Source organism: Chlorocebus sabaeus, chromosome 13, assembly GCF_047675955.1.
Source record: "Chlorocebus sabaeus isolate Y175 chromosome 13, mChlSab1.0.hap1, whole genome shotgun sequence".
NCBI lineage: Eukaryota > Metazoa > Chordata > Mammalia > Primates > Cercopithecidae > Chlorocebus > Chlorocebus sabaeus.
Genome location: NC_132916.1, coordinates 58233441 through 58305529, shown reverse-complemented (window position 1 = coordinate 58305529; position 72089 = coordinate 58233441). Strand labels below are relative to the sequence as shown.

The window sequence follows — 72089 nt, the reverse complement described above, 5'->3', positions numbered from 1 at the left end:
TGGCACCTTCTGTGTCCTCATGAGGCAGAAGAGGCAAGGAGGCTCCCTCTGGCTACTTTTATTAGGGAACAAATCCTATCCATTAAGGCAGAGCCCTCATAACTTAACCACCTCCTAAAGGCCCCCTCTTAATACTCTTGCATTGGAGATTAGATTTCAACATATGAATTTTGGGGAGACACAAACATTAAAACTATAGCAAAAACCAATACTGGTTTTTGATGGGAGATAGACTGAGTGTGGCACATATACTTATTTATTTAGTGTTTTAAATGTATAGAAATGAGTAGTGCCTTCAATGTGTTTTCTCATGGTTTAATATTTTGAAAAGTTACTATTACCTGCTATGAAGGTGAAACTTGTTTTTGTAGATAATTTTCTGAGCGATCATATTAGTACTAAAACTCACTTATAAGACCAATGTGATAGATAGGAGGTACAGTATAAAGAGTATAGACTTTCCTGGAGTCGGACTGCCAATGTTTGAAACCTGCTTGTTTTGCTACTTCCTCACTGGAAAACTTACTTGAGCTCTCTGGGCTTCGACGTCTCCATCTGGAAAGTAGGGACACCGACAGTTCCTATTGTGAGGATTAAAGTACATATAAACGCTGCTTTGGAGAGCTTGGCACATAAAAGGTATTCAGTAACTCAGAGCTGTTTTCATTAGGTTCTTTAGTAGTTAGGCAAAATCTCATAAAGACTTACACAAAATATTTTACCAAACTTCCATTACTTAGATCAATAAATGAGAACTGAGCAAGATTACTGTTCTTAAATGTTAAAATAAGATATAAGTTAGAAAAGAGAAAGGGAAAATTATCACAGATAATTAGGGAATCAGAAACATTTGAAGAGATTAATTACTAAATTTCTTTAAAGAAATTTCTCCTTAAAGAGTAAACATCAATCATTTTGGGGAAAAATATGATATAGCAAAACTTAAACTAGAAGAGACAAAAAAAAGAAAAAAAAAAGAAAGAAAGAAAGAAAGAAAAAACCCTAACAGTTCTTAGACGAATTGAAAAGCTGTCAAGACTTTCCACTGTCCCCTCATCAGAAAAGCAACAAGCCTAGATGTTTCTTTCATGGGATTCTATCTCTAAGGAACTGATAACTCCATTATTACTTATACAGTTTCAGAGGACAGAGGGAAAATAAAGTTTCCAAATTATTTTTATGAAGTGTGTATAACATTGATACCAAATGTTAAGAATGCTAGTGCACTTGAACCTGTGCATACGTATACCAAACCATCCACCATATCCAAGAACTGTGGTCCATTTTCATCTAAGTCTTTGCAAAAATCCTAACCAAAATATTTATAAAAAGAATGAAGCAACATATGAACAGACTAATATGATACATATAAGTACATTTATACAATTTTATGTGTATGAAAATGATGTTTTAGTATCAGGCACTCTGCTATCTATTAACATACTCATTATATTCATATGTCAGGAAAGTCACATAGTCATTGCTATGGTCTGTGTATTAGTCAGGGTTCTCTAGAAGGACAGAACTAATGGAATATATATATATATATACAAGTCTATGTGTATTTACATATATATATGTATATGTGTATCTGGCCCTGATGCCTTCACTGTATATGTATATGTGTATATACACATATATATGGGAGTTTATTAAGTATTAACTCACATGATCACAAGGTCCCACAATAGGTTGTCTGCAGGCTAAGGAGCAAGGAGAGACAGTCCAGGTTCCAAAACTGAAGAACTTGGAGTCCGATGTTCAAGGGCAGGAAGCATCCAGCATGGGAGAAAGATGTGGGCTGGGAGGCTAGGCCAGTCTCTCTTTTCACATTTTTCTACCTGCTTATATTCTAGCCACACTGGCAGCTGATTAGATTGTGCCCACTCGGATTAACGGAGGGTCTGCCTTTCCCAGCCCACCGACTCAAATGTTAATCTCCTTTGGCAACACCCTCACAGACACACCCAGGATCAATACTTTGTATCCTTCAGTCCTATCAAGTGGACACTCAGTATTAACCCTCACAGTCTGGCTCTGTGTCCCCACCCAAATCTCATCTTGAATTGTAATCCAAATTGTAATCCCCATGTGTGGGGAGAGCGACCTCATGGGAGGTGACTGAATCATTGCAGCAGTTCCCTCATGCTGTTGTCATGATAGTGAGTGAGTTCTCACAAGATCTGATGGTTTTGTGAGGGGCTCTCCCCCTTTGCTGTGCACTTCCTTCATTCTTCTCCTTTGAGACGCCATGTGAAGAAGGATGTATTTGCTTTCTCTTCCGCCATTATTATAAGTTTTCTGAGACCTCCCCAGCTCTAAGGAACTGTGAGTCAATTAAATCTCTTCCCTTTATAAATTACCCAGTCTCAGGTATTTCTTTTTTCTTTTTCTTTCTTTTTTTTTTTTTTGAGACAGAGTCTCGCTCTGTCTCAAAGCGAGACAGAGTTGGAGTGCAGTGGCGCATCTCGGCTCACTGCAAGCTCTGACTCCAGGTTCACGCAGTTCTGCCTCAACCTGCTGAGTAGCTGGGACTACAGGCGCCCACCACCACACCCAGCTAATTTTTTATATTTTTAGTAGAGACAGGTTTCACTATGTTGGCCAGGATGGTCTCGATCTCCTGACCTCGTGATCTGCCCGCCTCGGCCTTCCAAAGTGCTGGGATTACAAGCGTGAGCCACCATGCCCGGCCAGGTATTTCTTCATAGCAGCATGATAATGGACTAATACAGTAAATTGGTTCTGATAGAGTGGAGTGCTGCTATAAGGATACCTGGAAATGTAGAAGTGACTTTGGAACTGGGTAATAGGCAGAGGTTGGAACAGTTTGGAGAACTCAGAAGTAGACAGGAATATGTGGGAAAATTTGGAACTTCCTGGAGACTTGTTGAATGGCTTTGACCAAAATGCTGATAGTGATACGGACAATGAAGTCTAGGCTGAGTTGGCCTCAGATGGAGATGAGGAACTTGTTGGGAATGGCAGCAAAGGTGACTCTTATTATGCTTTAGCAAAGAGACTGGCAGCATTTTGCCCCTGCCCTAGACGTCTGTGGAACTTTGAACTTTAGAGAGATGGTTTAGGGTATCTGGCCCCAATGCCTTCGCTGTTCCAGCCTTTGGGCTTTGGAGTGTCTGAACCGACTCAGGGCAGAAGGGATCCCCCAGCACAGCACAGCTGCTCTACCAAAACATGGCCAGACTGCTGCTTTAAGTAGGTGCCCAATCCCATTCCTCCTCACTGGACTGGACCTCCCAACCAGGACCTCCAGCCGCCCCGGCCAAGCTCTCCAGCCAACACAGATCTGAATTCCCCTGGGGCAGTGCGTCCAGAGGGAGGGGCAGGCCACCATCTTTGCTGTTTAGGCAACTTAGTTGTTCTAGCCTTTGGGCTTTGGAGAGTCTGAGCTGACCTGGGGTGGAAGGAATCCCCAGCACAGTACAGCTGCTCTACCAAAATGGGACCAGACTGCCGCATTAAGTGGGTGCCTGACCCTGTTGCTACTTACTGGGTGGGACCTTCCAAACAGTGCCTCCAGACACTCCTGCCTGAGTTCTCCTGCTGAGAGAGATCTGAATTCCTCCTGGAACAGCTCTCCCAGAGGGTGAGGTGGGCCACCATATTTGCTGTTTGGGCGACTTAGTCATATCAGCCTTTGGGTTTCAGAGTGTCTGAGGTGACCGGAGGCTGAAGTGGACCCCCAGCATAGCATAGATGCCGTAGCAAAACATGGCCAGACTGTTTTTTAAAGCAGGTCCTGATCCCAGTCCTCCTCATTGGATGGGACCTCCCATCCAGGATCTCTAGCCACTTCCTACAGGTGTCTTTGGGCCAGCAACAGGTCTGTAACTCCCTGGGACAAAGCTTCCAGAGGGAGGGGCAGATTGCCATCTTTACATTTTTGCAGTCTTCACTGGTGACACCTTTAGGTTCTGGAAAATCCAAGGTGACTAGAGACTGGAGTGGGCTCCAACCATACCACAGCAGCTCTACAGAAAAGTGGCCAGACTGTTACATGAGTGGCTATTCCCATATCTCTTTACCAGGCAGGTCATTCAGGCCTGGGCCCGCAGCCACCTCCTGCCAGAGCTATTGAGCCAGTACCAACTTAGCAACAATCTGGACGGAGCCTCCAGGAGCAATTGAAAGCCTCTTGGCCACTCCCCCTGTGGTGGAACTGTCCTTGCCACCTCAGACTAATGAAAGAGCAAAGACCCTAAGTGCCTTATCCATACCTCCAACAAGTTGTAGTCAACCTAAGGAGAGGAGGCCAGTCCATTTCCCATAAGTCCCACACATTCCCCATGGCTCATCATTAGACAGGGAACCCCTGGCTTGAACTCACAGCACAAACTCTCCATCTTGCTGACTGAACTGCGTGATTGCTGACCTGCATCTCTCTGGGATGGAGCCCTCAGGAGACAACCAAATGGCCCATGGCCACAGCCACTACTAAGATCTCTTCCTCTGCTGCCTCTAAGCTGGGGAAGGAACATAAACACTGAGATTGTCCCAGACCTACAGTGGGCAGCCCGGGAGTGCCAAGTTGTGAGCTACAGACAGCACTCAAGGAGGAGAGGAATCCACACTTTCAGAGAACTGAGAGGGAACATAGGGGAGCCACACAACTGAGCAAGAGTCTACTAATTGAACAATAAGCCTCGGTGTCACCCACTGGATCACACCCAAAGGTTTCAACACCAAAAATACCTCACTGATATAACTCTGAAGCCAGAGGCAAGAAGTCAGCTTCAAATAGAGATCCTACACAAAGCCTTGTTCCAGTGAAAACATACAAAAAAGAAGTCTATTGACCATACTCAGTGTACACTGGAGTTAAAGGAATACTCACACACAAAGAACTCCAGTAACTCAAATGGCCAGAGTGTCATATGTCCTCCAAACAACTACACCGGTTATCCAAAAAGAGTTCTTAACCAGGCTGAACTGGCTGGAATGACAGAAATAGAATTCAGAATATGGATATGAACAAAGATCAACAAGATTCAGGAGGATGGCAAAACCCAATCCAAGGAAAATAAGAATCATGATAAAGTAACATAGGAGCTGAAGGACAATATAGCCAGTATAAAAAAGAAACCAATGGTTCTGACAGAGCTGAATAACACAGTATAAGAATTTCACAATGTAATCACAAGTATTAACAGCAGGATAAACCAATTCAAGGAAAGAATCTCAGAACATGAAGACTGGTTCTCTGAAATAAGACAGTCAGACAAAAATAAAGAAAAAAATAAAAAGGAATGAACAAAACCTCTGAAAAGTATGGGATTAGGTAAAGAGGGCAAATCTATGAATCAGTGAATCTATGAATTACTGAAAGGGAGGGGGAGAAAGCAAACGACTTGGAAAATATATTTCAGGATATAATCCATGAAAACTTCCCCAACCTTGTTAGAGAGGCCAACAGTCAAATTCAGGAAATATGGAGAACTCCATCAATATCCTACACAAGAAGATTATCCCCAAGACACATAATTGTCAGATTTTCTGAGGTTGAAATGAAAGAAAGAATGTTAAATGCAGCTAGAGAGACACAGTATGTCACCTACAAAGGGATCTCCATAAGGCTCCCTGTCACCTACAAAGGGATCCCCATAAGGCTAACAGTAGACCTCTCAGCTGAAACCCTACAAGCCAGAAGAAATTAAGAGCCAATATTCGACATTCTTAAAGAAAAAAATCTTCAACCAAGAATTCCATATTCAGCCAAACTAAGCTGCCTAAGTGAAGGAGAACTAAGATCCTTTGGAGATAAGCAAATGTTGAAGGAGTTCATTACCACCAGACCTGCCTTACAAGAGAGCCTGAAAGAGGTACTAAATATAAAAAGGAAAGACTGCTACCAGCTAATACAAAAACACACTTAGACACACAGACCAGTGTCACTGTAAAGCAACCATACAAACAAGTCAACATAATAGCCAGCTAACAGCACAATGACAAGATCAAATCCACACATATCAATACTAACCTTGAATGTAAACAGGCATAAATGAGCCCCTTAAAAGGAACAGAATGGCAAGCTGGACAAAAAAGCAAGACCCAATGGTATGCTATCTGCAAGAGACACATCTCACACATAATGACACTTACAGGATTAAAATGAAGGGATGGAGAAAAGTCTACCAAGCAAATGGAAAATGCAGGGGCTTCAATTCCAATATCAGAAAAAACAAATTTCAAATCAACAAAGATAAAAAAGAACAAGGAAGGGTATTACATATGGTAAAGGGTTCAATTTATCATGAAGACCTAACTATCCTAAATATATATGCACCCAACTCAGGAAAATGAGTTCTTCTTGATGAATTGAGCACCCAGATTTATAAAGCAAGTCTTAAGAGACATGCAAAGAGACATAGACTACCACACAGTAATAGTGGGTGACTTCCACACTCCACTGACAGTATTAGACAGATAAGGCAGAAAATTAACAAAGATGTTCAGGACCTAACCTTAGGGTTGAGCCAAATGAATGTGATAGATGTTTACAGACGTCTCCACCCCAAAACAACAGAATATACATTTTTTTCATCACTACATGGCACATACTCTAAAATCGACCACATAATTGGAAATTAAAAAGTCCTCAACAAACGTAAAAGAGGCAAAATTATACCAGACACACCCTTGGACCACAGTGAAATGAAAATAGAAGTCAACACAATGAATATTGCTCAAAACCATACCATTACATGAAAATTAAACAACATGCTCCTCAATGACTTTTAGGTAAATAATGAAATTAAGGCAGAAATCAAGAAGTTCTTTGAAAATAATGAGAACAAAGATACAACATACCAGAATCTCTGGGACACAGTTATGGCAGTGTTAAGAGGGAAATTCATAGCACTAAATGCCCACATGAAAAAGTTAGAAAGATCTTAAATTAATAACCCAACTTCACAACTGAAAGAATTAGAGAAGCAAGAAAAAATCAACCCCAAAGCTAGCAGAGGATGAGAAACAACAAAAATCAGAGCTGAACTGAAGGAAATTGAGACAGGAAAAACCATTCAAAAGATAAATGAATCCAGGAGTTGGGTTTTTGAAAAGAATAATAAATAAAGAGGCCACTAGCTAGGCTAAAAAAGGAGAACAGAGAGAAGATTTAAATAAATACAATTAGAAATAATGAAGGCAATGCTACTACTGATTCCATAGAAATAAAAGCAACCATCAGAAACTACTAAGAACAGCTCTAACCACACCAGCAAGAAAGCCTAGAAGAGATGGATAAATTCCTGGTCACATACACCCTCCTAAGACTGAGCCCAGAAGAAATTGATTCCTTGAACAGACCAATAATGAGCTCCAAAATTGAATCAGTAATAAATAACCTACCAACAGAAAAAAGCTCAGGACCTGATAGATTCACAGCTGAATTGTACCAGACGTACAACGAAGCACTGGTACCATTCCTATAGAAACTATTCCAAAAAACTAGAAGAAGGGACTTCTCCCCAACTCATTCTATGAGGCCAGCATCCTCTTGATACCAAAACCAGGTAGAGACATGACAAAAAAAGAAAACTTTGGGCAAATATCCTTGATGAACATTGATGCAAAAATCTTCAACTAAATAATTGCAAACCAAATCCAAGAGGACATCAAGAAGCTAATCCACCATGATCAAGTAGGCTTCATCCCATGATGCAAGATTGGCTCAACATATAAAAATCAATAAATATAATTCATCACATAAACAGAACTAAAGACAAAACCCACATGGTTATCTCAATAGATGCAGAAAAGGCATTTGATAAAATTCAACATCTCTTCTTGTTATAAAGCTCTCAATAAACTAGATATTGAAGGATCATATCTCAAAATAATAAGAGCCATCTATGACAAACTCACAGCCAACATTATACTGAATGGGCAAAAGCTGGAAGCATTCCCTTTAAAAACTAGCACAAGACAAAGATCCCTTCTCTCATCACTTCTATTCAAGATAGTATTGGAAGTCCTAGCCAGAGCAATCAGGCAAGAGGAAGAAAGGGCATCCAAATAGGAAGAGAGGAAGTCAGACTCTCTTCGTTTACAGATGACATGATTCTATATCTAGAAAACCCCATAGTCTTGGTCCAAGAGCTCCTTCAACTAATAAACAACTTCAGTAAAGTTTTAGGATACAAAGTCAATGTACAAAAATCACTGGCATTCCTATACACCAACCACAGCCAAACTGAGAGCCAAATCAGAAAGGCATTCCCATTCACAATTGCCACACACACACACACACACACACACACAAATAGCTAGGAATACAGTTCATCAGGGAGATGAAAGGTCTCTACAATGAGAATTACAAAACACTGCTCAAAGCAATCAGAGAAGACACAAACAAATGGAAAAATATCTCATGCTCATGCATAGAATAATCAATATCATTAAAATGGCTGTGCTGCCCAAAGCAAGTTACAGATTTAATGCTATTCCAATCAAACTACCAATGACATTTTTCATAGAACTAGAAACAATTTTTTAAAAAGTATATGAAACCAAAAAGAGTCCAAATAGCCAAGGCAATTCTAAGCAAAAAGAACAAAGCTGGAGGAATTGTGTTATCCAACTTCAAACTATACTACAAGGCTACAATGACCAAAACAGCACGGTACTGGCACAAAAACAGTCACATAGACCAGTGGAATAGAATATAGAGCCTAGAAATAAAGCCATACGTCTACGACCATCTGATCTTTGAGAAAGCTCACAAAAAGAAGCAATGAGGAAAAGAGTTCCTATTCAATAAATGGTGCTGGGATAACTGGCTAGCCATATGCAGAAGATTGAAGCTGGACGCCATCCTTATACCATATACAAAAATTAACTCAAAATGGATTAAAGACTTAAATTTAAAACCCAAAACTATAACGACCCTGGAAGACAAACTAGGCAATATCATTCTGGACATAGGAATGGGCAAGGATTTTATGACAAAGACACCAAAAGCAATTGCAACAAAAGCAAAAATTGACAAATGGGATCTAATTAAACTTAAAATTTTCTGTACAGCAAAAGAAACTATCAACAGAATAAACAGGCAGCCTAAAGAATGGGAGAAAATATTTGTAAACTACACATCTGACCAAGATCTAATATCTACCTCCTATAAGGAACTTAAACAAATTTGCAAGAGAAAAACAGCCCCATCAAAAAGTGGGCAAAAGACATGAACAGACACTTCTCAAAAGATGACATATGGGCTGGGCATGGTGGCTCATGCCTGTAATCCCAGCACTTTGGGAGGCCGAGGCAGGCAGATCACGAGGTCACGAGATCGAGACCATCCTGATCAACATGGTAAAACCCCATTTCTACTAAAAATACAAAAATTAGCCGGGTGTAGTGGCTTGTGCCTGTAGTCCCAACTACTCAGGAGGCTGAGACAGGAGAATCATTTGAACCTGGGAGGTGGAGGTTGCAGTGAACCGGGATTGTGCCACTGCACCCCAGCCTGGTGACAGAGTGAGGCGCTGTCTCAAAAAAAAAGAAGAAGAAGAAAAGAAGACATACATCTGACCAACAAGCATATTAATAAAAAGCTCAATATCATTGATCATTGAAGTAATGCAAATCAAAACCACAAAGAGATAACATCTCACACCAGTCAGAATGGCTATTACTAAAAAGTCAAAAAAAAAAAAAAAAAAAAAAAAGAAACGGATACTGGCAAGGTTGCAATGAAAAGGGAACCCTTACACACTGTTGGTGGGAGTGCAAATTAGTTCAACCATTGTGGAAAGCAGTATGGCGATTCCTCAAAGAGCTAAAAGCAGAACTACCGTTTAACCCAGCAATCCCATTACTGGGTATATACCCAGAGAAATATAGAGCATTCTACCATAAAGACACACGCACATGAATGTTCACTGCAGCACTGTTCACAATAGCAAAGACATGGACTTAATCTAAATGCCCATCAATGACAGACTGAATAAAGAAAATGTGGAACATACACACCATGGAATATTATGCAGGCATTAAAAAGAACAAGATCATGTCTTTTGCAGGAACATGGATGGAGCTGGAGGCTATCCTTCTTAGGAAACTAATACAGGAACAGAAAACAAAATATCACATATTCTCACTTATAGGTGTGAGCTAAATGATAAGAACTAATGAACACAAAGAGGGAGACAACAGACATGGGGGTCTACTTGAGGGTAGAGGGTGGGAGGAGGGAGAGGAGCAGAAAAGATAACTATTGGGTACTGTGCTTAATACCTGTGTAATGTAATAATATGTACAAGAAACCCATGTGACATGTGTTTATCTATGTAACAAACCTTCACATGTACCCCAAAACCTAAAATAATAATTTTAAAAAAAAGTATTGTTATAACTAAATAGAAATGTTAGTAATATCACAAAAACATATGATGAAGCACTAGACACAGTCTCACTGAAGTCAGAGACAAAAGATATATTATCTCTACTATGATTTATTATGGTTCTGGAAGTCTTAGCCAAGGCACGTAAACAAGAGGAAGAAATTGAATCAGTAAACTGCATAGGACAGTTTATTATTGTTTTCAGATCATAAACCTGTATACCTGGATAATTGAAGAGAATCAGTTGAAAAGCTATGGAAAGGATAAGAATAATAAAACAAACGAAACAATATTTAGAAAAAAACTCAAAAAGCAATGCTCAGGACCTAATAATAATAAGAAATATTTTTTGAGCATTTACTATTGCCAAACATTGTTTATGTGCTTTGAATGGAACTTTCAATTCTTTTAATTCATTTCATTCTTATTACCACTCTCTGAGGCAGGTGCTATTGTTATTTCTATTTTGTTTGTGAGAAAATGGAGGTACAAAGTGTTTATGCAACTTACTCAAGGTCTCATAAACGTGAGTCTATGCTCTTGATCAGTATAATATACTTCTTCCTGTACAATCTAAATCTCACTAAGTAGCATTTTTATAACTTGGGAGAACACCTTCTGCCATAAAACCATAGTTGCTTTTGGGTAAGAAGATTCAATATTTTGAAGACACCAATTCTCCCTATCTAATTAATCAATTCAGTGCAATCTCAATCATAATATATGTACATTTTTTAAGGCTAGGTACACTTGTTCTTATATTGCCAGAAACATTAAAGGAAAGAATAAGTAATAAAGTAATGAGGGAGGAATGTTATATATGTATATATATTGGTGTACACCAATATATATACATATATATACACATTAATATATTAGTATAATTAGTATATATATACTAATATATATTAGTACATATATTAACAAATATATATACTAATTTAAATAATTATGTGTTGACACCTGAGTAAACAGACACATTATTCAACCAATGTGAAGAGCCTAGAAACTCAAATATAAATAAAAATTTAATTTATGGGATAGCTGATATTTTAGATCAAGGGAAAAATATATTCCATAAATTGTGTTAGGACAAATAAACTGTATCTTTACTTCACTGTTTGAACCCAAATAATTTCTAAATGGACTGAAGATTTAAAAGTGAAGGCTATAAAAGTACTAGAAGAAAAATGAGAAAAGTTTTTAAAAATGTAATTTTATCGTGTGTGTATGTATACAGGGGAGGGGAAGATTTAAAAGTAAAAAATGAAGACTATAAAAGTACTAGAAGAAAGTGAGAAAAGTTTTTAAGAATGTAATTTTATCGTGTGTGTGTGTATGCAGGGGAGGGAGCTTTCTCAGCAAATGTAAAACCTAAAAACCACGAAAGAAGATTGACAAATGTGTTTACATATACGTGTAAAAATAAAATAAAAAGACACATTTCAAGTAGAAAAACATTTGGAAATATGTGATAGAAAGCTCATTTCCTTAATCTATCAAGAAATTTTCAAACCAATAAGAAAAAAGCCAACAACTTAAATTGCAACATGGATAAAGGAAAAATACTTCCATCGTATAATCATTTTGTATTTTAAAATTATATACATGTAAAACTTTTGAACAAAAAAGTAGAACATCATTATCCTGTGATAAACCACCTCTATATATATCTTCTCAGATCTTTTTTATGATTTTATTTTTCACAAAAAATGAATTATATTTTATGATAATCCATTTTGTCATCTAACATCATAAACATCTTTGAATGTCATAAAATTTTCTTCTATGACGTAATTGATGACAAAACAATTTTTCATGTTGTATATATTTATTCCTAGTTTTTTATTACTGTGAATATTCTCTAAGTAAAATCTGTGTGTCTATCCTTATTTTTTTATCAAATAAACTCCCTGAAACAGAATTGCTAAATTTAAAGGGTATATGCATTTTGAAGTCTTTCACTAATGCCTTTGGACATTCCTAGGTTGTTCTAATTTACACATTCTCAAACAGTATTTGGGAGTGGCTCTTTCGTTGAATTCTTGTCAATATTGGGTGTTACATATTAGGAAATTTTGACTAGACCACTCGAAAGATAATACTATTATTATTTTAATATTACATAAATGATTACAATTGAGATTGAATTTTAATATATATGCATATTGTTTTTTTTTTTTTTTTCTTTTGTGAGTTTAGGCATCTATTTAGAAGAAATTAATGCTGTGCCTACTTGGCTAAAATAACTATCTGGACTGATCATTTTGCTTTCCATAATCATGAAGTAGGTAGTCTTGCAATCAGTTTAACAACAGTGCCACAAATAGTATCTTGACTCATCTCTTAAATAGCTGCTTTTGTCGGGAACCTATATGTGCAGATTCACCAAGCAGTCATACAAGAAGGAAAGCCTGATGAATTTTCACAAAATTTAGATGGTTCTCCAGTGTTCATGCAGACAGTAGAGTTTTTACAATTGCTTCCTCTACTTTTTTTCTTATAATTTCTTTACATAATAAACCCGATAATTAGAACTCTCCCTTCAACCGGATTGGTTTCATTTCCAACAGTCAAGGGAAGACACAAACAGCTCGGTGTTACATTGTCAATTAAACCAAGGTGGAGGAGGGGGAGGGTGGGCACAGTGATAAATGAGCAGTCATTTCAATGTTTTCTTTCCAGCCGAAATCAGAGCCAGATTACACTTTATCTCACCCTGACTTTTAGCAAGATAGATAGCCACGCAAAATTTTCAGGTTCAAATAGTCTCCATCAAAAGGGCTAAAACCCTCATCTTCTGGCCACATTGAACTTTCATCTTTTTAACTCAAGGGATCTGATTCCTTTTACTGAATAAGAAATAATTTTATTCAATTTATTCTCCCAGTCTTAGGTCTTTAACCAAAATAAAGGCAAACAATTAAACATATTAACCTCACTGCTTCATGCGCAGCTTTTTAGATATTGTCCTATCTAAAAAGTGCTGTTTAAGATCCTGAAAGCAAAGTGATTAGGTTTACTTGTTATCAACAGGGGAGTTCTTGTTCAGAACTACGTATTTTAGGTATCTAAGGCTGCATATTCTGATAAAACAGCGTTGGCCTTAAAGCTGAGGCAGCAATAAATTACATTAAAAGTATAGACTTTCGGAAAAATAATTCATTTTGATTGCATTGCAGTTAGAAATTTACCTATTTATGTTTGTGCGTAGATATTTAATACAAATATCTTTGTTTTCAAAGGATTTTAATGTATCACCTAATATACTAACAACAGAAATAAAGTTCAGAAATACAGAATGAATGAATTTGGCGGTGGTTTGTTCTTTTCACATTAGGAGCAAGGCTTGCAGGGTTTTGGAGCGGATCTACTGCAGAGTCGCTGACACCAAGGGTTATCTGCTGTTAGGAACCAGTATATTTTAGTTACCTTTAATATTAAGTGGAATTAAATTTCACGTTGAAATCACTTGTCAGCGCAAAAAAAAAAAAAAAAGACTTCTAAACGACCTCTCAGATCTATGACCCGGATGCTGCCAGATCAAATGCCTTTTATCCAGGTGAACCCTTCGCGGGTACTGGGTCACCTGCAGGGTAACTGGGCAGGAGCTCAGATTTGGTGACCGTCCCAGAAACTGGGGAGAAGGTGCCCACGGAGAGTTAGCGGAAATCTCCCTTGGAGGCCTGGAGGCAGCAGTCCGAACCCTTCAAGCCCCTCAAGCCGGAGGGGGCACCCTGGCTGGCTGGGGCCGGCAGCGCTGCAGCCGCGCGTCCGCAGGTGAAGATGCGCTCCCGCGGGGCATGCACGCTCCCTGGGGTCAGCAGCAGGTGGGAGGATCCTACCTTCCGCCCCAGCACCGACCGCCTGAGGTCAGAGGGACTGTCCTCTCTTGCACTGCCCAATTTGTCAAGGTCCCGTATCGAATAAATAGCTGTCTCCCCAGACCTTTATAGTGACTAATCCAAATAAATCGCAGTCACTTTTACTGTGCGTTTCAGCGGGCAGCCTGGCTTTAATGGCTCTGCCTCCTAGACCTCCGGGGAAGACTCGCCGCGGCCTCTCCGCGATCCTCAGCTCCCCTGTCTGGCCTCAGAGCCTCAGCCTCCCCTCCGGGTTTCGTAGGGTCACTGGGAGCGGTCGCAGCCCACCACCTGCACCCTGGCACTATCTGCTGACTGGAGTTGCCCTCTGGGGTCCCCAAGGTTAAAAGCGAGGGTAAAGCCTCCCACCTTCCATGTGCGCCTGTCTCATATGGGCTCTCCTCTGAGATCTTGTTTACTCCCTACCTTTCCACCCTCTTCCCCCTGCTCCTCTAAACCTCCGAAATTCGAATTATCTTTCACATTCCACTTAAACCCCTTCGGCCAATCAATCCGGATGTTACCGATTTCCTCTGGGATCTTTAAAGCTTTGATCCGCAGGTTTACAGCTCCATCTTACGCACTCCCATCTTTCCCCTCTGGGATCCCTCTAGCTGCCTGCTCAAAATACCTGCTGGCGCCAGAGGAAATTCACATGTAACAGATACCCAGCGGGTGTGAAACCAGCACTCTGCTTCCAGGGTCGTTTTCCTCCTCACCTTCCCCATCAAATTGTCGATTAGTGAGTGCTAACACTAGGCATTATTGTGAATCATGAGTGCGGGGCTGGAAGATATGGAACCGCTTTAATAGAGCCGATGATTGCTAACTTACACGTGGCATCGAGCACTCCTCCCTCCCCTACTCAGGGCAACCCTGGGTGCCCGACGTCTGTAAAATTAATACGAGCCCCAGGATTGGTCCGCAGGTAGCTTTTGTAAAGGGGTCCAGAATGACTTAAAGCAAACTTCAAGATATCTAAAGTAAAAGATAATTATCTTTTAATTAGAAGCAGTTTTGCTTCTAAAACTATTACCGAAGTAGAAAAAAAATCAGAAGAAAGCAGCAAATCTCACTCATTTTATTTTGGTGAAAATAAACTACTAGGAAGACGTTACTTCTAGTAGATGAGCTACTACTAGATGTTACTAGGTAACATCAATTTTACAATGAATTTATTCCAGATGTCTTTTACATTTCATATATAAAGTGAATTATCCACGAAAATAACCACATTGTATGAATGCAGATGGCCAGGATGTTGAAACAAATGAAATTGGCTTCAGAGAGAAACAGTAAATAAAAGGGAGACACACTTTCCCTCCCTAAACATTTTCAAGAGTGCCAAGTAGGTTTTATTTGAACCAATAACCTTATTATAATATTTTTTTTCAAAAAAGCAAAAACTGGTGGTCCATTAATAACATTTTTTTATTGTTGTATTTTTCTCATTCAATTTATTATTTAATATCTGATCTTTTTCAAATTTTACACTTTACAAATCATTTGGCATACATGTGATTATCATCAAAACTGTTGAACTTTATAAAATACTGAAAAAAAGTATGTGTTGTGTTTATATTCCTAACATTTGAATTTCTTGGGGAGATAGTGGATAATCCCCAGTGATTTTATTTGAACATCTCACCTGACAATTGTCTTTCAGAGGAGGTGTGGCTCTGGAGTTGTTTCTGCCTGGCTCTGTCTTTATGCTGCTGAGCAGAGTTCTAGGCTCTCAGTAGAAGCTCACAGAATTCCTTTTGATTGATGGCGAGGGGTGATGGCCTATGCAAAGGTCTCTACTTCCAACTTCCCTGTCTGCTATGGCAGCTTCAGATTAGCTCAGTGAGTGTGGGGTGGAATTTTCAGTCAAGATGCATAATGCCTCATGGTTTACTTTCTACTGTAGCATCACTCTTACGGTTAAGAACTTATGGAACACTATTGAGGAGTTGCCTCATTATCGATTTTGGAGATCTTGGCCTATTTGTTATTTAGAGATGGATTTTAAACAGTGATAAAGATAAGGTACAGATCTACACTGAGAATTAGTAATATTTTCCTTTGGAAAAAGATCTACCACATTTCAGAGGTTTGGAACTGTTAGTGGAGCCAAGAATGACATATAATTTTTGTTACTTGAGGTCTTTCTCGTTTATCCAGTTTTCCAGTTTGCTTTTCTGCCAAACAAAAATGGCAGAAAACATCAGCATATGAAAATATTAACTAGAAGACAATATCGTCTAGGTTTTGGGAAAGCTAGAATGATTTTAAGGAGAATACCAGGGAAAGCATAAGAAATATTTTACAAATTACATTTAGATGTCAGTGTTACAATTGTTGTTTCTTGAACCTTTTAGAGAACATGAGGCATTAGGATTATCAAATTAGATTTCTAAGTTATCCGTCATGGATTTTTTGTTTGTTTGTTTGTTTGAGACGGGGTCTCACTCTGTCACCCAGACTAAAGTGCAGTGGTGCAATCACAGCTCACTGCAGCCTCAACCTCCTGGCCTCAAGGATTCTCCCACCTTAGCCTTCCCAGGTGCACGCTACCATGCTTGGCTAATTTTTGTATTTTTAGAAAAGATAGGGTTTCACCATGTTGCCTAGGCTGGTCTTGAAGTCCTAGGCTCAAGCAATCCACCTACCTGGACCTCCCAAAGTGCTGGGATTACAGGCATGAGCCACCAAGCCCGCATATGGAATTTATTTGATGGTTAAATTGTGCAAGGTCAGTTAAACTGATTGGATTTTCTCACTCCAGAGTTTGGTAGGTGGCAGAGCATAACACCGTTGCTTGAAATATTAACTTATCCTAAAAATAAGTCATTTTTGATAACACCTAAGGTAAAATTATTAGCTTCAGGTTAATAAAGCATAAAAACAAAGTTTCATTTTGTTAAAGTTGAGGTAAGTTATTATAGCATTAGAACAGACAAAAAACAACAACAAATGAATGGGGAATAAAATATTAAGATCAAAACAATAATTTAATGCCAATTGTGATAATTGTATCACTTTTGATTATCTTCTTTTGAAAGCAAAATTTACAAAAGTCTATTGTACTTTTAACTGTCTCAGTATTTTTTTTTTTAAAGGGAGAGATTAAGAAAAGCCTTAAAAACAGTTTAGAAATACAGGAATTACATTATCAAAAAAGTACAGCCAACAGTAGTTTTCTAGTGAATTTGAATTGTGAAGGAAATTAAGTAGGTAATGGTGCCTCCAAATAACAAATCTAATCTCAGATAATTATTCAAACTTCTTCTCCACATTTTCACCAGAAACCTCTTGCTCATTGGCAGTCACTCCTATTCTCCTCTCCCAACCCCAGCCCTATGCTACGACTAATCTATTTTGTCTTTATAGATTTGCCTACTTTAGAATTTCATATAAATTGAATAATACAAGTTGTGGTCCTTGATGGCTGGCTTCTTTCACTTAGCATATGTTTTTGAAGTTTATCCATGTTGTAGCATGTATCAGTAATTTATCCTTTTTAATGGCTGAATAATATTCCATTGAATGGATGCACCACATTTTGTTTATTCATGCCTCAGCTGGTGGGCATTTCGGTTGTTTCTATTTTTTGACTATTATCAATAATGGTGCTGTGAACATTCATGTCCAAGTTTTTGTGTTCTCTGCCTTGATTGTGTAGATAGCGCCAAGCATGACTTGGTCTGTATGTCCATGTGATATTATGGAAATTTGCTCCCCACCTTGAAGAAGTAGAATTCTAACCCAAGTTTTTCCTGTTCATTTACCAGGTTGAGAGTTGTTTTCTCTGATACATGCATGTGGTTTATCTCTAAGAAGTACCATAGGAATGAAGAGTTGTCTATTTATTTGAACCAGTTGGAAACAAGGGATCTAGAAAATAGAAAAATATTTGTTTTGTTTGCATCTAGGCAAATTAATATAATTAACCAAATTAAGTTACTTTCAAGTGTTAGGAACTAACTATATTTGCTTATGGACTTTCCATCTGGTACAATTTGGATGATTATTTTTTTATTCTGCTAATACCCAATTCTTTTCTCTTTTTTTTTTTTTTTTTTTTTGAGACGGAGTCTCGCTCAGTTGCGCCCAGACTGGAGTGCAGTGGCGTGATCTTGGCTCACTGCAAGCTCCGCCTCCCGGGTTCATCTCCTGCCTCAGCCTCCTGAGTAGCTGGGACTACAGGCGCCCGCCACCAAGCCCGGCAAATTTTTTGTATTTTTAGTAGAGACGGGGTTTCACCGTGTTAGCCAGGATGGTCTCGATTTCCTGACCTCGTGATCCGCCCGACTCGGCCTCCCAAAGTGCTGGTATTACAGGCGTGATAGACTGTGCTCGGCCTACTAATACCCATTTCTTGAATGCTTGCTATTGTACTTCCTATGCAGAAGGCCCCCGATTTACAATGGTTTAACTTAACAATTTTTCAATTTTACAATGGTGTGAAAGCAATATACATTCGGTAGAAACCACACTTTGAATTTCGAATTTTGATCTTTTCCTGGCCTAGGGATATGTACGATACCCTCTTCTGATGCTGGGCAGTGCAGCTCCCAGGTAGCCACACCATCCCAACAGTAAACAATAGATACTACACAGTGCACTGTAGTCAATAAATTACATGAGATATTCAACACTGTATTATAAAATAGGCTTTGCATTAGATAATTTTGCCCAACTGTAGGCTAATGTCAGTGTTCTGAGCACACTTAAGGTAGACTAGGCTAAACTATACTGTTTGGTATATTAGGTGTATTAAGTGCATTTTCAACTTATGATAGTTTCAGCTTACAATGGGTTCATCAGGAGGTAACTCCCATCGTAAGTCAAGGAGTATCTATATTCCCATAGAATATGCATCTTACACTTTATGTAATATTCTATTCCATTTGGTAAGCATAGCTTCTTTAACCTTTTTTTGGTTTGATCCTATCTAGGAATATTTTATTTCTATGGCAGCAGGCTTATTTATGTGTGTGTGTGTGTGTGTGTGTGTGTGTGTGTGTGTGTTTAGGAGGTTTAACAGAATACTTCTGGTATTCTGTCTTGCAATGGTGATGAATCTGGCTCCACCACGTATTTTAAAACAATGTTTCCAAAGTAGAACTCCAGGGTCATACATGGTATGATATTGGATTGTATGAATGGCTGTTAGCACTCATACATGTTCTATGTATAAAGGGGTTATACATTCATTCAACAGATATTTATTGATTTCCAACTATAGCTATTAAAATCTCTCTGCTTTAGGATATTATAAAAGTGTTATTTATTATTCAGATTCACCTAGCACCTCTTAGACTATCTGAGACCTTTTTGGAACTCAAAAGTTACATGGAACATGATCTGTAGCACACAGCAGTTTACTGTCTTTGAAATAACGAATGTAACTCCAACTGAATTAAGGTTTACATTGCACAGAGTGAATTATAGAGCTAGTGATTATTACTATATAGTTAATACACATTAATAATTGCAGATAATTCAGAAAACTTACTTTGGTAGTATCAGCAATGCTTTTGCAAAAGTCTCAATGTATATGATTTTTTTTGTTTGTTTAGTTTTGTTTTTTGATTTTTTTTGAGACGAGTCTCACTCTGTCACCTAGTCTGGAGTGCAGTGACGTGATCTCAGCTCACTGCAACTTCTGCCTCTTTGGTTCAAGTGATTCTCCTGCTTCAGCCTCCAGAGAGCTGGGACTACAGGCGTGTGCCACCACACCCAACTAATTTTTGTATTTTTAGTAGAGATGGGGTTTTGCCATGTTGGCCAGGCTGGTCTTGAACCCCTGACCTCAGGTGATCCGCCTGCCTCGACCTCCCAAAGTGCTGGGATTACAGGCAGAAGCCACTGTGCTTGGCCAAAAATCTCAACATATATAATATTTCAAACTAAATAAAGTAGATGTCTTTCAATTAGCAAGAAAGAATCTTAGATTCTAGTTATTCAGGCAACTATGGCATCAGGGTTAAAATAATAACTCCTGAAAAAGATGTCATTGACTCTTTTATAATCTCAGCAGTCCACATCCAGTATTATATCTTGTTTGAAAGAGAATATGGGCTTTCCTGGACTGTGTAAGCTGTACAGTTAATGCAATGAGATTCAACAGGATTTTAGAGCTTTCCAATTCCCTTTCTCTCATGTGTGATCTTGATTAAATGCATCTATATTCTAAACCTTGATGCAAGCTAATCCCTTACCTTGAAGTCCCTTTTTAAAAACCTGTACAGGCAAGAAGCGTGTTTTGGAATTGGGTACAGCTAGTTGTCTGAGAACAGAATTTTAAATATAGTAGCATGATTCTCGTGGTATGGAGTTCAGATGAGCATACTTCACTCAGTTGACATCTTATTGGCTAAAACTTTTTACTGTTTTGTCCTGACGAGCACTTCAAAAGATACTCTACACAGCAAACATTCCCTTGAGTGTTGGAAAGCTTGGTTCCAAGTGTGCTTCTACATGGAACCAAGGATATTTGGGTGTTGAATACTGTAGGAAGGTGCTTTGGTGCAATGAAGAATGTTGGAACTGTTTGACAAGGTACTTGGGCACACCAGACGTAAGCGTCTTCATTGCACAATTATTCTCTAGTAATTTTCTTTGCAAGAAAAGAGACCTGACTTCCTTTAATTGATATAAATAAACAATATTTCTTATAGCTGTGTATATTTATCTTCTTAATGACACAGAAATTTGTAACATAAATATGTTATTTACATATCACAAGACAAGTAGCATGTTGACAAACTGTCCTCAGAATAGAATACAGTAATTAATGTTTGTGTGTGTGTGTGTGTGAAAACACACACTTTTTTTTTTTTTGAGACGGAGTCTCGCTCTGTTGTCCAGGCTGGAGTGCAGTGGCCCAATCACTGCAAGCTCCGCCTCCCAGGTGCACCCCATCTTCCTGCCTCAGCCTCTCGAGTAGCTGGGACTACAGGTGCCTGCCACCATGCCTGGCTAATTTTTTATATTTTCAGTAGAGATGGGGGTTCCACTGTGTTAGCCGGGATGGTCTCAATCTCCTGACCTTGTGATCCGCCCGCCTCGGCCTCCCAAAGTGCTGGGATTACAGGCGTGAGCCACCGTGCCCGGCCTAACAAACACTTCTTTAATAATGACTTTTGAAAAAAATGGTGAAAAGTTATAAATGAACCATCAGTGTTCAAATGAGGTTTCTGTGATTTTTATAAAGGCATAGCATCTTACAAATACTACAAATTAGTTGGTGGATATTTAATATGATAGAAACTATTCCATCTGAATTTTCTAGGAAGGTCAAAGTTAATTTGATATTGTAACTCTTTTAAGCCAAATTAATTGGGTTATGTTTTCTTTTTTTTTTTCTTTCAACTTTTATTTTAGGTTCAGGGGATACATGCGCAGATTTTTTTTTTTTTTTTTTTTTTTTTTTTTTTTTTTTTTTTTTTTTGAGACGGAGTCTTGCTCTGTCGCCCGGGCTGGAGTGCAGTGGCTGGATCTCAGCTCACTGCAAGCTCCGCCTCCCGGGTTTACGCCATTCTCCTGCCTCAGCCTCCCGAGTAGCTGGGACTACAGGCGCCCGCCACCTCGCCCGGCTAGTTTTTTTGTGTGTGTGTTTTTAGTAGAGACGGGGTTTCACTGTGTTAGCCAGGATGGTCTCGATCTCCTGACCTCGTGATCCGCCCGTCTCGGCCTCCAAAAGTGCTGGGATTACAGGCTTGAGCCACCGCGCCCGGCCACATGCGCAGATTTATTACATGGGCAAATTTCACGTCGCTGGGATTTGTTGCATAAATGATTTTGTCACCCAGATAGTGAGCACAGTACCCAGAAGGTAGTTTTTTGAACTTCTCCCTCCTCCCCAACTCCACCTTCAAGTAGGCCCCAGTGTTTATTGTTTCCCTCTTTGCTCTCAATGTTTACCCCCTATTTATAAGTGAGAACATGTGGTATTTGGTTATTTGTTCCTGCATTAATTCACTTAGGATAATGGCCTCCCGCTGTGTCCGTGTTGCTGCAAAGGTCATTTCATTCCTTGTTATGGCTGCACAGTATTCTATGGTGTATATGTGCCACCTTTTCTTTAGCTAGTCCACCATTGATGGACATCTAGATTGATTCCATGTCTTTGCTATTATGAATAATGTTGTGATGAACATACATGTGCATATGTCTTTTTAAACTATAGATATTTTGACATTAGTAGCATGCAAATCACTTTCTAAAATCATTATATAGACTGTCTGATGGTGTCCAGTTAAACTTAAAAGACACAAAGATAAATGAATAAATAAGAGAATGAATGATGGAATAAATATACTATAAAATCCAGGTATCTGTTTCCTTTGTAGGAGGGAAGAACAAATTTATCATGGACTTTTGAATCTAATTCGGAAATTTGCATTTTATCTTGTCTCCTTGCACTATAAGAATACAAGTTACTATTATTACTACCTGGACAGTTAAACAGTTTGGGCTATTTTACTACACAGGCTTTCAAGGCTTATATTCTAGGGAAGAGGGAATGAATATTTGGAAGATAAGCGTGTATCTCATTGGGAATTTAAAATGTTTTAGTTTAATTCTTTTGTAGATTCTGTGTTAACGGGTGGGGGCTGGATCTTGATGAAAATACAGAGGACAAAGCAACTGTGGTAAACACTGATGTTCCCACTTTAGGAACCCGAGCTCTATTATTGTCTAACACCATGAGTGCCCAGTAAATGTCCAATGATTGCTTGAATAATTACTATGTGTTCAGATATACAACTCTGTGCTTTTGTGTGTGTGCACATGTGTGTGAAAAAAGGAGATTTAAAAGACCTTGAACTTGCCACTCTGTAGTAACTAACAAAATTAGGTACATAGTGCTCAAAATAAAATTTCATATTTAGGATTGTTAGAAGAATAAACAGAGAAAATTATTAAATTTTAAATTTTGTAATAGGAGACAGAATAAACTCAGTTTTCACTATAGTACAGTATTTTTTTTAGCAGCAATCCTTACAAAATACAACTGAAAATCAATTACATAATTTTTCCTTCAAGGAAAGAACTCTTTGGTTTCTATTACTCCTGTGTTTTTAATATCTGTGTGTATTTAAAAGATGGGTTAGGAGATCAATAGACAAGTCCTTGGAACATTAAAAACTATTATCCTAATTTCCTTCTTTTAAAAATATGCATATTTAATCTATTTTGGAACAATCTGAAAATTCAGGAAGCATAAAGTAACAGATAATTATAACCATGACTCAATTCTGATTAAATCTCATAATACGACTATCTTTCTTTTTTTAATGGTTGCCTATTCAATGTGCTAAGTAATTAACACCTTCTATATATTACACATGCAACAAAAGATTACAGGATCTCATTGTGCAAAATTGGTGTAAATGAATGTCTCTTAAGGCTTCTGTCATTTTGCATGGATAAACAGAAATAATAACAAGTATAACAAATAGACCAACATTTGCTTCTTTTATTTTGAAATTAAGGGAAATATGTCCAGCCGGTGGTAAGAGCTACACATTGTTTTATTTCAGAGGAAATGGACCTTTGAAGAATTATCTGTGTTCCTTTTGGTTGTAAAACTTTCAAAATATGTACTAAAACAAGAAATAATAAATTATTGTTGTATACAACTCTTTTTTTCCCAGGAAAGAACAGTGGAAAACTGAGAAATTATTTATTCAGTCCAATTGAATCACTCTTATGAAATAAAAAATACCACCCTAAGAAACCGTGACTTCTTTTATTTCAGATAACCCAAACCTGTCAGGGTAAGCCCAATCTACACCATCACTTAAAGCTGACAGGAAAAAAGACGTATACTATAACTTTTAGTTCAAAATAAATACCACTATGCATGTTTTTATAAATTAATCAAGTCAGAATTAAAAAATTATGTAGCATTCAATATTAACTGAACAATTCAGAATAGCAGGTTTTTGTAATTAATATTTGTACAAACTTCTAATAATTATTAAAATGGCCTTTATTTGTTTTTTCTGGCCACTGACCTATAGGATATAGTAAAAGAAGACAGATCAGTCTCTCTCCTGATAAGAAGAGTCACTAAGAGGAACATCTGCAACAACTAGGTTGTGAGGAATTTCTTTTTTAAATGTACATAAAAATATGTTAATGTACACTGCCTTGGGTAGATGAGATGTGTTATTTCTTTAATAAGTTTGAAAACATTTACAGAAAAACAGTTAACATAAGTACTTGTTTCTTTATTTCTTATAAAGGAATTAGTAAAAATGGAAGTTCCAGAAAATGCTAATTTCTTAGAATAAGATCTGTTTAAATTTTTCCAGGGCATAAAAAAACACTTAAAACATTTTTTGAAACATTAAATGTAACATACTGTGTTTTAGAAACTATATGAAAGCAACCTGGATTTAGAGGGTTTAGACCAAGCCTTTGAAGTATCTTAAATCTCCTTGAGACTAAAAGACTTGTTTATAACTAACAGTTGCTTTGTAAAAACAACATTATGAGATGTTTGAAAATTTTCTTGTTAAATTTTTATAAGAATATTTCGGTTGGGGAAGGAAGCATCTGTATTGCAAGATGATTTTTATTATTGATTTATTTAATCTCAGGAATGGAGAACAGGATGCCTTGCAGGGAAGTTTATCTGTGGCTTGTAAACATGAAGTGACTAAAAATATGGCATTTTCTATCATCTTTGGATGAGCCTAATAATTTCTCATCATGAGTATAAGACTAGTGATATGGCATCTTTAGTAGATTTTTGTGTGTCTTTTTTCTGTAAGACTACTGGAATTTAACCCTGGTTCACCCAAGTTTGAGAGTACACTGTGAGACTATTGAACAGATCAAAGCCACTAACAAGTAATTTTCTCCCAAGTTTTGCTTTTAAAGTGATCAGAATGTATTTAAAACAGATTGACATAAGAAACTTATTTGGAAATAAAGTCTGCATTAGTATTTGGAACGATTGATAGGGAGAGAATTTTTTTCTAAGAAAAACATTTCACTGTCTTGCTGTATAATAGAAGAGCATTTTTCACATTTGCTCTGTGCCTCACTCACTCTTGGCTATGTACTTTTGTAACATTGTCAGACTTTGCAAGAGAAGGTCAAGAAATAGAGGGAGATTCAACAAAGATTCCACATTTGAAAATGCCAAGTTCTTATTTCTCTACTGTGAATTAGTCTTCTAGTCATTTATTTCACTAGTTAAGTCCTCCAGGAAAATGTGAACTTAAATTTGTACCACTGTTGAATCCTAAAGTAATAAAACAGTTAGGTTTTAATTGAGAGATTTAGTAGAGAGTTCAATATACTTTGCATTTTACTTATATTATTAATATATACTTTAGTATATATTAATACTAATATATATTTAATAAATTTAATAAACATAAATATATTTAATATTAATATATTATCTAAATCTATTTAATGTATATTAATATATTATCTAAATATATAAATATAGATGAAGTGTACTTATTTTTTCTCTTTTCGGTCACATACGCATTCTAGAATTTTCAGAATTGGTTGCAGTGACCCCCACAGTTTTCCTCCTATTTTCTCTAGATTCATTATTCAGACTATTAACAACTTATAGCCTCCAATACTTTGTCCTTACATCTCAATAATAAATGTATTTTGGTCTATTTTTTTCTTTAGATTTTGAGGGCTTTATTATTACAGGGTAATAGTCCTAGATTTCTTAATATTTTGGAAATTCTATCATTAAATTACTGAGTGATTTGGGGAAAGCTGGTTTTTTTTGGGAAGAATTGCTTTGCATTTGGTGTTTAGTTTTGTGTTTTTAATCCTAAACCCTATACTATTGACAAATTGGATATATTTGTGCTTATGTTGAAAAAAATGATTTGAGATTAATCTTTTTCTTTTTTAAACAATCTTGCTCTGTCACCCAGGCTGGAATGCAGTGGCACGATCTTGGCTCACTGCAACCTTTGCCTCCTTGGTTCAAGTGATTCTTCTGCCTCAGTCTCCTGAGGCAGAAGTAACTGGGATTGTAGGTGTGCGCCATCATGCCTGGCTGATTTTTTTGTATTTTTAGTAGAGACAAGGTTTCACCATGTTGGCCAGGCTGGTCTCAAGCTCCTGACCTCAAGGTGATCCATCTGCCTCAGCCTCCCATAGTGTTGGGATTATAGGCGTTAGCCACTGTGCCCAGTCCTAATTGAAATTAATCTTATAAGAGTTATATTTCTACTTCTCTAAAGAATCAGTGTTTATTGAGTAAATATATTCATTAAAAAGGGCAGGCTATAAAAAATGCATTAGATATGATGTCATTTTTCTAAAAACAATATACACATAGGAAAAGATTTAAAAGGATTTACGTCAAGGTACTTGGTGGGTTTTAAGGACATTTCCCTTTGTATATCTGTATTTAGTAATTTTTCTACAGTGAATCTTAATTGATTTTATAAGTACAATACATTTTAAAAATAATTCATGTTTTGGAATTGAGTATAGAAAGCTAGCCACACTGGATCTTGATAGATTGAGGTACACTTTATACTTTGTCAGCAGTTAGGTCAGAAGCCACATCCTCATCTGAGAGCTGAAATTGAGTGTGGGGAGGATGATTATAACTCAAGAATTGTTGAGTGCTCAGCTTGTAAAGAACTCCAGAGCTGCTGCTAGGACAGTCTTCTCCTCCATCCTGCAGATGAAGTCACTGAAGCCCTAGCTATGAGGTCATGAGTCCAAGTTCACATGGCTACAAGGCTAAACCTGGTTTCAAGAAGTTCTTTACTTAGAGGTCACAGATTTGTGAAACATTTGCTGCTATGTCAGCTCTGCAGGCCTATGAATATTTAAGAATTTGGGATTCGTGTCTGCATTTAACAATCAGGAGTATTCATATAAAAATCCAGATGTCTAAGTTATCTTGAGAAAAATCTTGAAAAGCCATACTTCATGTTCTTTTCCTAAGGTAACAGGTGGAATGGGACACGGATTGCCCATTTATGAGGGGCACAAACTTTTGTTCTCCATTGATCTCACAAGAACCACCTGGCCCCATAGGCCTTGGAATTAGCAACTTCTGTATACTGGCCCCAAACAATGAAACAGTGAGAGCGTGATTCTTATTGATAGTAATTAGGATCACCAAACACCATTTCTCAGAATGTTTTCTCAGAATGCTTCTTTTCCTCCTATACTATGTCATTTGGGAATCATTACTGAAGAGTGAAAAAACTCATTACTGAGCTATTACTCAGTAATAATGAAGTTCTTATTAGAGTGAGAGGGTGATTCCTAAACAACAGCTTCGAGCACTTAGTGTCAGACTAAATTAGGAAACAAATGTGAATTTGTCAATCCTATGATACCTGGATAGTCAGAAAAGAGAAAGCAGCAGAGGAGATGGCTCTGGCTCATTGGGCTTTCCTGAGACGAGTTTTAGACAGCAGGAGGTAACATTGCCTTCTAAGTGTCTTTTTTCCCTTGACTCATAAACCTTCCACTTATATTCATTTATATAGTTATTAATACTTGATTTTTAACTCTGACAGCACCATGAAGGAAAGCACATGTTTAATCCACAATGTGAAAAATGCATTGCTAAGTCTCGACTTGAGTTCAAAGTCAAGAGGATGTCTTAGCTGTGATGTTATTTCTAGAGTATCCCCTCTGAAGGCAAATTATCAAGATTTGTTAGAGATACCTATTCATGTGCATCTTACTAACCCTTTTCCAAGATGGAAGCGGATTCTGAGATGGATGTTAGCATGACAATTAAGGGTAAATGGCAGGACATTTTACTCAAGAGGCAAAGAAAAGCCATATATGGTTTAAATGGGATGCCAAATAAGGTACTTGCTTTTCCCATACTTTATAATGCTGACACTTACATCTTGAAGACATTGTAAGTTTGGATTTGTTTGGAGGTTCCATTATACACTGTCATACATGCAAAAAATTTTATACGTGCTATAGTTAGAGATTCCAAAGTACTTTTGGTTATTTTATACTTTTCTAGAATAACTCTCATATGTTGGCTCTGAATGACCAGATGACTTGCTTACTGTAGATTCATCTTTATAGCTGCATTATTGAACTTGACCAGTTTTATTTGAAGGAAAATATTAATCTAAGCAGAAGCATTCAGAACATGTGGGTAAATCATTTCTCCCAGTACACATTCGTTTTGTTGACTTTAGTTCTCAGTGTCTCACCAAGCTGCCTCTAGCACCATTTTCTTGTTAATCTAAATAGAGAAGTCTTCTTCAGTCCTGCATGACTGTTTACAATTTTGCATGACTGTTGATCAATTTTGTTTGATTTTTAAAAGTTTTAAAATTTTAAATCAATTTTGTTTGATTTTTGTTTGATTTTTAAAAGTTGTTATTAAACCTAAAGAGAATACTTAATATTTAAAGCATGCCACTTTAAACATCTTTTTCCTGGTTTTATTCCTAATTTAATAATTAGGACATGAGAAACTGATTCCTAAATAGTTTTTGGCTTAAAATTACACACTTTTTTTTTTTTTTTACACAATGCTTAGCTATAGCTTTTGGCCAGCGTTTATTCCTTGCATGTCATTTGTGAATGCCTTCAAATAAAAAACGTGCAGAGTTGAATTTATATTTTTGGCTTCAGAGACAGCATAAAAACTGTTTCCATTTTAATTTTAAGCTAGTTCTGTAAAGAGATATAATGCTACTTAAATTTTAAACACATCAAGAATCTCAAACGGGCTGTGTTATGTTATCACATCTGGTCGTTCTTTGCATTAGGATTATTACTAATGTTTTGTAATGTTCACTACTTGAGCATCCAAAATCTCAATAACAAACCAAGACCCTACAGGGTCCCTATTCGAGAGATACTATCAAGAGTAAAGAATAGTATTGAAATACACTTTTGTCTTTAAGACCAGTTTTTAAAGTTTTGGGTTCACGGGTTTCTCTGAGAATCTAATGAAAGCTGTATAGCCTTCTCCAGAAAAAGGCACACACAATGGAAAAATCTGAATATTCAGTAAAGCTCTCATCGTGTCTCTAAGTTTATAGATCACAGGTTAGAGAGCCCTGTGACAAACTGATATAGATACATGTTCATAGATATGTATGTATGCACTGTATATGCTATAGGATATACATATATTTAATTTTTAAAAAAACTTCCTTTCAAATCTCCTCAAGTAGTTGAAAGCTCAAAAATCTTGGTTGCGTCTATCTAAGGATTGTTTACTTCCATAGAAGGCAGGTAGATGTACTGAGTTTTAGGAATCAATATATTAATGAAATAAGAATGTGTCTAAAACAAGCAACTGACCTAAAGGTAGGTTATCTAACTGCAGCTGTATGACACCATCATACCCTCATCCCTTCAACAGTTTTTGTCTTCTAGCATTCATGACATGCCAGTTTTCCAGATATGTTTATAAAAAAAGATATTATATTCATTGTCTTCAGTAACATTCAGATTAACATGTTTCTAATTTTACTTTTGATGTCTTCTCTGGATACAGGACAAATTGAGAAGTTTGTTGTATAATTCCAAAGTTCTTAGAAATGTCTTATTAGGTTTTTTCATAATTTTCAAGTATTTTGAGTTTTTATATATTTCTTTTTGTTTGTGTTTTCTGTTTTCTTTCTGTTATTGTCAGAAAACATACTGTGCATGATTTCAATCCTGTGGAATTGATTGTAATTTGGTTTTTATATAGCCCTTTTAGTTGAATGTTTTGGATGCACTTAAAAAGACTGTTCTGCCACTGTTGGTTATAGTGTTCTGCATATGTCAATTAGATCAAGTTGGTTGATATATCTTTACTGATTTTTGTCTATTTTCTCGATTACTGAAACTGGAGTGTTAAAATCTCCAAATATAATTGTTGTACTCGGTTGAGTGGTATTCCTCCAAAATCTATGTCTTCCCAGACCTGTGCATGTAACCTTATTTAAAAAGAAAGTCTTTGCAGGTATAAGCAGGTTAAAGTGAAGTGGGGCTGGATTAGGGTGGGCCATAATTCAATGATTGGTGTCCTTACACACCTAGAGATCTGGACACACAAGTAGAGGGGAGAAGGCTATGTGAAGAAGGAGGCATAGATTGAAGTTATGGTCAAGGAATGGCAAGGACTGACAGCAAACACCAGTAGCCTGAAGAAGGAAGGAAGGATCTTTCCCTAGGGCCTTTAAGAGAGCATGTCCCTGCTGATACCTTGATTTCAGACTTGTGGTCTCTATAACTAAGACAATAAATTTCTGATGTTTTAGGCACCCCTACCCCCCGAAATAAAAGGTGTTAGGATGCAATAATTATTTTGACAGATTTCTCTGGAAAGCTTTAAATTTTTTAGAAAGCAAAAATACTATCCATCACTATCCTGATAGCAATCAACATGTAGTCAGATGCTTTAGCTAGCATAGACTTTCTAATATTTGTATCAATGAGTAGGGTTGTAGTATTAAGATTTTCAACATGGTAGCAAATATTTGTCCCCTACACCTCCAATTATAAGGTCAAATTCAATAAAAGTAAGGACACAAAGATGAGAACCCTCATCCAAATTTTGACGTAGATTATTATTTATCAATCATCAATAGACTCTGTGCCAAGCACTGGGCTGGGTGCTGTACCTTTTGAGGATTCAAAGGTAGAGTAAAAGCAGTCCTGTCCTCAGGGTGCACTGGACACTGTGCGTGGGAAGACATTCAACCAGCGACACCGTAATATGGGCCATCAGTACTCTAATAACGCTGACAGGAGTGATGTTTCAGAAATACTTCTCAGTTTGTGTTTCCTTATTGGCTAGCTACGCTTTCTCTCCCCGCTCCTTGCCGATCTTAAGGAATCCGAGAAAAGGGCAGACCACAGCTACTCAGGAGAGAAGAGCCGTCTTGGTGAGACTGCAGCAAGAAGGGGAAGGTTGGTGGGCGTGGTGGCGAGTGCCTGCAATCCCAGCTACTCTGGAGGCTGATGTAGGAGAATATCTTGAACCCGGGAAGTGGAGGTTACAGCGAGCCGAGATGGCGCCACTGCACGCCAACCTGGGCGACAGAGCGAGACTCCGTCTCAAAAACAAAAACAAAAACAAAACAAACAAAAAGGCCGGGAGTGGTGGCTCATGCCTGTAATCCCAGCTACTAGGGAGACTGAGGCAGGAGAATAACTTGAACCCAGGAGACGGAGGACGCAGTGAGCCAAGATCGCGCCACTGCCCTCCAGCCTGGGCAACAAGAGCGAAACCCCCTCTCAAAAAACAAAACAAAACAAAACAGACAAAAAATCCTGCATTAGAATAAGTGCTAGTTCTTTCTTTTCTTTAAAGACAGGCAAGATGCAATGTTTTAATTCTCATTTTACCTAATAATAAAGGATGTACCGTTAAAATCAAGTAGGAATTTATCCTTGTCTTATTGTCATTTTTTAAAAATTGTGCTATTCTGCACAGGACCAGTTTCTCTAGAATGTTTCCTTGCTGACTTTTCCTCTAGTAGTAACAGTTATACTGAAAATCACTTGTATTCTTTTGCTTTATTTTACTGGGCACCATCAAACTAACAAAAGAGGAGAATAACAGAGAGTAGAAGAAGATGGAGGATTCAAGGGAATAGGACACCTGTGTCCTAACCTCCTCCTTGGTATAGATCCCAGGTTGGGGAACTCTTTCCACAAGCCCAGAGAGAACTGGTAACAAGAGGGCGGGGCGCGTGCGAGTTTCGATCCAGGCAGGGCCTCCTGGTGGAGCGCCTGGGATCTGACGGGCACCTGGCCCCCGGGCGGGCGGATTCAGCCCCTGGAGAGCAGGCGCGGGAGGAGCCCCGATTGATTCTGCACGGGATGGGCCAGGGCTCACCGGGCCAAAGGCGGCGCCCAGGCAGGGGGCGCGGATCCAACACAGCTCCTTCCCCGCCCAAACCGAATAAAACTCCCAGCAGCCCACAGAGAGACCCAGTGGAAAAGGCGCCCTCTGCCGGAGAGGCGCAGAGGGGCGGAACTGGAAGAGACAAAACACAAAACACCTGAACATTTATTCCAGCGACTAGAATACTTCAAGTAGGAGGCAGGGGGGACCCGTGCCTTGTCAAGTTAAAGCGGACAACTTGTTCCTTCTCAGCACACCTCACTCCCAACTATCCTGCAGGATGGAGGTGTATCAGGAAAAAGAGAGCAGCTGGATCCCTTACCTGAGATCTAAAGAGGCCACATTTTCTTTGCAAGCGTTCTTAAGTCAACTGGGAGGACAAAGATTGCCTGAGTGCTTGGCTTATAGGGTTTCATTTCTGTTTTCCAGTTGTCCCTGTAGGCATGGTCAATCTCTGCATAAACAAAAAGAATAGGTTTAGGAGTAAAGTATCCCTGAAATTAAGATTCTAACTGTTCCCTTTCTAAGTGTATTTTTAAAAGTCACACCCAATTTCTTGATGTTTTGGATTTATTATTATTATTATTATTATTATTATTATTATTATTATTAAAGACAGAGTCTCACTCTGTTGCCCAGGCTGAAGTGCAATGGTCCGATCATAGCACACTGCAGGCTTGAACTCCTGGACTCAAGCGATCCTCCAGCCTCAGCCTCTCAAAATGCTGGGATTACAGGGGTTAGCAATTTCTCCCGACTGCATTTTGTTATTCTAGTTGCGCAGCTTTGTCTAGTAAATGATGGAGGACTCAACAGAATAGGACACCTGTGTTCTAACCTCCTCCTTTTGGGTAGAGATCCCAGGTCGGGGGCCTATTCCACCTGCCGGAACAGAGAGGTGTGGCTGCGCGTTTCGGTCCGGAAGAGGCCTTGTATCAGTGGTAGTTCTCCCTGCCTTTGTATACCTCTTCTGTTAGTTTGATGGTGCCCAGTAAAATAAAGTAAGAGTACGACTGATTTTCAGTATAACTGATACTACTAGAGGAAAAGTCAGCAAGGGAACATTCTAGAGAAACTGGTCCTGTGCAGAATAGCACAATTTTTGAAAAATGACAATAAAACAAGGATAATTTCCTACTTGATTTTTAATGGTACATCCTTTCTTTATTATTAGGTAAAATGAGAATTAAAACATCGCATTTTGTCTGTCTTTAAAGAAAATAAAGAACTAGGACTTATTCTAGTGCAGGTTTTGTTTGTTTGTTTGTTTTGTTGTTTTTTGTTTTTGATGGAGTCTTGCTCTATCGCCCAGGCTGGAGTGCAGTGGTGTGATCTCATCCCACTGCAACCTCTGCCTCCCGGGTTCAAGCGATTCTCCTGTCTCAGCCTCCCTAGTAGCTGGGATTACAGGCATCCGCCACCACGGCCCCCTAATTTTTGTATTTTTAGTAGAGACAGGGTTTCCCCATGTTAGCCAGGCTGGTCTAGAACTCCTGACTGCAAGTGATCCACCTGCCTTGGCCTCCTAAAGTGCCGGGATTACAGGCCTGAGTCACCGTACTCAGTCTTTAGTGCAGGTTTCTACATTAATCTTTCTCTCCTTTGTTCTTGTGAGCTGACTATCAAGACCAGATTAGGATATGTGGTTGTTTCCTAAGAGACCTATGCTTGGGGGATGTGTGTTTGTTTTGGGAGTATGTCAGTATGTATGTGTGTGTGAGTACGGTGGGCAAGGGAAAGAAAGATGAGATCCACCCTCTCAGTTTAAGGTAGCCTAGGTCTCAGGAAAGAAATGAGGTATGAGCTGCATAACATTTGGGTAATGAAGCAGGGCTGTGAAGAACCAATAGGCCTCCAATATCTCCATTGATGGCCATAGGCATGGAATCAATGAAATGGATGAGAGTAGGTTCCAGGTCAGGATCATGACCAGGGAGTTGAGAATTCACTTTTCTTTCTTTCAGAAGACCAATTTTAATTTTTCCACCCAACAGGGGTCAGCAACACACAGAAACTTGTCTTAACTAACTCTTTCCCCTTCTTTAAAATATTATCTATATATAGATAATTTCTCCTGCTTTAAAAATTATCTATAAAATTCTCTCTCTACATATATTGATAATTTTTAAAGGGGAAGATATATACATAAAGACATATATGTTTACTATATAGATAATTATGTATATATAACTTTTATTTTATATATTTGATAAAACAAAAGGGAAAGAGAGAGACGTATGCGTGTGCACTCTCTTTTTTACCCAAGTACCTATGGCTTTCTAGTGCTTTGCAGAGTACTTTGAATAAGAAGGTTCAGAGACATTTAAACATTATCTGTGAAATTTTGCTATTCTGATTCTTTTAAGGTGGTATATTATAAAATTTTTAAATGTACAAAGTTACTTTAAAACAGCCAGTGGGTTAGTAGTTGGTAATGCTAGTAGCTAATAGTAGATGACATGTAAGTGCTCACTATGCCACTATGCTGGGCAACACAAGCAAATACCGCACGTACATTATAGGACTTGATTCTCTCCAGCTGGATGATACCAGCGTGTCTCAGGCTTTCTGTGTGGTATCCACTGCACTAAACACTTCAGTGCATTTATTTTTTCTTAACCTTACAAAATGGGAACTGCTATCAATTCCACCTTAAAAATGAGAACACTTTTGATTACCTCTGTAAAAAAGAAAAAAAAGGAAAAAATAAGAAAATCAAGGCTTAGGAAGGTTAAATAATTAGCTTAAGGTCACACTGGTAGTAAGTGGTGGCACTGAGATTTGAGCAGGCAGACTGGTCTTCGCCACTCTATTTATTATACATTTTACCCTATTTTACAGAGGAGTTAGTTGAGATTCTTTAGAGGTAAATCAAATCATGTTACTCTTATTCAGTATCCTTTAGTGATTTCCCATTTCTATCAAAGTAAAATCCACATTCTCTATTATCACGTACAAGGCCCTCTGAGTTCTAGTTCCCTGTTACTCCGACATCACCTGCTACTGCTTTCTTGTTCTCTGCCAGCCATAGCTGTCTCTTTGCTCACCATGCCAGGCAACACTCTTCTGTCTCAGGGCCTTTGCACTTGCTGTTTCCTCTTTTGGGAATGCTTTTTTCTCAGCTATCCACGTGACCTCAGGCCTGGTGAAGCATCACATCAGGAAGTTAGGGACTACTCTATTCCAAGTTGCTACCTTCCTTTCTACTCCTAATCTTGACATTCCCTATCCTTCTCTCATTCCTTATATTTTTTCTTAAATGTCTGTGTTTTTAAATCCATCTATTTATTAACAGTTATTCTTCCTCTTGAAGATATAAACATCACAGAGGGCGGGTAATTTTGCTTCCTTGTTTAAATTGCAGCATCAGCATTTACAATAGAATATAGCATAGTAACAGGCACTCAATAAGTATTTGAATGAATGACAAGAGCTTAGGAAACTCACTCAAGTTCACACAGTTAGCAATAGGTGAAGTGAACTTTGTTACAAATCCAGTATTAGATTTATCCACATATCAAATGTATAAACCATCTTCCTGGACTCTTAGAATTCCCTTGGTCTTTAATTATAATAGACTGGGTAAGCATGAATAAACAAACCAAACAGGAAAAAGGCAGCATTTGTTACTGTCTCTTAAAGTGGGATACTTTAAAGTGAGATCAAATCAGAGGCCAGGTCAGGGAAAGGGGACACTGGTCTTTAACAGAAAGGGAGTTGACAAGTGATGAAGTCAGGAATGTGCTGATGTTTCTGGGCTGCGTGAAGGGGCAAAGTGTGGGAAGGTCCTGGATGAAGCTGGTGTTGGGTTAATTAATTAGGGTGGGATGCCTGTGCATTAAGGGGAGGAAGGAACCAAGGGGATTGATTTGGTGTAGACTGGAGTCTCAAGTAGCATTTACAAAGGATCCTGGAGGCACAGGAAGGATGGGAGAAGTGTTGGGTACAGCTCAATTTGGCAAGTGGCCAAAGAAACATGTCAGATATTAGTGAAAACAGGCCACAGCTGCTGCACTTTACAAGCTAAATGGCAGGCCTTTCCTTAGCCCTCCCCCACCCCAGCCCATCTCATGTCTTGTAATAGTTATTTTCTTCCTGAGACAGCCAGCCATAACTCAGTTCTCACTCGAGGGCACAGAAGAAGCAAAGGGATGCCGAGGCTTCATTGTAAGGGAAGAGGGTTCAGAGCATGAATGAAAACTCAATTTATCTTGAAGCTGAGAATTTAAATGTTAGTGTATTGAAGACCCACCTCTTTCATTCCCAGGATCATTAAAAAAAAATCATGGTTATTTCTCTTTAATCTCATGATATCTAAACTTGTCATTTCTAAGATTTCTAGAATACTTAAAAGTCTTTTAAAACTGTTTTCCTCTTCAAAATGTATTCGTACATTTTGCATATTTGTATATTTCTCCTTTCTAGAAAAAAGATCCTAGATAGTTCAGAGTAAAATAAATGTGTGTGTGTATTTTTATACACACACACACACACACACACACACACACAAACACTGAAAGAGAACACATGTTGTTACTGAATAATACAATTTGGTTAAGCTGCTTGGTGGCATCTCTTCCCCTGTCTTTCTTACCCTTTCCCACCCTTACCGTACAAAACTTTGCAATTAGGTGCATGGACTCTGGAACTCATAGCTTCGTTTCAATCCAGGCTCTGCCACCTTCTGGTTGTGTAATAGTGCCCACATTATTTAGCTTTTATTTTCCTTAATTTTCCTCATTTGTAAAATGAGGCCAAAAATAATTAACTAAAGGACATTCATAATAAAATAGTATTAAATGTTAAATATTACTATTATTTGCAGACATTATAATTTTTTTTTTTAAGTTCAGGGGTACATGTGCAGGCTTGTTACATAGGTAAACACGTGTCATGGAGGTTCGTTGTACAGGTTATTTCATCACCCGGGTATTAAGCCTAGTTCCCATTAGTTATTTTTCCTGATCCTCTCACTCCTCCCACCCTTCACCCTTGATAGGCCCCGGTGTGTGTTGTTCCCCTCTATGTGTCCATGTGTTCTCATCATTTAGCTTCCACTTAAAAGTGAGAATATATGGTGTTTGCTTTTCTGTTCCTGAGATAGTTTGTTAAGGATAGTGGCTTCCAGCTCCATCCATGTTCCTTCAAAGGACATGATCTCATTTTTTTTATGGCTGCATAGTATTCCATGGTGTAGAAGCACCACATTTTCTTTATCCAGTCTATCATTGATGGGCATTTAGGTTCACTCCATGTCTCTGCTACTGTGACTAGTGCTGCAATGAACATAGGCGTGCATGTGTCTTTATAATAGAAAGGTTTATATTCCTTTGTGTATATATACATCCTTTGTGTATATTTATATTCCTTTGTGTATATATATAGAGAGAGATTGCTGGGTTGAACGATCTTTCTAACTTTAAGTCTTTGAGAAATCACCATGCCATCTTCCACAATGATTGAATTAATTTACACTCCCACTAAAAGTATATAAGCATTGCTTTTTCTCTACAACCTTTCCAGCATCTGTTATTTTTTGATATCTGTTATATTTTGATAGTAGCCATTCTGACTGGTGTTAGATGGTATCTCATTGTGGTTTTGATTTGAATTTCTCTAATGATCAGCGATGATGAGCTTTTGTTTCATATGATTGTTGGCCACATGTGTCTTTTTTTGAGAAGCGTCTGTTCATGTCCTTTGCCCACTTTTTAATGAGGCTGTTTATTACCTCTTGTAAATTTGTTTAAGTTCCTTATAGATGCTGGATATTAGACCTTTGTCAGATGCATAGTCTGCAAAAATTTTCTCTCATTCTGTAGGTTGTCTGTTTACTCTGTAAATTCTTAAATAATTTTTGTACATATTTGGAACTTCATATTGGCTACTCATTGTTTAAAGTCTAAAGGGGGTGGAAAACTGGTTTCTTAACCCGTTTTATACAGCACTTAGGAAAACTACTTCAACACTTTTATCATGTTGAGGAAAAGAAAACATAATTACAGTTCTAGCCAAATGATGCTTCTTATTCTTGATGAAAATATAAATGTACATGGCATATGAAAAACCGTTCTATTTGGTGAAATAAAAGTTAATATAAAATTAAGAGCAGGTTCAACATTTAGGAAGTGAATTTATTAAGTTTTGTTAGTATCAATTTTTCTTTCTGACATTGTCCAAATGTTGTGTGAAGGTTTTTTAAATTATTTATTTATTTGTTTTGGTAATAACACTCATTTGAATGCTGAGATGGTGTAAGGTCCATAACCCCAGGAACTACCTGCTGTTTAAGATGAGGAAAGTGGTGGTTTATCAAGCACATCTGATAAGAATGAAGATTTTACTGCAATTTCTTCCTTGATTTCTTCTAACATGAATTGATACCTATGAGAGCATTGTAAAGTATGGATAAAGCTTGTGAAAAGCATTGAAACCAAACTAAATCCTATGTAAGTTATCAATGAATAGATTTACCTCAAATTGCTAATTTTAAGTGCTTTATTGGTTAATCAGTTGTTCTGTGGTCAGTTGATTATTTAACTAAATGAATTACTGATTTTTAAAAATCAGGTGCTGAACCTTGTTAAAGGGGCTAGATATAAAAAGTCGCATAAGACAAGTCCTGCCCTTAATAGAAGTCATTTTGTATTAGAAGAGATAGAAGTTATTATCTTGTAATTGTAATGCACATGGTAATACTATGAGAATATAGGATCAGGAGGATGCTAAAGAGACAAGGGCTGATTCTTCTAGAAGTAAGGGGTGTGGGTGATCTTGAAGGATGAACAGAGGTAACACAGCATCAACTCAAAGAGCAGCCAGAGAATACTTGGTGTTTCTGGTACATGCAAATAGTCTGTTGAAGCAGGAGTGTAGGTTGCGTGGTGGAGACTGTCATGATATGTGACTGGAAAAAGGATAAAGCTGAAAACAAGGCAATGATGATGAAAATGGAGAGGAAAGTATTTACTTGATAAACATTTTGAGGTATGATAGACAAGACACGGTGACTAATGGCTGTGAAGGTCTAGGGAGCTAGAAATTGGGGATAAAGTGGCTTGAGTTTGTAATATTATCTGAGATAGGAAACACAGCACAAGTTTATTTTTGTTTTATGCTTTGCTTTTGCTTGGCAAGGATGTGCGTATTGCTAATTCAGATTAAAGTATTTTGAGTTTAAATATTTTGTCACCATGCAACCAAAACTACCTTTGCCTTACTGTCTCTGGTATTCAGCTGGTCACAGCATCCTCTTAACTTGTATTTGCATTGTGTCACGCATCTCATGGCGGGTCTCATTCATTTTTCATCTCTTATGGAATGTTGTGTACCTTTTTCAGGGCTCTTAGTTTTTAATGCTAGCGACAAGCAATAGAACTGGCTAGTACCAACTAAAATAAAACAAAGAAAGCTCTTTCTATGATTCAAATAGGACACATACCCAAACAATGTAACCCATTCCCCTGGGCACAGTATTCCAGGTGACTGTTTTGGGCCTTAGAAACTTCTAGATCCCCAACCAGACATGAGAGTTAGCAAAGGAAGTAAACAGTTCATTTGAGTGCACCAGGAAACTTCTCTCCACTCACAGATACATTCCTATTCCTGAGAGTTATGCACAAGTCAATAAATATTAACTAAACAGTTGGAAATACAACTAAATAAAAGCTGAGACTTTTAAAATCACTCAAGAATATGCACATTGTAAGCCATTTCATAGGAAACCGCTGCGTGTTTGTTTTTGCTCTATTTCTTAACACAATTTCTTAAAAAATCAGCTTTGGGCCAGGTGCAGTGGCTCACACCTGTAATCCCAGCACTTTGAGAGGCCGAGGAGGGTGGATCACGAGGTCAGGAGATCGAGACCATCCTGGCTAACACAGTGAAACCTGTCTCTACTCAAAATACAAAAAACTGGGCGTGGTGGTGGGCTCTCAAACAAAAGCTTATTTTAAGAGTTTTTAAAACAGATGAAGGCAAATATTCTTTTGGTTTATTAATTTATATTTAGATGTTAGTCTAAGAGTACTTTAAAGTACATATAATTGTGACTAGTATTTAATTTTAGAGAACAGTTATCCAATTTGTGGACTCAAAGGTATATGAAATTTTAAAAAATGTCATTAACTTTTTACTTTTGGTCTTGTTGTAATTAATTTGTGTATTTTTTCAGGATGAGGATAGAAAAATGAAGCAAATCAATTCTGCTCCTTGAATATAGCTCTAGTACAAAGTCAGGTGGAGTTGAGAAGATTTAAATTACTCTGGAAACTGGAATGAAGTTTCTAATGATGTGTGCATTTAGATTTATTTACACTAGTTCTTCCAGTTACAATGTAGAATTGAAAAATGGATTTAAATTACAGGAACCATACATATTTCAATGCTAGAATGTCTTCATTGGAGAGAAAGAAATACAGAGTCAGTAATTTGATAGCATATTTTATTTTTTCTTGTAATTTGTACAAATGTATGGGCTACACATGCAATTTTGTTACATGCATAGATTGTGTAGCGGTCAAGTTAGGGCTTTTAGGGTATTCATCACCCAAATAACGTACATTGTACCTATTAACTAATTCCAAATCATCCTTCTCCCTCACACCCCTTCACCCTTCCAAGTGTCTATTATCTATCATTCTACTCTCTACGTCCATGTTAAGACATTTTTTTGTTTGTTTTTAGCACCAACTTATGAGTGAGAACATGAGATATTTGTCTTTCTGCTCCTGGAGTGTTTAGCTTAAGATAATGACCTTCATTTCCATCCATGTTGTTGCAGAGGACATGATTTCATTCTTTCTTAAATGGCTGAATAGTATTCCATTGCATATATATTCCACATTTCCTTTATCCATTCTTCCATTGATGGACACTTAGATTGATTCCCTATCTTTCTTATTGTGAATGGTGCTGCAATAGATATACAAGTGCAGGTATCTTTTTGATATATTATTTCTTTCCATTTGGATAGATACCCGGTAGTGGGATTGCTGGATTGAATGGTAGTTCTATTTGAGTTGTTTGAGAAACCTCCATACTGTTTTTCCATAGAGGTTGTACTAACTAACATTCCCATCAATAGTGTGTAACGGTTCCTTTTTCTCCGCATCCTCACCAGCATCTGTTATTTTTTGTCTTTTTAATAAGTGTCATTCTTGCCGGTATGAGGTGGTATCTCATTGTGGTTTTAATTTGCATTTCTCTGACGTTGATAATATACTTTCTTTATAAAGAGTTAAAAGTTGATTCATTTAAAATCTTCAAATGCTTTAAATATCTAATAACTCTTATTTGTGGTTTCCAGAAGAAGAATTGAGCCAGTATTGCTGGTTGTTCTGCTCAGAGTAAGGGCTCCTCTCTGGCATAATCAGTTATTTTACTCATTTCCTTTTTTAACATTAAGTTTGAAAATGTAACAGTTGCTAGAAAAGGAAAACAAAAGTTTTTTAGACATAAAAGGCTTAAGAAGATATTTTTTAAAAGTTTTAATACTTGATGAGTTCATTTAAAAGATTTCAAAAGTATTTCAGATTTGACTAATGTACTTATGTCAGAGTTCCTATCAGTTTTGAGTAATTTCATTTTCAATTCATTTAAACTTGAAATGTTAGTACAGACTATAAAAATAATAAAATTAGTTATTTAATATTGATTAAAAGCTATCGTATTAGTTTTAATTGATCATTTCAGTTTTATTTTTTCTTCAGTGGAGGTTACTAGCAGAGCCATTTCTAAATACATTGTTGACACGCAGAATTTTCCTGCAGAAAGTAATCCTCTCCTTCTTACCATGAAGTCAGAAACCTCATGTATTTCCTTAAATAAGATTACCTACTGTAGAGACTCCATTTCATGTTCTAGAATTTTCTTTCATTTTCTCTGTTAAAGCTTCTTTCGTCTTTCCTCTTGGTTTTGAGCTCTGTTCCTAGACCATCGTTAAAGCATTAATGGCCAATGGGCCTTAATAATAAGGTATGCCTTCCAGGCAACATCTTTCTATACTTCTAAGACAAAGTAATTTTAAGGAAAAAAAATCAGGAGTGATTTATTTGAAAGGGAGCCTTTTCATTGTTTCCCCACATCATACTTCTAGAATCTGCTTGCCTAGTTTGGTGCAATAATTTCTAATAATCCCACAGAGCATTTTATGGGTCATGACTTGAAACCATATGGGAGTGCTGACTTGATGGGCATTGTCATACTCTGGGGTAGTGGTTCTGAAAAGAAGATGATGTCCCTTTCCCTCCTCCACCCCATAGATATTTGGTAATGTTTGTAAACATTTTTTATTGTCACAACTAGGGAAGTGCTACTGGCATCTAGTGGGTAGAGGCCAGGTATGTTGTTCAACATTCTATAATGCGAACAGTATCCTCCTACAAGGATTACTTAGCTCACAAATGTGAATAGTGCTGAGGTTGAGAAATCCTGCACTAAGACAATACCAGCCTAGGATGCAGATAATTAATCTAGCCAAAAGGCTTTCCTTTTAGTCTGGAATCAGAAGTAAAGTAAATTTTGATTTACCACCTAGAGTGGCACAGCTATTTATGAGATAGTCTACTACTTTCTTGCTTTGGCAAGAAAAGTAGTAGACTTTTGGCAAGAGATAAATAGTTAAAATATATATACTTTCAAATTGGAATTTAAATTAAGCATTCTATAATAAATGAAATAGGGAACTTTAGAGTTTTGTCTTGGTCATTAATATTATAATTTTAGAAATAACACTTTTAGTGCTTTTTCTTAGTGTTATTTCCCCACTCAGATTCTTTTCATTTTCTCCAGTTTGGGACAGATAACCCAGCAAGCTTCTTGGTTTGTGTGAATGCACAATATTTATTAATATTTACTGTATTTTCTTCTGTTTCTTTAAGTTACATCTTTCTATGTTTGAGTTCCTCAAAGCTTTCTATAGTTTGAATCATTCACGAATTTATTCATTAAATAAATGTTTATTGTCAATTGATCCAGATAAAGTATGTTAGGGCTACAATAATGAATAAAATGGACAGAAATCCATACAGTCAAGGAGTTTATGTTCTAGTGGAACAGAGAGACAATAAGTGAAAATACACCAGAAAATTGCATAGGGATGAGTGCTATGGAAACAAGAAAGGAAGAGAAGGGGGAGTTTCAGGGTGAGGGATGGGGGTAAAATTTTAAATTGATTGACAGGTAAAGACTAACTGAAAAAGTGGCATCTGAGCAAATACCTGAAGAGGATTGGAGAGTAAGCTGTGTGGAATTCTGGGAGAAGTACATTCCAGGAAGGGGAAACTACAAGTGTGAATGTCCTGAGGCTGGAATGTGCTTGGTCTGTTCGAGGACAACAGAGCAGTCCGCATAGCTGGAAGAGAGCGAACTGGAGATGAAAAAGCAGCAATGGAGTCAGGGAGGTGATGGATGAAAGGATCATGTCAGAATTTGCAAGGTTGTTGGAGACATGTTGGCTTTTACCCTGAGTGAGAGAGGGAGCCATTTGAGACTTTTGAGCAGAAGCATAACAGAATCTGACTTGTGTTTTAAAATGATCACTTTTGACACTTGCTTATACACTGTTGGTGGGAATGTAAATGAGTTCAGTCACTGTGGAGAGAAGTTTGGAGATTTCTCAAAGAGCTAAGAACTACTATTGGACCCAGCAATCTGATTACTGTATATATACCCACAGGTTCTACCAAAAACATACATATGTTCATTGCAGCACTATTCACAATAGAAAAGACATGGAATCAACCCAGGTGCCCATCAATGGCGGATTGAATAAAGAAAATGTGGTACATGTACAACATGGAATACTATGCAGCCACAAAGAATTAAATTATATCCTTTGTGGCCACATGGATGCAGTTGGAAACCATTATCCTAAGCAAACTAACACAGAAACAGAAAATCAAATACTACATGTTCTCACTTATAAGTGGGAACTAAATATTGGGTACTCGTGGACTTAAAGATGGGAACAATAGATACTGGGGAATACAAGTGGGAAGAGAGAAGAAGAGGGGCAAGGAGTGAAAAACCACCTATTGTCTACTATGCTCAGTACCTGGGTGACGGATTCATTTGTACTCCAAATCTCAGATCATACCTTTATAACAAAGGTATGATTAGACCTGCACATATATCCCTGATTCTAAAATAAAAGTTGAAAAAAATTACCAAATAATGTTGCAGAATTCCAAAAGAAGATAATTTATTAAACTAAAATTTTAATAATTAAAATAAATAAAATGTTCACTTTTGCCCACTATCTGGAGAATAGGCTAGTGGAGAAAGGGTAGAAACAGGAAGACAGGATAGAAACCTGTACATGGTGTCTGGACCAGGGCACTCGAACCTAGAGTGGTAGATCTATTGATGGATTTGATTTGAGAACAAGAGAGGAGTCAAGAGTTTTAGCCAGAGCAACTGGGGGACCAGTGTGGTAGATTGTTTTACTGTTTACCAAATATTTTAGTTTTACTCCATGTAGGCTCCCTTCCTGTGAGGGGACAATACACCTCTGCCCTGTGGAAAATGAGAAGCCATTTGACTTGCTTGACCAATGGAAGTGGTCAGAAGCTTTAAGAGCCAGCACTTGGTTCATGTGTCATTTTTCCTCTTGCCACAAACCCAGCAATTTTCCAGATAAAAGTTGCTCTGTCAATCTGGCTCCTGGAATAAAGCTGATGTGGATGGCAACTACAGGAGACAGGCAGCAAGAAATAAACTTTTGCTTTGGGAAACTGGTACAGTGTTCAGTTCATTTATTGCTGCAGCAGAACCCAGCTGAGCCTGACCAATACAGATAGGGTGGGCATTAACTGAGATGGAGATGTCTGCTGGAAGAGCAGGTGTTGGATGTATATGGAGAGACCAGGAGTCTCAGTTTAGGTAAGTGAGATTTGAGATGCCTATGAGACATCCAAGTGGACCTGTCAAGTAGCTGGTTGTCTATAAAGAGCTGGAGTTCAAGGAAGAGGTTGTGGGTAAGGATCTACATTTGAGAGTCATCAGCCTGAGACTGAACAAAATTACCAAGGGAGTGTGTAGATGTATAAGAAGCCCAGGAACTGGGCTTGGGAGTATTCCAACAATGAATAAATGAGACTGAGAAGGAGCAGCAGTAAAAGAGGAGGAAGACTAGGAGAGCATATTATCCTTTAAGCAAAGTGAAGAAAGTATCTCAAGAATGATCAGCTTGTCATATGGTACTGATACATCAAGTGAGGTTAAGACTGAGAATTGACTTTGTGATGCAGCAATGAGGAGGTCACCAATGACCATGACAGGAACAGCTTAGACAAAGTAGTCTGTAGGAAAGCCTGAATGAAATGGGTTCAAGAGGGAATGGTAGGAAAAGAGTGAGACAGCAAATATAGATAACACTTCCAAGGAGCTTTCCTGTAATATGGAGAAGAAAGTGATAGCTGGGTGATATGGTCTGACTCTGTGTCCCCACTCAAATCTCATCTTGTAGCTCCCATAGTTCCCATGTGTTGTGGGAGGCACCCAGTGGGAAGGACCCAGTGGGAGGTGATTGAATCATGGGGACAGGTCTTTCCTGTGCTGTTCTTGTGATAGTGAATGGGTCTCATGAGATCTGATGGTTTTAAAAATGGGAGTTTCTCTGCACAAGCTCTCTCTTTGTCTGCCGCCATCCATGTAAGACGTGACTTGCACCTCTTTGCCTTCTGACATGATAGTGAGGCCTCCCTAGCCATGTGGAGATGTAACTCCATTAAAATCTCTTTTTCTTCCTAGTCTCTGGTATGTCTTTATCAACAGCATGAAAACAGACTAATGTACTAAGGAAGGAAATGGGGCAAAAAGGTGTTTGTGTTTTGCTTTTTTTTTTTTTTTTTTTTTTTTTGGTGAGATAGGTAAAGTGAAAACTTACTGATTTGCTAATGAAATGATCCAAGAGGGAAAATTGCTGGAGACATGTCATTTAATAGGCCAGAAGAGATGGGATGTGGTACACAAATGGAGATGAAGGACCACATACAGTCCATTTACAGGAAGAGGACGGGAAGGAAAGTATGTGGATATAGATGGGTGTGGGGTGAGAGCTTGTAGAACTTCTGGTTGCCTCTGTTATTCTCATTAAAAATGGAAGCCAGGTCATCCACTGAGTGTGAGGATGGGGAAGGGGCTGCTAAAGATTTGACATAGTTGTGTGTTATTCTCCATCTATGTTCAGTTGGATGTAATGTAGGTGTGGAGTGATAGAAAGATGCATATAACCATGGTTGGAGGTTTTCCTAGCAAATTCAGCAAGGCAAAAGAGGATGAAGTGTTTGGGGGTATATTCAGGGGAGCAATTACAGTTAACAACCACGGAATTTTAGGTGGGTAAGGAAAGATGTGAGGAAATGGGGGCACTGAGAGACAGTGAGAAGACGGTACTGTAAATGGATTGGTGAAGTTGGAGAAGTAGAAGGAATACATTGCAAAAACAGAAGCTGTTAGTCAGAGAATGGGCTGCTTAAAGTTGAGATTCTAGAAAGGCTGCAATTGGTAATGGCAAAGACTAGGGTATGTCAATGGAAATGAGTAGGGTGTAGGACAAGATCCTGGAAGTCTTTTACTCTGAAGTTGTTCTATTTAATTCATTTTTTTTTCTTTCATTGAAATTCCTCAATTAAACTCATATTTCTTGTGAGTTCCATCCATACGGATTTCAAATCTAATGAAAATGGACAAAGCCAAATTGAATAAGGAAGGAGTTTGTTGAGTATTATTTCAATAATTAAGATGTGTTTATATCAAAGATGACCTAATCACTCATTAAAGTCCCTAAATATATTAGACAGTTAAAAATTGGTTATTTATTTGTTTAATATTTGGCTTCATGCTACCTTTATAAATTATCTTTAATATCACTCTTCCTACCATCATCTATTGAACTATTTATATTCTTAAGATATTGTTTAGTGTTGGGCAGTCACTAATTATTATGTTGTGAAAATCAGATAGGAGATACCTAATTATTCAAAAAGGTGAATGTATTGTTTATCTTAAACAATGGAGAAAGTCCTGTTTTATATTTGTGAAATCATAGAAATATAAGTTAACTTTGAAGCATCAGTGCTGCAGGCCAATTTTGGATGCTTAGAAAAACTTGATGGTAATCATTGAATTTATATGAAAAATTAATTACAAACAATTTAAAGTCTGAGATTAAGAATGAGACTTATGGCTAAGGAGAAGATAAGGTTATTGATCCTAACCTGACTGATTTTATGTCAGTCTTTTACACTGACATTTGATTGATATAAATCTCATACAACCCCAAATTTTGGATTAGTATTTTTCCAAATGATTTCCAATGAATGCAAATTCATATGTATTTCTAATTTACATATATGTTATATAAATTTAATTTTATGACTGATTCTGAGGTTGTTAAAGGTCTCTAAGGCAGAAGCTGTTATCTCCCAATTATCCTTCTCCTTTCTTTAATATAAATACCTGATTTTGTCATAGCATTTTGCAGCTTAAAGACTGCATTTTCCAGGCTTGAAAGCAGCCCAGTGAGCTTTGGGAGTAGGTTGGGGAATTTTAGGTGGTTCTTCTTAGAAGTCTTCTTTAAAGTGAGCATGTATGCCCTTCTTTTCTCCCTCTGTCTAGTTTCCTGGAACTCAGATATACACGTGATGTCTGGAGCTCTGGCAGCCATGTTGGATGATGAGATGAAGGAGTTACCAGCACTAAAATTGGCAAAGAAGACCTGGAAGGTGTCTGGGTTGCTGCAGAGCTCATGAAGCCACTGCATCAGGCTGGACTGCTGAATATTAGTTTTCTTGACAGAACAAAATCTTGTTTGTGTAAATCACTATTATCCAGGTCTCTCTTAGTTGCAGCAAAATTCAGTTTCTACAGATAAAGTAAGAATCATTCGTTCTCATCCCACCCATATGTCTTTTAAATAAATTTTTCTTTTATTGACTGATCTTCTGATACCTCCTCATTTCTCTATAACTTCCTAGAGAAAGACAAACTTTGGGTGGGCCACTGTTCTCATGTACAAGATTTCTAGCCATTTGTCTTGGTGTTCCACATCTGACAGCAGTTTGATCTCATTATGAAGTAACAGCTCAAACAGTAGTTCTACATGAGGATGAGGGTGGGGGAGTTGTAGAATCATTTTGGGGAGTTTTTCCAAACTACACATTCCTAGCTCCATTATCTCTGCAGAGATTCTGATATTCTTTATCAGCTCACATTTGAGACTTACTTATCTGTAGCACATCCGCAAGTTTTTACTTGCTTCCAATTGGCAAAATGTAACATTAAAAACAAACTAGGAATTCTGTGAAGTGAAAAACTGCCTAGAGCATTACAAGCTAGTAGAAAAAAGGTATACATTTTTAAATATTTTGAAATCCAGTTAGAGGCTCACAACCTTTTAATTTAAATGTGTCTTGAATCTTAGTTTGAAAAGCCTCAGTCAAATATAAGTGGCCTAATGTAAATGACCATATATTTTTTCTCCACTAGTTTCTTCCTAGAATTGCTCCTTCAGAAATGTGGGGAGAAAGTTTGGAGGAAGACACTGGGCTATATGTCTGTCAAACCACTATTTTTCTTTTCATTATCACAATCACACTTTCAGTAATATATATTAAACACTAAAGCATATGTGTTGCTGTGCTAGGTACTACATGCATTTGCCAATGGCAAAACACAATTATCTCCTGTTTCCATCAAAAACTCTTCCAGGTCTCTGTGGGAGGACTCAGGGTCTTCTTTTTACTCTCTTGGTGGGTGGCCTGTTGATTTGGGCTTACACGGCTCAGCATGTACTCATTTGGCTAAGCAGTAATTAGACCAAGACTGTGGCATCTCTTGCTTTGTCTACAAGATGTGGTGATAGAAGGGACAAAGACTGAATTATATATATACCTGATATATTTGATGAAGAAGTAGTGTGTTCAGGACAGGGGAACTCTATAAATAAAAATAATCAAAAACAGAAGCAAAAAGTGAAAAGAGAGCAGGATTACATATAACAAGGAAATAACCTTAGCTCAGATGTGTGGCAGCAGCATTGCCGATTTTAAAATTGAAAAAGAAATCGTAGACTGCCTTCAATGATTAGTTCCACAATTAGAGAGAAACTATTAGGATGCAAATACTGTACTTGTGTGTACTCAGAGCATTGCAGAACACATTGTCTTGTGCAAATCATGTGCTCAGGGAATGTGTATTATTGACTACTTTTTTTTTAAGTAGTAATTTTATGCTTTGGGTGATACTGAAAGTTCATTTCAATTTGAGTATGCTTTTGATTTAAACAATCAACTTTAATTGTACAGTCTTATATTCTTTGCTAATTTATATAAGTTGTGTGAAGTCAGGGATTTATTATGGCATTCAGCACAAGCTTTTAATAAATAATGGGTGGATTCAGTAAGTACAAGGGAAAAACCTCAGCATTTTTCTGAGATTTGACTTTTTACCTTATTAATTTTCTTTTTACCTTATTGACTAAGACATAAGCCTTATGTACTGGATTTGAGAGAATGGCTGTGGTCGTCAGCTGTCTGCCTGAGTCCAGTCTCTTCTCTGCTTTAGCGAAGGGAATATTGCCAGGCAAACGCTAAGACTTCTTCCTTGGCTTTTGGGTGAAAGTGACTTGTGTCAGATCTGGGCTGGCTGAGGCTTTTTATAAGTGCACCTGTGTGGTTTTCCATGCTCTTCTCCAGTTTCTGCCCACTGGATACAGATGATGGTGCATCACTAGAAGATAGGAGAGCCACACGGTAGGTTGTGGAGAGAGGCCCACTAGTATGAATACCAGCCCTCTGCTGCTACATATGTGAGAAATAAACTGCTATTGCTTTTAACTCACTAAAATGTCCAGGTCTATTGATTACATAAGTTTAGTTTATTTTAACCAGTACAGATTTTAACTTACTTATTTTACATGAAAATTAATTATTCAATCATTAAAATACTAATACATAATTAAAGTAGAAACAGATGTATGCTATGTACTACAAAAGTCTGAAAAAGTAGCTGATATAATGACCACTTTCAAAGATGGGAAAGATTTTAGAAAAATGAGATTTCTGGGAGCAAACTCACAGGATGGAGACTGTATGTTGAGTAAAGATCTTGATTTTTGGTGCCTTAACATGACTGGAGTTCTATTCCTTGTTTTGCTGCTTAAGTAGTTGTGATCCCAGGAGGCTGGGCTATGATTTTCTCATCAGTTGAAAGAGGTTAACCTACTGCTACTTCCAAAAAGGCTAAAATTGTGGAAGATACTCTATTTTTGATGAGTTGCTATAGTTTTTTGGGCAATTTGAGATTATCATTGGGTTTTTATTAACTCTGTCCTATCACAGCTTGCTTCTGTTGATGTACACAGTGTTCATACTTTGTGAATTATAAGTAAAATGTCATCAGATTTTCTAAAAAATTACTTAGCTTTCTTTCAGCCTCTTGCTTTAGTATATTTTTCGATTTATAAAACTAATAGTGCATGGAATAAATGTATTGACTTACACATTTAATAGTATGCTAAATAAATCTATTTATTTCTATTCAGTAGCATATTTAATACTGACGTGGTTTAGGCTGTGCCCCACCCAGATCTCATCTCGAGTTGTAATCCTCATCATCCCCATGTGGTAGGAGGTGATTAGATCATGGGAGCTGTTTCCCCCACGCTGTCTTCATGATAGTGAGTGAGTTATCAAGAGATCTGGTGGTTTTATAAATGGCAGTTTCCCCTGGGCTTTTCTCTCTCTCTCTCCTGCGGACTTGCGAAGAAGTTGCTGGCTGCCCCTTTTGCCATGATTGTACGTTTCCTGAGGCCTCTCCAGCCATGTGGAACTGTGAGTCAATGAAACTCTTTCCTTTATAAATTACTCAGTGTCACGGACGTTCTTTACAGCAGTGTGAAAATGGACTAATACAAATACATTTAATAATATTTGGCACCATATTGAATAAACGCATTTTCCTCATGTCTGTGCTTAGGTCATAATGAATGAGCTGGATTATTTGCTGTAAGGTTCTTTTCTAAAAACTGAGATGTATTTTTACAGGAGGAAGTTTACCGAAATGCTATAAAAGGGAAGCATTAGGCAAAGAAGAGGCAGACTGTCCAGTCGGCTCCAAGACAGACACAAGCTGGGAGTCTTTGCTTTCACGGGATAATTCCTTTTAATCCAGTACATAGCAACAATTTTTGGATTTCTTCTTCACTCTCAGTTCTCCCCTCTGCAACTGTGCTGTTCTACTGCACCATGCTGGCACTGTGGTTCTAGGAAATACCTTGACTCTAGGGCCCAGGTCCTGGCATTTTTTTTTTTTTTTTTTTTTTTTTGAGACAGTGTCACTCTGTCACCCTGGCCAGAGCACAGTGGGGGAATCTCGGCTCACTTCAACCTACATCTCCCAGGCTCAAGCTACCCTTCCGCCTCAGCCTCCGGGGTAGCTATGACTTCAGACCCACACCACTGGCATGCGATAATTTTTTTTTTTTTAATACTTTATGTTCTAGGGTACATGTGCACAACATGCAGGTTTGTTACATATGTATACATGTGCCATGTTGGTGTGCTGCACCCATCAACTCGTCATTTACGTTAGGTATATCTCCTGATGCTATCTCTCCCCGCTTCCCCCACCCCACAACAGGCCCCGGTGTGTGATGTTCCCTTTCTTGTGTCCAAGTGTGCTTCTCCAGGTAGATAGGTATTGCCCAGGCCCAACAGGCTGCGTGTACAGAGCCTCACTTGTCCAGTAGGGGCGCCAGTCACACTATGTTTGGTTTAAACTCTAAATTCCCTTTGGGTCTGGGGTGCATATTGTGTAACGTTCTTTCTCTCTGCAATCACTCCTGAAACACATTTTTATTTTATTTTAAATCTGTAATTTATTTTACCTACTTATTTAAAGTCCTTATAACACTTTTACATTAGTTAGCAGATTGCATAGGAACAAAATAGTACTTGAGGCTCCGACTTTTAATTATGGAGTAAAACATTTGATTAAGATATAGATGTTCAGAATAAGGCTCCTAATTCTTTTTTTTTTTTTAATTTAATTTTATTTTATTTTATTTTATTTTTTTTTAAATTTATTATTATTAAACTTCAAGTTGTAGGGTACATGTGCACAATGTGCAGGTTTGCTACATATGTATACTTGTGCCATGTTGGTGTGCTGCACCCATCAACTCGTCATTTACATCAGGTATAACTCCCAATGCAATCCCTCCCCCCTCCCCCCTCCCCATGATAGGCCCCAGTGTGTGATGTTCCCCTTCCCGAGTCCAAGTGATCTCATTGTTCAGTTCCCACCTACGAGTGAGAACATGCGGTGTTTGGTTTTCTGTTCCTGTGATAGTTTGCTAAGAATGATGGTTTCCAGCTGCATCCATGTCCCTACAAAGGACACAAACTCATCCTTTTTTATGGCTGCATAGTATTCCATGGTGTATATGTGCCACATTTTCTTAATCCAATCTGTCACTGATGGACATTTGGGTTGATTCCAAGTCTTTGCTATTGTGAATAGTGCTGCAATAAACATACGTGTGCATGTGTCCTTATAGCAGCATAATTTATAATCCTTTGGGTATATACCCAGTAATGGGATGGCTGGGTCATATGGTACATCTAGTTCTAGATCCTTGAGGAATCGCCATACTGTTTTCCATAATGGTTGAACTAGTTTACAATCCCACCAACAGTGTAAAAGTGTTCCTATTTCTCCACATCCTCTCCAGCACCTGTTGTTTCCTGACTTTTGAATGTTTGCCATTCTAACTGGTGTGAGATGGTATCTCATTGTGGTTTTGATTTGCATTTCTCTGATGGCCAGTGAAGCTGGAGGCATCACGCTACCTGACTTCAAACTATACTACAAGGCTACAGTAACCAAAACAGCATGGTACTGGTACCAAAACAGAGATCTAGACCAATGGAACAGAACAGAGTCCTCAGAAATAATACCACACATCTACAGCCATCTGATCTTTGACAAACCTGAGAGAAACAAGAAATGGGGAAAGGATTCCCTATTTAATAAATGGTGCTGGGAAAACTGGCTAGCCATAAGTAGAAAGCGGAAACTGGATCCTTTCCTTACTCCTTATACGAAAATTAATTCAAGATGGATTAGAGACTTAAATGTTAGACCTAATACCATAAAAATCCTAGAGGAAAACCTAGGTAGTACCATTCAGGACATAGGCATGGGCAAAGACTTCATGTCTAAAACACCAAAAGCAACGGCAGCAAAAGCCAAAATTGACAAATAGGCTCCTAATTCTTAAGAGCTGGAATCATCTTTGCCTAAAAATTTGCTGTTGTCCTGAGCAATTGTTTGGTCTGACTCTGCCAGCACCCATCTATTTTTAAAAAGGGTATTTTGGCCGGGCATGGTGGCTTACAGTTGTGATCCCAGCACTTTAGGAAGCTGAAGCTGGAAGATCGCTTGAGAACAGAAGTTCAAGATTAGCTTGGGCAACATAGAGAAACCCTGTCTCTACAAAAATAAAAATGATCAAACAAACAAATAAAAATGGTATTTGTGTTTAATGTGTCATGAATGAAACATTTTCCTTCTCCTTCCATTTGCAACTGAGAGGGAAGTCCTGACATTACAACAGCATTGTCCATTATACAAGCAGCATCTGCAGGCCTGTTCTTCCTCTCCCACTGCCAACTCATTATGGATATATTGGGATGCATAGGTATCCAAGGCTCATTAAATACACAGTAAAAAGTTGGACAGGAGAAAAAGGGGTCAAAATCTATGCAGAACTCTCCCAGAGAAGCTAAAAGGCAAGAAGGTCAAAGTTTCCTTGTGTGTGTTTCAAATTTTTTTAAGTGAAAGAAGACACTGTTTTTATGTTCTGTGTGTCCAAGTGTTAATAGAATGAGAAATACTTTTTGTTCACATTCCCTTGTAACCTTGAACTAACTGAGAATGTTGAAGTTTTTGTCTTTCTTTTTTATTGCATCCCACAAAAAGGTTATTCCAAATTCACTTGGCAATATTCAGACAAGCTATTTCCTAATTCTCAAAATAGCTTTTGTTTTGAGTGTTTCCCGAAAGTCTTAAAATATGTTCATGTTCATGAACTGTATATATGCTTCATTACTAAACTTTTGGATGGAAAATCCTTAAAGGAAAAAATGAAACTTGAAGAGCAAAGATTTTTAAATTTTGTAAATCTAGATAAGCAGAAAAGCACATTAAAATATCATCTTTTTACTAATAAATAGAAAGTAGCTTAAAGTTACATACTCAGAAAAGAACCTCATCAATACTGGAAAGTTAAATTTTTGTTGTTCTTATTGCGAATCATACTAATTTATTGATTTTTCAACCACAGAATTTTTTTTACTTAACATAAAATTACTCGTGGAGTAACAAACAAAAAAAATTTTATGAACATAATTCATAAAATTTGAATTATGAAATCATTCAAAATTGAACGTCCTTTTGAAGCATTCCACATGGTGTGGATTTTCTCCTAAGGAAACACATTCTGTTTTCTGAAATTGTAAACTCATTCATTTACTCATTCAACAAATACTCATCGAGGTCCAGCTGGCACTGTACTGGTACTGATAATACAATAGTGGAGGAATTAGATGTTGATGAAATAATCACACACAACTCTATAATCACAGATTGGGATCTGTATGATGAGGGAAATAAGTTGGGAGTCTTGAGAGACCTGACTGAGGCTGAAAAATTGGGAAGAACCTTGTGAAGAAGTAACCCTTGAGACGTGATGTGAAGGATGAGTAGGAGTCAACCAGGCACACAGCAAACCAGGACCGCATGTATCATGGTCCTGGCATGAGAAGGAGCACAGCATCTGTAAGGACCTGAAGGAAGGCGAATGTGCCCAGGGCACAGAAGGTGAGGGAGGATGTGTCACCTGAGTTCAGCCAGGTCTGGATCTTGTTGGATCTGAAACTGTGCTAAACATTTTGATTTTATGTTAAGCCCAAAGTAAGTTTTTAAGGTATTTTAAGAAAAAATGGAGAAAGACCATATGAGCATTTAAAAACTTGCTCTGGCTGTATCGTGGAGGATAAATTAGAGAGGGAAATAGGTGTGGATGAGAGAAAGCCAGATAAGGAGCAGTGTTAGTCCGTTCTCATGCTGTTACGAAGACATACGTGAGACTGGGTAATTTATAAAAAAGGAGGTTTAATTGACTCACAATTCCACATGGCTGGGGAGGGCTCACAAAACTTAAAATCATGGCAGAAGGCACCTCTTCAGAGGATGGCAGGAGAGAGAATGAATTCGAGCAAGCAGAGGAAATGCCAGATGCTTATGAAACCATCAGATCTTTTAATAACTCACTCACTATCACAATAACAGGATGGGGGAAGTTGCCCCCATGATTCAATTACCTCCCACCAAGTCCCTCCCATGACACCTGGGGATTACGGGGACTATAATTCAAGATGAGATTTGGGTCCGGTACAGCCAAACCATATGAGAGGCTATTAAAATGGTGCAGGGGAGAGTTGTCAATAGTAGCCGTGGAGAGAAAGTGATAAGTAGAGAGGTTCAAGAGATTTTTAGAAGATAAAATCAATAGGAAACTTTCTAGAGTTCTCACATAGTGAACCTTAGAAGTATGGGCAAAAGCCTAATTTGATGAGGCACCCATCTTCCTCATTATTGAAAAGTACACGGCATTTATGTGACATCAGCAGAGGCGGTTGCTGAAGAAGGTAGACAAGTAATAGGCTATTGTATGCCAGAAGTTTCAATCAGAAACAAAAGAGTCAAAGTTAAGACAAGATAGTGGCCAAGCTAAGGCCAGCAGCAACAGCTGGGATCTCTCTTAGGAAGGCTCCTTGAATGAAGCAACTAAGTTGACATTCAATGCAGGCTCTATATGGGGTGGCTTGTGATTCTCAGGCAGATCTGCTTGTTCACCAAAGTAACCCTAGAAAGCTAAACCTGCCAAGCCACCTGACTTATCTCTGCAACTGTTTGATGTGTTCTCTCTCTTTCCAGGTTGCAACACAATAGTCAGGGTTCCTCATCCCTCCCTCACTGAAGAGAAGTAGATGTTCTAGAAAGATTTTGGAATAGGGAGTCAAAAGGTTGGGGGCTAAATGCTAGCCCTGAATTTTTTTAGTAGTGTAAATTTTAGAGACACAATTTCCCTCCTATTTAAACTATGGGTAATAAGATCTACAACCTTGCAGTGTGGTTGTGAAGATTAGGTAACAGGTACTCTGCAAATGGTAGCAACAGCAATAATAATAATAATTAATAATTTTTTTATTGTTGAATATGCTTTTCTTTCACATGTTTTTTAAATAGTTATTATTGAGATCCCTTTTTTTTTTTTTCACAATTATAGCTTCAGTTATATCTTTATTTGGCAAATGTTGCATACTAGTTAGGTGCCAGATACCACAGAAGGTGATGAAGTTAAAGTGCAGGAGATGAATATATTCTCTGTCCTCACAGTCTTTTTATTTTAAATTTTCATTTTATATGTATATTTTTTGAGTCAGAGTCTTGCTCTGTTTCCCAAACTGGAGTGCAGTTGCATGATCTTGGCTCACTGCAATCCTCTAGTGCTTCATGCAGGGGCAATGGTGATCACCTGCTAACTTATAACCTTATAACATTCCCAGCAGCCTCCCTCACTTTTAGTCTATGCTGCCAGCCCCTGTTACATTAGCCTTCTGAAAGCATTGGTGTTATTACTTCCTGCTTAAGTTCAGTGGCTTCTCCTTATCTATCAAAGTGAACTCTGTAGCCTTGTATTCAAAGTTTACTGTAACCTAGTCTCATTTTATGTCTCTGGCTTTTTCTTCTACCATTCTTACCCATGATTCTTAATGCAAACAATATTGGCCTTTGGGAGGGAATATTATTTGTTGAGCTATAACTTCCCAGGAATTATAGAGTATTTAGCCACCTGAGCCCATCCACTAAATGCCAGGAGAACTCTCTGGGCATTATAAAATAATAAACATGTCCACAAATTTTGGAGAAGGGAGCAGAAGATTGTCCCTGGTTGAGAACTCATATGACAACACCATTAACAAAAGACAATATGTATTTATTGAGTCTGCACCACTTTGTTATTTCCTTATTTAATCCACATAACAACTGCCTGAGCTAGGTGTTATTTTTATAAATATAGATATTTGGAGAAAAGTTTGGCTCCGGAAAGTGAAAGAGTTACATAGCTACTGAGAGAAAGAGCTGGCTCAAAATGTTCACCTGTATACTTCACCCAAACTGGGCTAACACACTCTATTTTATACTGATTCTCTTCATTCTGCTTATTCTGCCTGATATGGTTTGGATATTTGTCCCCTCCAAATCTCATTTTAAAATGTGATCTTTAGTGTTGGAGGTGGCCTAGTGGGAGGTGTTTGGTCGTGGGGGCAGATCCCTCATGAGGGTTTGCTGCCACCCTAGTGGTAATGAGAGAGTTCTTGCTTTATTAGTTCACATGAGATCTGGTTGTTAAAGGAGCCTGGAACCTCCGCTTCTCTCTCTCTCTTGCTCTCTTTTGCCATGTAATACGCCTGCTCCCTCTTCATTTTCTGCCATGTGTAAAAGCTTCCTGAGGTCTCACTAGAAGGTGAGAAGCTGAGTCTCACTAGAAGATTTTAGGGCACTAGAAGTGCCATGCTTGTACAGCCTGCAGAACCATGAGCCAAAGGAACTTTTCCCTAGAAACTACTCAGTCTCAGACATTCCTTTATAGGAAAAAAGGAATACATTGCCTAAATACCCCTAATTTCTTCCTCTCTCTTTCTCTCCTTCTTTCCTCCCTCCCTCTGTCTCTTTCTCCTTCCTTCATTCCTTCCTTCTTTCTCTCTCTCTCCTTCCTTCCTTCCTTCCTTCCTTCCTTCCTTCCTTCCTTCCTTCCTTCCTTCCTTCCTTCCTTCCTTCTCTCTCTCTCTCCCTTCCTTCCTTCCTTCCTTCCTTCCTTCCTTCCTTCCTTCCTTCCTTCCTTCCTTCCTTCCTTCCTCCTTCCCTCCCTCCCTCCCTCTCTCCCTCTCTTTCTTTCTTTCTTTCTCTTTCTTTCTTTCTTTCTTTCTTTCTTTCTTTCTTTCTTTCTTTCTTTCTTTCTTTCTTTCTTTCTTTCTTTCTTTCTTTCTTTCTTTCTCTCTCTCTCTCTCTCTCTTTCTTTCTTTCTTTCTTTCTTTCTTTCTTTCTTTCTTTCTTTCTTTCCTCTTTCTTTCTCTTTCTCTCTCTCTCTCTCTCTCTCTCTCTCTTTCTCTCCCTCTCTTTCTTTCTTCTTTCTGTTTTGCTCTTGTTACCCAGGCTGGAGTGAAATGGCACGATCTCAGCTCACTGCAACCTCTGTCTCCTGGGTTCAAGTGATTCTCCTGCTTCAGCCTCCTGAATAGCTGGGATTTCAGGCACACACCACCACCCCCAGATAATTTTTGTATTTTTTAGTAGAGATGGGATTTCGTCATCATGGCCAGGCTGGTCTCAAATTCCTGACCTTGGGTGATCTGCTCACCTCGGCCTCCCAAAGTGCTGGGATTAGAGGTGTGAGCCACTGCACCTGGCCACCCCTTGCTCTGTCTTCAAGTATGAGTTTCTATACCATTCCCTTTAGGAAATCTTCCTTGATCGCATTAACCAGGGACCTTTAAGGAACCCTGTGATGCTTTCTTCTGCTGCTCAGGCTTTTCCACGGCTTGTATTGGACCATCCTCTGTGCATCCTCTTCTCCTCCCATGTTGGGGCATACACTCCTTAAGGGCAGGACTAATAATATTGAAGCCATTTGGTTGCCATGAGAAGTAAATAAGAATGTATAACATATTCAGCAAATTAATGGGAGCTATTGGAAGTAATAATGAAAATAGTTACATATCAGGGCTTTAAAAAAATCAAAATAAATGTTTTTCAATGCTGACTTAGGCATTTTTCTGTAAGTCTAGGACTGAATTATCTCTTTACAGGCATGTCTGGGACTGGTGTCCATGAAGTGATTTTGGTTTCAATACTCACTTTTCTCACACTATTCAGGTTGGTTCTGAACCTGGGAAAGCACAGAACTAAAGGGCAGGCTTTCCCTGATACCCCCTAGTAAGCTCCTCTATAAACCTGGCTATAAAGGTAAAAGAGGAGAGCTCTTATTCTGATCCTCACAGGAATTTCACTGGGACATTGTACATATAACTTTACAAGACTGTGATATGAAACCAACCATTCATCTATGTATCCACCTATCCATCCTTTCTTCCTTCCAACCATTCATCCATAGGCCACCTGGCATTTTTAAATGCCACCTATGTATCTGTATTATGCTAGTAACTAGGGCTGTAATGAGTAAGAAGACATAGTTTCTGTCTTCAAGAACATTATAGTCAAGAAGGTCAGAGAGAAATGTAACAAATACAATGAACACAGTTATCAAGTCAATTGTAGAAGCATGCATAAAATGCAAAGTCTTCTGGATCTCTAGACTGCCAATAGACTTGAGGACTATTCTTAGACTTTAAAAGAAGTGATAGAAAACAGCTTGCTTTGTCTAGTAAAGTAGGGTCATCCATTGTGTAAGTTAACTGTGAAGTTAGAGGGATCAGAGCATACAAGGCTGCCGTCATTTCTGATACCAGTTGCAAATTCAGCAGATTCCCAAAACTACTTCAGGTTTGATAACTTGTGAAAAGGCCTCACAGAACTTACTAAAAGCTGTCATGCTCACAGTTATGGTTTTTGGAAGGGAAAAGAAACAGGTTAAAATCAGCCAAAGGAAGAGACACATAGGAAATGTACAGGAGTACATCAAAGAGGGAGCTTCCAGTTATCCCCTGTGGTTGACTTAGGACAACATTACTTCACTAGTGTCAATGAGTGACAATATGCATGGAATACTACCAATTGGGGATTTTTACTTGATGTCCAGAGTTTTATTGGGGCTTCATCCTATAGGCATGATTGATTGCTCATATAGCTGATTTCAGTCTCCTGTCTCTCCAGAGGTCAACTGATACTACATGACCCAAAGTTCCCTACCCTAATGACATTGTTATTATTAACTTAATCAGTAGCCTAATAAAACTACCTGGTGTTTCCAGCCCCCACTCTAAATCAAATTGTTAGGCTATCCAGTATGACTCAAGTCTGCCAGACAAACAAAGACACTCCTATTGAGCATGACATTCCAGGAGCTCAGAGATTTCTTCCAAGTAGCCATGGGCAAGGCCAGACCTCTCTTTGGGCAACGCTAAATTCTTTACCACAAATTCATCTATAGTACTTTCAATTTAAAAATTCTCACAGTTTATAGTAACTGAATTTTTATTGTCTGCTCATAATCATCTACCTAAATGAATTTTGGAAGTTCTGCTCAAGGGTTGAGGATGAAGTGATTAAGATGACTAGATGAATTTGGTGGATTATCAGATACATTATATGGGATTTTAGTTACAAATAATAAAATCTCTGCAGCTCTGGTATGAGAAAAAAAGTGGGATTTATTAGGAGGGTAAGTTCATGAAATTCACATATGTGCTTCTTTCTTCCTGTAGTCTAGAAGGAGGAACTTGGTCACTCCATGGTTCAAGATATATATGATTTAGGTTGAGTAAAGGAGACACTGATTATTTCTTTTATTGTACCAATTCCAAATTTCAGTTAGAAGGAATTTGAGGGGCTCAACGTGAAGAAACTATTTACCTCTGGGTCAATAAGCTAGGACCAGTGGAATAGGGCTACCAGGTGTAACTGTGTGGCAGGGAGCCAGAGAAATATGACAGGGAAGCTGCCCTATTAGATGTTAACTATAGAGATCCAGATCCACTGCAAGGGTTGATCACCCATGAAATGTCATATAGCAAAAGGACTCATGGGCAGCTTAAAAGCAAGGTAGGCTAGACGACTGGGTAAACCCTAGGATTACAAGAAGGATGCTTATGTTCTCCTTTTAATTTTGCCACACATTTACAGCATTATTTTATGTCAGACTATGCATTAACATAAGAAAGACGTGGCATCTGGATACAAAGAAACCACATTTAGCCTCTTACTAATGTCTACGTTAATTATCTTCTTGGAGCCTTTGTTAACTTTTTTGTGAAATACGGAAATTCCCAACTCATGAGGTTGTTGTGAATAACAAATGAGATCATGTATGTGAAAGCACTTCCTAAAATACTGAGCACACATTAACAATTATCTTTTGGAAGTAATTTATTGACTTAATCCAAAGATTTTCTAATTTGTGTACTGAAGAAAATGTATACATTTAATTAGTCTATTAAGTATTTTGAACTCAAAATTATATGCAGATCTAAGCATAAAGATTCATTTTGATGCAAAAAAATGTTTCTCAAGGAACTATAGGACTTATTCAACAATATCCTCGTTAAACTTGATGATTGATTGTTTTATAGCTGACGAGATGGTTAGTTAGGGATAATGCAACGTGTTTCAACAATTCTTTAAAATCTCAGAATACTTCAGTTAAAAAAACGTTGAGTGGTCATGATGTGCAAAGAATTGTTTTTCCTTAAAAGGAAAGAGGGAAATCTAATTAATACCATGATTCAGAAGGTTAGTGCTACTTCTTTAATCCTCTTTTTTGATGTATTACAAAATCTAGATAGAATCTATTTATTAGACCCTTACTGAATTACTATAATAAAGGAATTTATTTTACCTGTGTTTCTAAGTTAGCAGATATAACTGATATCTCTTATTTCACATTGGGGTATGTAGTATTTAGATTAAATGACTGAGCATGTGGTCTACGAATAAGAAAATGTCTTACTTCTTTCCCAGAGATCTTCTTCCAACAATAACTTCGAGATCCTCCCTGAAATTTTTATGTAGTCCAATGAGTCTGTCCTACTTCCTGTTGTCCCTTTGAGAGAACAGGAGAGCTTAGGAGTCTCACTGTGACTGTCACTGAAACACAGATGTTGTGGTCTTTCTAGTAGTATCTTCATTTTTGTCTACTAAAACAAAAAAGTCCTTCAATGACAGGGTCTCCACTGCCATGGCTAGCTGACTTGTGGTTTCTCCAGTCTGGTTTCCCTGTGCTGCTTTCACCTGCCTTAGTTGCATGCTCATACCATCATTTTCTCTCTGGCATACCTGAAGGCCAAGAGAGTTAGGTCTGCGGAGTTTCCAGCCTACGTGACTGTATTAATCCATTTTCATACTGCTTTAAAGACATTCTCGAGACTAGGTAATTTATAAAGAAAAGAAGTTTAACTGAGTCACAGTTCAGCAGAGCTGGGGAGTCCTCAGGAAATTTACAATGATGGTGGAAGTGGAAAAGACACTTCTTACATGGCAGCAGGCAAGAGAGGATGAAGAGCAAGGAGGGAAGAGCCCCTTATAAAACCATCAGATCTCATGAGAACTCACTCATATCATGAGAACAGCATCAGGGAAACTGTCCCTATGATTCAATTAACTCCGTCTGGTTTCTCCCTAGACACGTGTGATTATAGGGATTACAATTCAAGATGAGATTTGGGTGGGGACACAAAGCCTAACCATGTCGGTGACATACTGTGCCAGCCTTCTCCCAAACCTTCACATCCCAGCATCAGAATGTGACATTCAGTGCAGGGGAAAAACTCCATCTTGTTACACAAAGATGGAGAAAATGTACTTCCTAAAGGCAATTCAGAAGACATATTTTAAGTAATACGTAGTATGATTTAAAGCTAAAATAACTGCTTCATCTTGTTTACAATTATCAAAACCTTGTGCTATGCAAACTACTATTCCTCATTATTATGCATATGCTTAATTTCTCTTTGCAGTTGTGGCCATAGAATGCTTGGGACAGCTTGGTTACATAAAGAAGATAACAAATTCAATGAAGAAACTCAGAAACGGAAAACTGACAAATAGAATAAACAAGTTTATCATATTTCCAAAGGGAAAACATAAAGGGTTTGCCAAGGGGATTGTAAGATTTGCTAAACTTCAATGTGTGTGAGTGTATAATGTAGTTTCTAGGAATTTTGGCCATTTCCCTCATATAACACTGCTAAGTTACAGAGAAAGCAGACAAGTAAACAAAATATTTACAAACATCTCAGAGGACATTTATGGGCCTTTGGCTTTACACACTCTCTTTGTGTTTGCTTCTTACCTCAAGTTGTTCTTCGTTTCCCAACAGAAAGATATCATGTCTGTTTATTATTTAAGTCAGGCAGATTTCCTCTAAAAACTACATTCTCACATATCTCCATAGAAATAATGGACACTGGTTTATTTCAAATCTTCCAAATATAACCAGAAGTAAAAAATGTAAAAGGCATTAATCATATTATTCCCTATCTTTTGGACTTATTTGGCTGGATGACTCTATGTGTAAAAATTTATTTTGATTCTAACTAAAAATTTAATACAGTAACTGCTGCATTTCAATTATTTGGGGGCCCCCAAAAGTTGACAAAACATAGTACTGGGGTTTAATCTGCTTTTTATGGAGTTCCCTAAATTGCTTCAAATGCATTTTCATTTTAACCCTAATGTCAACAGCTGGAAATCGAATCATGACATGCTTCATTAGTTAAATGAAAAAATATGAAAAATAAAAATTTGATACACTAGTGTTAATATAAAGGTTACCTTTTTTTATTCACTTCACATCTCTAGTCAATTTCACTCAGGAAGAGAAGGATACTCCTCCTGCAGAAAGGATATTTGGCTGATCCCACCTCTGTCTTATACATACAGAAGATGATTCTCCTCTCAAAGGATTTCCTATTCATTATTCCTATGATCAGTGTGCCTTTTCATAAACTAGGAAGAAACAAGTTTTCTATGCATGTGGCAATGAGTAAATTGAGGCTTATGGTTACTCAAAGTTCATCTCAGTTCTGAACGATGATTCTTTAGATTTTCTAAAACAATCATGTTTTTGTGGAAGTGGGCAGTCTGTTCAGGATTGGCCATGAGCCGTGAAAGGAATCAGGGAAAGTGATCTCTGTGAGCCCTACTCCATTTCCCTGGTGTACTTGCTTTCCTCATCTCTGAGAAGGCAAATTGATGTCATCCCCTCTGTCATCAAACTTTCAACTTCACTTTCCCATTCTTCACTATCAGTTGGTGACCTCATTTGTTATTTCACTGAGAAAGCAGAAGCATTCAGAAGAATATGATCTCATCCTTGCATCACCAAATTGAGCAACCTTTACATGTTCTTGTATATCAACTTTTCTCTTGTTCAAATGAGGAGTCCTGTGCTCTTCTAAGGTCACTGGTCCCATCCATCCTTCCACAACTATCATCTCTCTCTCTCTCTCTTGCATCATTATTTTATCTAACTAAATTATTCCCATGAAGCTTCAAGCATAAGGCCTTTTGTCTTAAGTAAAAACAAACCCTCTGTTGACTGCATACCCACGTCTAGCCCACTTCTTTGCTCTTCTTTAGTAAAATTCCTGCCATGACTGGGTATACTCAATATATTCTTAATATATTGAACCTACTGTAATCAGCTTTTCACCCTCACTATTTCACAGAAACTGCTCTTGTTCATAAAACCACTCACCTCCCCATTTGACAAGCCAAAGGTCAGTTCTGTGTCACCTCCTGGCTTGTGCCCTGTGTAATATTTGGCACTGTCAACCACTCTCGCCTTTTTGAATGCTTCCTTCTTTGAGCATCTGAGATGACACCACTCTCTTGGGATTTGTTACCTCACTGATTGCTCCTTCCCAACCCTGACCTCTCAATGTTGGCACACCTCAGGTTTCAGGCCTCAGGTCTCCTTTTTCTTCCATTTGTACACTTTTCCTAGCTGACCTTATTCTGTGTAATTTTCTCCTTTTTTTTTTTTGTGATGGAGTCTTGCTCAGTCACCCAGGCTGGAATGTGGTGGTGCGATCTCAGCTTACTGCAACCTCCGCCTCCCAGGTTCAAGTGATTCTTCTGCCTCAGCCTCCTGAGTAGCTGGGATTACAGGGCATCTGCCACCATGCCTGGCTAATTTTTGCATTTTTAGTAGAGACGGTGTTTCACCATGTTGGCCAGGCTGGTCTCAAACTCCTGACCTCAAGTGATCCACCTACCTCGGCCTCCCAAAGTGCTGGGATTACAGGCATGAGCCGCTGCGCCCAGCCCTGTGTAATGGTTTTAAACACCTTCAGCATGCTAAAGTTTATATTCTTCAGTCACGACTTTCCTCCTGAGATTCAGATTTGTGGGTGTAACTGGTTATTTTAAGTTTCTGCTTGAATGTCTAATTGAGATCTCAAATATTAGCGTGTCCAAAACATAATTCTTTATATTCTTACCCAAAACATATGATTCCCTAAGCTTCTCCAACTGAATAAGTAGCATTATATTTTGTTCTGGTCCTCAAACTAGGAAACATACTGGATTTCTCTCTTTTCTTTACCCTCCATACCCAATCCGTTAACCAGCGCTGTTGGTTCTGCTTTTCTAATACATCCTGAATTTGATCACCCCTCACTGTTGTCACTGCTCCCATCCATTCTGGAACAGTTGACTGTCATGCTAGGCCTGGCCTCCCAACATAGCCTCTTCACTGGGCTTCATGTTTCTTTTGTGCCATTTCTGCAATCAGCTTCTCATTGGTTCCTATCGCATGTGGAATAAAGCCCGTTATTCTGCATTATCTAGTGTGGTCAAACTCTCCTACTACTTTCTCCTTGACTCCCTCCACTTGTGCTGTACTTACCGTTTTGACATTCTTCGAATCATCTGTGCTCCTTCCTGCCTTAGAGCCTTTCCACACCTCTTCCCTTAATGCCGATGCTCTTCTCCCACTTCTTGATATAATTCAGATCTCTGCTCAGACATCACCTTTTCAAAGAGGCCTTCCCTAATTGCATGATTAAACATATTGCTGTCCTCCTCCTTTTTTTTGCCATTTTCTCTCCCCATCCCTGTTTCATTTTCTTCATATCCCTTATCACCATTTGACTCTAATTATTTATTCAATTTTGGTGTTTTTTAAAATCTCTTTTAATAAAATTTCTATTCATTGATATATTTACATTACTCTCTCATAAAAACACCTCTATTTCTTGGCATCTGGGACACCACTTTCTTGGTATTGTTTATCTCTTTCCCAACCTGACTTCAGACTTCCTGTTGCATAACTCAAACAGAATGGTATGGGGCCAAGGAATAGGGAACTGCTAGGCTGGAAAAATTGGGAAATATTTAGGCTGCTCAGGGAAAGTCAGAAGGGCTATCAGAAAATTTCAAGGTCTAGACAGCTTGTCTGGAGCCAACCTAGGGTCAGAGTTGCCCCTGGGAATTCTCCTACAGAAACAACAAAACTGAACATTGGTGGTGGTTTTAAAATGGAGTGGCTCAGGCTTTCCCAGTCATGTTCTGGAGCAATCTTTCTCCATCTTAAAGATAACATGCTCTGGTGGGTAGATGAGGTTCTCATGTAAAGCTTTTACTTTTATTTTCTACCTCTTTTGTCATCTCTCTTTCTGTTGTCATCTTCTCTTCTTCTGTTGTCTGCCCTTGCACTTCGTAAGGTTTAATTTTAACAAGTTAGTAGAAGTAACTCTTAAGAGGATAGAATATATATGATAAGATGTTTTATGCAAGAATCTGAAGGTAAAATTGTGAGCAAAAGAGACTTTTCTGAGTTTTATTGAATGCTTTTTCAGCATCTATTGAAAAAATTATATGGTTTTTGTTTTTGATTCTATTAACAATATGCCTCAACATGATAAAGGCTACATATAATAATCACACAGTTAATATATTGCACCAGTTTCACCAATTTTATTCAACATAGTATTAGAAGTCGTAACCCGAGAAATGAGGCAAGAAAAAGAAATAAACAGACATTCAATTTTGAAAAAAAGAAGTTAAATTATTATTGTTTGCAGATGACATACTCTTATATTTAGAAAAACCAGACTCCATTAAAAAAACTCATAGAACTGATACACAAATTTAGTAAAGTTGTAGGATACAAAATCAACATACCAAAATTAGCAGCATTTCTATACACTTAACAGCAATAAATCTGAAAAAGAAATCGAGAAAGCAATCTCATTTAGAATGGATACAAAAAATAAAATACTTAGGAATAAATTTAACCAAAGAATTGGGTAATTACATTTAGAAGAATGAAACTAGACCCTTACCTCTCATTATACACAAAAGTCAAATAAAAGTGGATTAAAGAGTTGAATCTAAGATCTAAAATTATGAAACTAATTGAAGAAGAAACATTGGGGAAACACTGTAAAACACTGATTTGGGCAAATATTTTTTGTTTAAGAACTCAAAAACACAAGCAACAAAAGCAAAAACAGACAAGTGAGATTATAGCAAACTAAAAAGCTTCTGCAAAGCAAAGGAAACAATCAACAAAGAGACAGCCCACAGAATGGGGGTTTTGCAAAGTATTCATCTGACCAGGGATTAATAACTAGAATATACGTGCAACTCAAACAACTCAATAGCAAAAAACCAAATAATTCATTGTAAAAAAGGGCAAAAGATCTGAACAGACATTTATCCAAAGAAGATATACAAATGGCCAATAGGTATATGACAAAATGCTTAACATCACTAATCGTCAGAGAAATGCAAATCAAAACCACAATGTGATGTCATCTTACCCCAGCTAAAATGGTTTGTATCAAAAAGAGATGGTGAGAATGTTGAGAAAAAAGAACCCTCATACACTGTTGAAAAAAATGTAAGGTAGTACAGTCACTGTGAAGAACAGTATGGAGGTTTCTCAAAAAACTAAAAATAGAACCACAGTGTGATCTAGCAATCCTATTACTAGTTATATATTCAAAAGAAAAGAAATCAGTATATCAAAGAGATACTACACTCCTATGTTTATTGCAGCACTATTTGTAACAGTCAAAATATGAAAACAACCTAAGTGCCCATCAGTGGATGAAATGGATAATGTCATATGTATACACAATGAAATATTCAGTCATAAAAAGGAATAGAATCATTTTTATTTCTTATATGGTTCTTATATGGTTTTAACTAGAGTGATTATGTTAAGTAAAATAAGCCAAGCACAGAAAGACAAATATTGCATGTTCTCACTCATATGTGGAAGCTAAAAAAATGGATCTCATGAAGACAAGACTAGATTGGTGGTTGTCAGAGGCCTGGAAAAAGGGACAAGAGGGAAATTAAGAAAATATAAATTTATTTATTACCACTGAACTGTACACTACAAATGTTAAAGATGTAAATTACATATGTATATGCTACCTCAATAAAAATAAATTAAAGAAGTGAAAGATCTCTACAAGGAAAACTATAAAATATCAATGAAAGAAATATAAGAGGACACAAGACATGAAAAGATATCTCATGCTCATGGATTGGAATAATTAATATTGTTAAAATGTTTCTACTACCCAAAGCAATGCACAGATTCAATGCAAAGAAAATACCAGTGACATTCTTCACAGAAGTAGAAAAAACAATCCTAAAATGTGTATGGGACTACAAAAGACTCCAGATACCTAAAGTAATTCTGAGCAAAAAGAACAAAGCTGGAGGCATCACACTATCTGATTTCAAATTATACTACAAAGCTATGGTAACCAAAACAGCATGATACTGGCATGAAAACACATATAGATCAATGGAACAAAATAGAGAACCAAGAAATAAAGACACACACTTAATAGCCAACTGATTTTCAACAAAGACACCAAAAACATATGCTGGATAAAGGACAGTCTCTTCAATCAGTGGTGCTGGAAAAATTGGATATCCATATGCAGAAGAATGAAACTAGATCCCCATCTTTCACCATATTCAAAAATCGACTCAAAATGGATTACAGACTTAAATGTAAGACCTGCAACTATGAAACTACTGTAGGGAAACTTTGGAGAAATGCTTCAGGACACTGGTCTGGGCAAAGATACTTTGTTTAAGACTCCAAAAGCACAGGTAACAAAAGCAAACAGAGACAATTGGGATTATATCAAGCTAAAAGCTTTGGCAGAGCAGAGAAAATGTTTCCAAACTGTTAATCTGACAAGAGATTAATAAGTAGAATATATAAGGAACTCAGACAACTCAATAGCAAGAAAACAAATAATCTGATTTTAAAATGGGCAAAACAGTAGGGCATAGTGGCTTGCACCTGTAATCCCAACTGCTCAGGAGGCTGAGGTGGAATGATCACTTGAGTCCAGGAGTTTGAGACCAGCCTGGGCAACATAGTGAGATCCTGTGTCTAAAAAATTTAAAAGAATTAGCTGGGTGTGGTGGCCTGTACCTGTAGTCTCAGCTACTCAGGGAGGTTAAGGCAGGAAGATCACCTGAACCCAGAGTTCAAGGATGCAATATAAGGTCACGCCATTATACTCCAGCCTAGGCGACAGAAGGAGACCTCATCTTTTAAAAATAAATAAGAACCTGGCCAAGATGGTCAACTAGAAGCAGCTAATGTGTACCTCTCTCACAGAGAGAAATAGAAAGCGTAAGTCAATAAAGCATTTTGAACTGAAACGTCTAGGTACACACATTGGGATTCATCAAGAAAACAACTCAACCCTTAGAAAATGGAGAAAAGCAAGGCAGGACGACTGCTTACCCAGGAGCAACATGGGGCCAGGGGAGCCTCCCCTACCCAGGGAAGCAGTGAGTGACTCTGGGATCCATGTTTCTCCCATGGATTTTTGTAACCCTGGGGTCAGGAGATCCCCTTGTGAACTCATTCCACCAGGGCCTGCTGTCTGACATGAAGAGCTATGTGGAGTCTCAGCAGAGCAGCTGCTTAGGCACACTTGGAGCCGTGGGAGCTTTAGATATCTGAGCTTCCCAGCAAAAGTGGCTGCAACCGTGGTAAAACAGGAGGATAGACCCCTTTAAATACTCCTAGGAAAGGGGCTGAATTCAGGGGGCTGAGCAGCAATGATCTTGAGGCCCCACTTCCATGGCATCTTGTAGGATAAGGCCCACTGATTTGGAACTCCAGCCAATCACCAGTAACAGTGTTACACCTCCCTGCGATGGAACTCCCAGAGGGAGGGGCAGGCCACCATATTTGCTGTTTCTCAGCCTTAGCCCTCGTTGCCTTCAGTAAAGCTGCTGTAGGAAAAGCAGCCAGATTGCTTTTCTCATATGGATCCCTGACCTTGCTTCTTCTCACTGGGTAGGACCTTCCAACTGGGGTCACCAGCCACCCCCATAAGTGTTTTCCAGCTGGCAGTGTTTCTTAACCTCCCTGGGATGGAGCCCCCAGGGAGAAGAATGGGCTGCCATCTTTGCTGTTTCACAGCCTAATCCATTGTTGCCTTCAAGCTGTAGGGAGTCTGAGGTGACTAGGGACTGGAGTGGTCCCCAGCACAGTGCAACAGTTCTACAGAGGAGTAGCCATACTGCTTTTTCGCGGGGGTCCCAGATCCTGTTTCTCTTCACTGAGTGGAGTCTCCTCACCGAGGACTACAACCACCCCTACTGGTGTGTTTAGGCTGGCAACAGGTCTGTACCTTCCTGAGATGGAGCTCCCGAGAAAGGGGAAGGCTGGCATATTTGCTATTTTGCAGCCTCCACTGTTAATACCTTTAGATGCTGGAGAATCTAATGTGACTAGGGACTGGAGTGGAACCCCAGCATGCAGATTTTTTGTTACATGGGCCCTGGATCTTGTATCTCCTCACTGGGAGGGTCCTGGGTCTCCAGGCACACTCTGCTGGGGCCTTTGGGACAGTAGCAGCTCTGCAATTCCCAGTGGGAGGGGTGGATTGCAATCTTTGCTTTTTCACAGCCCTTGTTGTTAACAGTCTCTGGAGAGTCCACAGGGACCAGGAGCTGGTCTGGACCCCCAGCACAGAGCATTCACTTCATGGAAAAGAGGCTGACAGTTCTCCTTGCAGGTTCTGGTCCTCACTGGTTAGGGTCATCTCACCTGGGACTCCAGCACAACCACCCTGACCCCACCTGACCACTTCAATCAGAGGCAGCCCAGCAGTTAAAGGAACACCCACATGCAGAGATAAAAAAGAACTAACACAGTAACTCCAGCAACTCAAATGAACAGAATGTATTATGTCCTCCAAACAATTGCACTAGTTCTCCAACAAATGTCTTATGTCCTCCAAAACAACTGCACTAGTTCTCCAACAAGTGTTTTTAACCAGGCTGAGTTGGTTGAAATTACAGAAATAGAATTCAGTATATGGATAGAAACAAAGATCATTGAGATTCAGGAGAATGGCAAAACCCAATCTAAAAAAAGTAAGAATCACGATAAAACAATACAGAAGCTGACAGATGAAATAGCCACTATAAAAAAGAAACTAACTGATCTGATAGAGTTGAAAAACACACTACAAGAATTTCATGATACAACCACAAGTATTAACAACAGAATAGATTAAGCTAAGGAAAGAATTTTGGAGTTTGAACACTGGCTCCCTGAAATTAGACAGATAAAAATAAAGAAAAAAAAATGAAAAGGAATGGATAAAACCTCCCTAAAATATGAGAGTATGTAAAGAGGCCAAATATTGGCATCCCGGAAAAGAATGGGAAAAAAGTAAACAACTTGGAGAATATATTTCATGATCTCATCCATGGAAACATCCCCAACTTCACTAGAGAGAGCAACAGTCAAATTCAGGAAATATAGAGAACCCTTGCAAGATTCTACTTAGGAAGATCATCCTCAAGACATATAATCATCAGATTTTCCAATGTTGAAATGAAAGAAAGAATGTTAAAGGCATCTAGAAAGAAAAGCAGGTCACCTACAAATGGAACCCTATCAGGCTAACAGTGGACCTCTTGGCTGAAACCCTACAAGCCAGAAGAGATTTAGGACCTATATCCAACATTCTTAAAAAAAAGTCTTCAACCAAGAATTTCATATCCATCCAAACTAAGCTTCCTCAGTGAGGGAGAAATAAGATACTTTTCAAGTAAGCAAACTCTGAGGGAGTTTGTTGCCACCAGATCAGCTTTACAAGAGATCTTGAAAGGAACACTAAATATGGAAAGTCTATTATCAGGCAATACAAAAATACACTTAAGTACACACACTAGTGACTCTGTAAAGGAACCACGCAAATAAGTCGGCAT

General features: G+C 38.1%; 1 long non-coding RNA gene across 1 annotated transcript; it reads right to left on the bottom strand.

Moving 5' to 3' along the window:
• Positions 1-15294: 15294 nt before the first annotated feature.
• Positions 15295-48111, bottom strand: LOC119625189 (uncharacterized). The gene is made up of 4 exons (XR_005241279.1): positions 47523-48111; positions 32383-32514; positions 15377-18103; positions 15295-15344 (listed from the first exon to the last, which is right to left on the bottom strand). It is a non-coding gene; the product is annotated as an uncharacterized lncRNA (long non-coding RNA).
• Positions 48112-72089: the final 23978 nt, after the last annotated feature.